The 72,089-nt window shown below is 40.8% G+C and overlaps 1 long non-coding RNA gene across 1 annotated transcript; it reads left to right on the top strand.

The window, feature by feature from the left end:
* Positions 1 to 22,811: 22,811 nt before the first annotated feature.
* Positions 22,812 to 53,215, top strand: LOC147918054 (uncharacterized). Its single transcript, XR_015549150.1, has 3 exons — positions 22,812 to 23,195; positions 51,994 to 52,102; positions 52,383 to 53,215. It is a non-coding gene; the product is annotated as an uncharacterized LOC147918054 (long non-coding RNA).
* Positions 53,216 to 72,089: the final 18,874 nt, after the last annotated feature.

The following is a 72,089-nucleotide window of genomic DNA, read 5'->3' as shown; positions in this document are numbered from 1 at the left end:
ACTTAAAAGAAATTCTTCTGCCTCAGAAAAATGTGGTAACTGGAATAGCCTAGCTTTATTGAAACAATTAGCATGTACATGCTTTAAATTGTTATTGGCCAGAAAATATTAAAAAGATCAATCACAGGCTCAATTGCAAGTTTTGCTCAAAAGACTCACCAAACCTTTATATTATTTTTGTGCTTTATTGATGCTAACTATGCTTTCTTAACTTTTCCTTTGCTTTCAGAGTTTTCAACTTTGACCAGGAGAATTTCTGCCTCAGTTATTTTGAGATCATTGATAGCACAACTTGGTACCAATAAATTTTAGGCAGTGGTTCTCACACATTAGCCTGCATAAGAATCACCTGGATTTCTTACTAAAAATCTGATTCTAGGGTCTCTCCTTTTCAAAATTCTGATTCAGCAGGTCTGGGATTGGCTTCAAGGAATATGTGTTTTATTCAGGTGGTCTGCTGTCTCTACTTTTTTTTTTTTTTCTGAGGAAGATTGACCCTGAGCTTATATCTGTTGCCAATCTTTTTCTTTTTCTTTTTTCTCCGCAAAGCCCCAGTACACAGTTGTATATCCTAGTTGTAGGTCCTTCTAGTTGTTCTGTGTGGGACGCCACCTCTGCATGGCTTGATGAACGGTGAGTACATCCACGCCCAGGATCCAAACCAGGGAACCCCTGGCCACGGAAGTGGAATGTGTGGACTTAACTGCTATGCCATCCGACCGGCCTCTGTGGTCTATACTTGAAAAGACATTTGACTCTCTTCCATCCAATACACTCATTTGCTTAGTTACTCACTCATTCATCAAAATAAATGGTTGGCAATTTTTTTTAATGAATAAAGGAATAAATAAACATCTATTATGTGCCATGCATGATCACTGCCCTTAAGGAACCGGCTAGAAAAACACATGTATAAATGGTCATAGGGCAGCATTAAAGGTACTATAAGCAAAGTTATGATCGAAATGCTTTGAGAACATAAAGGAGGTAAAAATTAATTATAATTGGGGAACATTTAGCAAAGGAGATTATATTTAGACTAGACTTGGAAGAATGAGAGTTTTTTCCAGACAGAGAAGGTAGGAGAAAGACATTGCTGGCCAGGGAGGAGCTTGAACAAAGGTTCAGAGATGGGAACACGGTGGTGTTTTCAAGGGAGTGTAAGCAGCCTAATGTGACAACAGCATATGGTGTGTCATGGATTGGTACTGGGAGTAAAACTTCAAAATGTCCTGAGATCAGATTTTGCAGGACCTGGAATGTCTTAGTGCTGAACAGTTTAAATTTTAAATTGTGGGATTGACCTGATTAAGTCTATGTCTGGCAACAGTTTGGACAGAAAAGATTAAAGGCAGCAAGATGTGTTAGGAGGCTACACATAGTTCAGGGAAAGATACTAAAATCCTGAACTAAGATAATGGGAATGGAGATGGTGGACTGGATTCAAGAGACAAATACAACTTGTTAATAAGTTGGACTGGAGGCAGGGTTAGATGGAGGAGTGAAGGAAAGGGAATTTGATGTCCAAGTTTCCAGTTGAGTAACTGTGTGGTTAGTGATGTCATTAACCAAGATAGGAAATACAGGAGGGGAAACAAGACTGGAATAAAGATTTTGGCTTAGAAGCATGCTCTTGAAAGTGTGTTTGAGGAGCGGCAGCACTGGCAGCTCCAGGAAGCTTGTAAGAAAGGCAGACTCTCAGACCTCCATCCTAGACCGACTGAATCAGAATCGGCATTTTACACCATCTCCAGGCGATTCATATGCACATGAAAATCCGAGGAGCACTGGCAAAAGAACATGCCAAGTCTGTTGTTGGAACACTAGTCTTTTGAGGGACTCCATACCAAAGAGAGTTTTGTGGTTATACAAGTCTGGGGAAAGCTCCACAAGATAACCCATACGATAACTATTCTTGGAGATTCAAAACTCCAATTCACATTAGCTTATTAAAGGCTCTGAGAAGTTCCATAGTAATGAAATCTGTCTGATTTTGCTTCAACTAACATTTCCAAAACGTACTTTATCGTGAGGTCATGGGTTAACTGTGTTCCCCCAAAAGATATGTTTAAGTTCTGACCCTCAGTACCTGTGACTGTGATCTTATTTGCAGATGTAATTAAGTTAAGATGAGGTCATGCTGCATTAGGGTGGGCACTAAATCCAGTGAATGATGTCTTTATAAGAGAAAGAAGAGGGCGATTCAGAGAAAGACACACATAGAGAAGAAGGCCATATGATGACAGGGGCAGAGATTGGAGTGATACAGCTACAAGCCAGAAATGCTAAGGATTTCTGGCAACCACTAGAAGCTAGGAATAGGCAAGGAAGGATTCTTCCCTAAGCCTTCAGAGGGAGCATGGTCTTGCCAACACCTTGATTTTGAACTTCTAGCCTCCAGAACTGTGAAAGAATAAATTTCTGTTGCTTTAAGCCACCCACTTTGTGGTAATTTGTTATTGCAGCCCTAGGAAACTAATAGACATGGGAATGTTTAAAACAAACAAACAAACAAACAAAACAATACAACACCAATTAACAATCTGAGAATCACTAAGTTAGAAAATAGTAATTAGAACATATATGGAGAGAGATGCCAGTGGTACGTGCAGAAGGAGGTATTGGACAGGCTTTAGAAATTGGGTATAAGTTCAAGAGAGAGGATCAGGATAGAGGAGAAATATTTGGGAGTAAAGCATACAGTGGGTAGTTTAAGCCTGAGGACCGAGTGGAGTTGATCAGGGAGAGAATTTAAAGAAAAACCCTGGTGAAATATCTATATTTGAGGGAAAACTGAAAGACAGTAAGAGAATGAGAATTTAGGAGACATAAGAGAAGACAGAAAAAAAAGACTTTTGATTTAGCAATTGGGAAGTCCATAGCAGTCTTTGAGCAAGCAGTGTGAGTGAGCTGAGGAAGGAGTAGCAGCAAGCTTGCAATGGGTCAAGGAGTGAATAAGAGGCCCTTCAGTTAAGAAAGTCAAGGTAAAAGCATTTTTCAGTCACCAATCTTCCTTGAAACTTACTTGACAGAAACAAAATAATAAGAAAGTAAAGAAGAAAACTCTGTCTTTGATGAACTACAAAAACTTTACTATGAACAATATCTGGCCAGTTTTGGGAAATTGAGACAAAAACTAAGGGTGGACACTGAGAACCCAGAAACCTCAGATTTTAGCAGAATCGGATTTCTCTAAAAGTACATGTTGCAGTTCTTCAAGTCCAAAGGATCCTTTGCTCAAGTCATGGGACCTAGAGGGATATGGTGGGAGAAGTGGGCATGTCCGTATGCAGACCCAGTTCAACCACAGAACAGCGGGCGAGGTGGAGCTGAAGGGGGGCCATGTGGAGGTTGCCTGCAGTACACCCTAGCCTGTTGGTTTACGAGGTCTACAGGGGGAGGCTGGAGGAGAGAAGAAGCTGTGTTCATCAGATCACAACACAAATCCACATCCTAACTAAAGAGAAAAGAGGAAAAATGTGCAGTCAGGGCTGAGGTTTTTGAGATAATACACTCCATTTGAAGCTCTAGGCTGCCTCTCCTCACAGGAGTCTTCAAGCAAATGTTGGCCTCTGATAAAATTGCCCCAAGAAATGTGAATAACCACCAGGAAGGAGCAAATGAGGCCATATGCATAATAATAAAAGAGGAAAGGGTAAGCAAAACTCAGATAACATACATAAATCAGGAGGGGAATTATTCCGTACATTTGACAAAGAATCTTAAAGAGATTATAGGCAGCATGATCTCTCTGGGGAAAAAAGAGCTCCTCCAAAAGATAAAAAGATTGCAAAGGAGATAAGACAATAGAAGGAAATAAAACACAAATTGGTAGAGCTCAGTAAAAAATGGAAGAAATGATGGGAAAACATAAAATCAATGCAGAGATAGAAGTCTCATTATACCAAAATAAAAAAAGAAAAAAAAAAGTAGCATAAACAGTTGAAAACATAGGGATACAGTGGTTAGCAAACCACTCAAAATAAAATAAAAAAGAATGAAGTGATAGAAATGATTAAAGAAAAGGTGATAGATAAGGAAGACAGACAGAAACATCTAGCATATAAACAATTGATGTTTATAAAGAATAGAATAGAACCAATGATATGTAAAATATTTACAGATAGAATGGTGGAAACATTCCTGAAATAAAGAAATGACTTTGCAGATAGTAAGAGCACACTGTGTCCCAGGACAAGTCTATGATGATCAGATCATACTATGGCACAGTCTGGTGACTGATAAAGAGAGAATCCTGTGCATCTGGAAAGGGAAAATTCCTACCTGCAAGTACAAGGTGATGAGTGAAGACAAGGTCGACTGACCTAATTAACCAGTCTCTGCTAACTGAAGATGCCTTATTGGTAGAGCCTGGATTTTCATAACTCCTTCATGGCCGGTGGAGGATGAGAGGAACCAAAGGCAGAGAAAAGAGAAGGAACTGTTACTATCCGCAGCCTGAGGAAAAAAGAATTCAGAAAAACTGCTATTCTTTTAACAAAAGGATTTCTTTTGGGAAAAGAATTTATTATAGATTTCATACTATTTTTATGCTATTTCCCTCTCCTGGGTGGCCAGTCAAAAATGCTATTTTCCAAGACATGGAAAAATTATTAGTGAACTGCATGGCATTTCCTCTTGATATCCTTGTAGATATAAATATTTACAGAGCTGGGAAGATACTAATCCATAAATAGAATAATTTTTTTTTCAGTTTCTAATAAACATTAAATGCATTAAATGTATTCAGAATCAATATTTTGATTGTGATTAATGTTGATTCTGTTAATCTTTAGGAAATAGCTGATTTATTTTATGGATCACAGTGTGTAATAAGAACATAAATTTACCGTCCTAAGTCTTTGAGTTCTAGCTTTTAACTTTAAGATTTCTGCTTCTTTACTCTGATTGTTTTGAATACCTCGGAGAATTGCCTTACACTTAACAACTTACAATACGTTTCTTCCATAGAGAGGTACAAAGCCTCGTCCCCCTTTTATATATCTCTTACTGAAGTGCTTCCCATTTCTCCTAGATGCCTTGTCTAGATGGTATGTTCTATTAATTAGTAAGGGGGAGCTAGGATTTGGATCTGGAACAATGGAATGAATTCTGTCATTTCTTTCATTTCTCCTTTAGGTACTGAGTTATTCTTTCAACGTCTTTATCATTTCAAGTTTTCCCTTAAAAGTTCTCATAACCAAATTTCTCACGGCACGAACATACTGATGGTGTGAGTTGGTGAAGAGCGAGCATATGGCCAATGTCTCCATGCCAGTTGTGTTCCTGTTAAGAGCCACACAGACAATAAGAGAGATGTCTGGAATCCTGTGGAATAGAATATAAATGGTATCTGCCCTCTCAGCTATTTTAATTGATTAGACCTCAGCTTCATAATCCCCCTCGAGTGATGGCCTTCAAGTGGTGCTCATGCTCTGCAGAGGTGAGGATGTCTCTGAACCATTGTCTTTAAACTAATTGCTTTGAGGTTAACTGGCTGGCAGAGTCTTTGACAACAAATTTCAATGGAGAAGCTCATCTGTCAGAGGTCAGACCCTAAATTCATCTCTCAGTGTCCTTTCCCAAGGAAGTCATTTTCTCCTGCCCCATGAACAGTTGCCTATCTTTGATGTGGGTTTTCTTTAAGGAACTTGATGCCACTGGACAGTTTATGTGTGTGTGAATTCAGCTCAATTCACCCAATGATGCAACTCATACCCAAGGTTTGGAACCCAAGGCCTAATCCCCAGGAAAAATGTGATTTTATGTTATCCTGTGGTTGTTTGTCATTCTCTTGAGCATCACTAAGCTACAGTTGGTCTTAGTTGCTATCGGTCTACATGTCACCTGAGGCTGGGAAACCTAGTGTTAGGGGCTGAGACAGGTCTCAGTCTTCCTTTGGACTGTGTTGGCTAACTCGTAAGTTTTCTTAGCTCCCTAACAGTACAAAAGGGTCAAGAAAGCCCTCTCCACAGGAAGTTCTACAAGAAAGAAAATAAAATAACCCCATTAGGGCCACACATGTGCAAGGACCTCACTGTACCACAGGCCTTGCACTAGAGTAGAAGAAACTAGGGGCAATTTTCATCATCTCAATGAATGGCACCACCACCCACCCTGCCGGAAATTTGGAATTGTCTTTGATTCCTCTCTTGCCCTCATCCTCCATGTCATACTTACCAGAGAGTCTTTTTGATTTTACCTCAAAAATGAATGTTGAATCTGTCTTCTTTGCCCCATCTCACTTCTACACTCCTGTGCCAGACTCTCATTAGCTCTTGTTTGGATTATTACAACAGTTTCCTGTCTCTCCACATCCACACATTTCCTCCTCCAGTCTATTCTCTGCAGAGTAGCCAGTGCAATATAAAAAGTAAATTAGGTCATGTCACTCTCCTATTTAAATTTCCAGCAACTTCCATCACCCCAGAATAAAATAAAAATTCCTTATGGCCTTCAATGTCCTGCACAATGTAGCCCCCACCTACCTCTCGCCCAGCACCCTCCAGCCATGCTGGCTTCCTCTCAATGCCATGAACAAACCAAACCCTTTCATTCCCCAGGGACTTTGCACAGGCTGTTTCTCTTGAAAATGTTCTTTCCCAGTTCCGCATGAATGATATCCTCTCATTTTTCAGGGCCTAACTTAAATGCCACCAGTTTAAACAACTTTCCCTCCTCATCCTGTCTAAAGTAGTTTTATTCCACCCCTTTTATTCTCTACCTTAGCCTCCCATTTTGTTTTTTCTTACATCTTAACATATTTGTAATTATTTTAGTTTTTAAATTTACTTTTTTTCTCTTTCCCTATGAGAGCAGGAGTATCTCCAGAACAAGTGCCCATCTGTCTTGTTCTATTAATTGATGTATCCCCAAGTCTTTGCACCCTGACTAACAAATAATGGGCAGTCAACAAATAGCTGTTTGAATGAATGAATGAATGAATGAACAAATGAATCCATTCTCACAGACCGTATATGAATGCAGAACCCTTGACTGTTGCACATGTACATGCTATGTTCCCTTTTCATTTCAGAGTTTTAAAGAAAGGCATTATATTTGGGGACATTCATTTTCAAAATCCTTTGAATTGGAATTTTTCAAATAACTGTCAACACGTTTCCTGAAGTTGAAGTCTGTTATTTGCTATGTGTCTCTGCAAAGGCATAGTCTGGAAGGTGACCCGTTCTCCTGTGAGTTTGCATGCTGATGGAAGTTCAGACCAATCCACAGATTTCAGCAAGGCCCTGACCACTTCTGGTCATATACACTTCTGGCCTTGTTTATACCAGCTATTGGAATTTGGCAAGTGGGTGTTGATGAGGACTTTATAAGCAACACCCATCCGTTTAAAAAATGACCAACCTGTGGTTTATAACTAAGAAAACAATCAAGTATACCTATTTTGAACATATCTTCCATTTGGAGAGACTATTATGGAGCAAGGGTAGGGGTAGAAAATTTGAATTAGATTATGCAAAAATTAAAAAAATGCCTTTGAAAGAGTACACTTGCCTTTAGGTATATTTGGGAGGAGGGATTTTTCTTGTCCTCCACACAGCCTCCATTCTACCACTTTTCTTTGTTCCTAGTAGGAAAGAAAACTTTTAGCTTAATGATGTGTGACCTGCTCTAAGCCAGTATACATGGCTATAAGAAACCACTAAACTGCCAGGAGGAACCCTTGTCTTGTAGAGGCTACTTGTAGAAGAAGATGAAAGATCACAGACAACACCTATAGGGAACTTGAAGGAGTTATCGACTGAAGGATCCCCTGTAACGTCTCTCTCCTCAGAATGGAGGCACCCCATGATCATGGGGTGCAAAACCTGGATAGCACTGGGACACTGGGAGAAGGCAGAAGATCAGAAAAGGGAGATGGGGGAATCAGAGGAGGAAGAGATTCTTGGGTATCCATCCAAGACTCACGGGCATCCATCCAAGGTTGACTTTGTACGAAGTGAAAGGTGGCCCAATCTGCCATCTTTGAGATTCCAGGGAGCTTGGATCTGCCCATAGTAGGATATTTTCCTTCTGCTAGTGGACTATGCCTGCACTGCCTGCCCTTCTAGATATTTTTAGAGGGGTTGATGGGAGGAGATCAGGTTGAATTTACATAGAAGTTTTATCTAGAATCTCCTTAGCATGAAGGTTACCTCTGCCAAAATATTCTCCTCCATATTGAGATTTGGAAACTTCAGGCCTTGTCTGTTCCTCTAGAGTCATTGAGGGTCTTCCCTGACTATGTATGTAGGTAACATCATTTTATCTTTTTATTTTCCATCCTCTTAAATTTGATTTAAGGTCTTTTTTATGTTTAGTGGAAAAATACAAAGATTCTGGCAGGACGCACTTAAACATAATGTAGCTAATAAGGCTACTATTTAATTGTGGCTGTTAATGCAAAATTTAATGATATCTCAGCTGGCATGATAAGCATTTAATCATTTTTTATCATAGCGATACTGCATTTACTGCCTTTCTGCTTTGAAGATGTCAGCAGTCTCATCTATTCATTTAGAATTTTATGTGTTGGAGACTTTGGCTTTAGAATTTTAAGGTTTTGAGGCCATGAATGCTTAGAGAAAGTTATTTGCATTTCTGCAGACCACAGATGATTCCTGTTTTTTTTTTTTAATCCTTGAGCTGTTTTGTACAGGTCGAGGGTAAGAGCTTTGAGACTGTCTGAACCTTCAGCATGGGTCCATTAGTTGGATAGCCTTGGACAAGTCATTAACTTCACTGTACCTCAGCTTCTTCATCTGCCAATTGGGGATAATAATCCTTGACCACTGTCTCCTGGGAGTGGTTATGAGCATCAGACGAGAGGTGTGTGCAAGTGACTCGAAAACCCATAAACTGTTAAATGAATTATGACTGCTTTCGTGATGGTGGTCTTCATCCCCTAAATTAACCCAATGTGGAGGCTTGGATAAACCAGGTGATTATTGTTAGGCCCGCCCTTGTTTGAGAAAATTCCCCAGCATCCCCACCAGATTTCCTTAAGTTGTAAGCATCCCCAGCACTTTTAAATTGGGACTTGATTCACAAGAAACGTTTGAGGAAAGCAGTTGTTGTATGAAGAAGGTCCTCCTATGAGGAAACAGAAAGTGCTTCTTCCTCCTCATCTGTGGGTGACAAGGCGTCGTCTCATTGATTACCTAACGTCATCCTTGTGGGGAAAGGTAGGACAGGTCATGTTAAGCTGCTTTGATGTAAGAGAGAGCTTAGGCACAAGGAAGCTAAATAAAATGTTCAAGGTTTCTTAAGAAGACGATGTTCATTAGAGTGGATACCAGAATAAAATGCCATAATGTCTGAATAGGGTGGGGGTAAGGTAGAGAGCTGAGTTTAAAGAATCCACGTTGAAGGGAAGCCAGGCCAGCAGGACGGAGACTAGGAGCTTAAAGCCCCCTTAGAGAGGTGCGGAGAAGGAGCGCAGCAACGGGGCACTTAGAGCAATCCCTTTTTGTGGTCTGGACTCCTCAAATCAGTGCTGCTTTGTTATGGACTTTTTTTCTGTTTGCCAGATTATCCTTTAAACTAGTTGAAACATGCAGGCCTTAATATAGTGCTGGCTGAGACAAATGGATGATTTGGTTTGAATTTGAGGTATCCTCTTAAAAGCACTGGTGAGTCACTTGTGAGCAGGCAGCTTTAGCTCCTGAATGCCCAGCCTTCTCAAAATGACTCTAGATCAAGCTCAATTCACAGGATAAATAGAGAGGGTCAATTTTCTCTCTGGGCAACCCGGGGCAATGGGTCACACAGTGACACTGTCCATGTGGCTATAATTGTACTTTTTGAAGCCCACCAAAGGAGGCCCTGTTCCTCCCATCTCAACTCTGGATCAACTTTGGTTTCTTGGGGCCACTCAACCTGCTGAAATCAGGGCCACCACTGGGCCATGTGGTACCTTTTTGCAAATCAGGAAAAGTTAACCATTCTGGGTCAACCCAGCCTCATAGGTGCGTGGAGTGACAAGTACATAGTACCTTTCAGTAACGAAAAAGACGCCTCTTCCTCTAAGTAGTTGCAGTCCTGCCAAGGCTAGATTTCATCTCTCACTCACCCCTTCAGCCAGGACCCTTTGTGCAGTTCACAAACTGTACAACTGTACATGCCAGCCCCGTATGGAACAACTCCACCTTCTCTTGAAGTCCTCTTCTTTGAATGGTAAGAAGCAGAACCCCTTTACTCCCCTCTTTGGCTAAGGATTCTGCTCTTTCTTCCCTTTCTAGGGAAAATGAGAGGCAGTGTTTCATTTCCTTTGATTTTACTCATATCATGGGAGTCTGTATTCTCTGGGTAAAAGCCCACACATTTAGAGAAAAAAAGAAATTGCTTCAAGTTCCATCCCTTATCAGATTAACTCAGAGGAGGATGTGGTTCCTGATTTGTTTTGGGAAACCAAGCTAATGGCTGTGAAGAATAAGTTCCCTGGTCACCGTGGAGCCTGGAACTAGAAAGCCGTGTTCCAGCGCAGGTGGGAAAAATGGCTCCACCTAATGGTGGGGCCAGGCATGAGCAGTATGTACATCCTTGGTTAAGATTCCTCTTTTCTTGGTGTTTATGGAAAATATCGTAAAATTAGTGTTTATGATACCACACTGGAGGATAGTAATAACCACTAGACATAGCTATATATTACGTCATATATTACGCTATGCACGATATCCTTACCTTATGACAACAAATGAGGAAACTTTGCCCAAGGTTATATAGCCAATATTTGATGAAGCCACTATAATGTAAACTCCAAGAAGTAAAAGTCTTTTTACCAGAACTTAGAATCGTGCCTGGTTATATACTAGATATATAATAGATATTCATTGACTGAAGTAAGCCGGGATTGCAATGCAGGTCCATCTGACAGATTGACAGCTAACGCTGCTATAGCCTTTACAGTGTGCCTGACTGAGAGTTTTACATATATTAACTAATTCACACTACAACTGTACGAGTAAAGTACTATTGTCACTATTGTACAGATGAAAAAACTGAAGAATAGTGAAGTTAAGTAACTTGCTCAGGGCTAAGAAGTGGTGGAACTGGGATCTGAGCCCAGGTATTCCGCCTGGAAATGCTATGCTCTTAATTAATAGTCCGGTTGTCTGCCTATAAACTTCCTTTTGTTTAGTCTGGTTCTCAGACTTTGGTACATATATGAATTCTTGTACCAGCTTGTATATGTAGAAACGTACAGTGTATTTTGGGAGGAGTTAGTGGACTTGCAAGGGTGAAGTTAGCCTTATGAGTTAACATTAGAATTTAACCCTTTCTTAAGATGAAACTGCGTTGTGACATTTAATTCTCATAACACTGTGAGCTGGATATTTGTATACTTTAGGAGTCTTGATTGCAAGGAACAGAAACCCATTGGGACTAATTTAAGCAAATAAAGTTACTTTTTTCCCTAAAAATTTAAAAAGCAAGTTTCTTGAGATAAAATTTACATACATTAATATTCACTGGAGCGTACAAGTCTGTGTTATGACAAACTCATACAGTCATGTGACCCCCACCACAATCAAAATACAGAATATTTCTGTCATCCCAAAAGGTCCCTCATGCCCCATGCTAGCCAACCTTCTCCCCACCCTGAGCTATTAGCAGCTACTGATCTTTCTGTCCTATAGTTTTGCCTTTTCCAAAATGTCATATTAATGGTTCCTATGGTATGTAGCCTTTTGAGTTTGGCTTTTTTCACTCAGATTCATTCATGTTGATATGTGCATCTGTAGTTTTTTCCTTTTCATTGCTGGGTAGTACTCTACTGTATGACAGTACCATAGTTTGATTTTTTCACTTTTCTTTTTTTAAAATCTTTATCTTTATTTTATTTTTTTATTGAGGTAACATTGGTTTATAACATTATATAAATTTCAGGCGTACATCACTATATTTCAATTTCTGTGTAGACTATGTCACATTCACCACCCAAACATTAATTACCATCTGTCACCATACACATGTGCCCTTTTACTCCTTTCACCCTCCCCACACCCCCTTTTCCTCTAGTAACCACAAATTTGTTCTCCTTATCTAAGTGTTTGTTTATCTTCCACATATGAGTGAAATCATACAGTATTTGTCCTTCTCTGTCTTATTTATTTTGCTCTGGATAATACCCTCAAGGGCCATCTGTGTTGCTGCAAATGGCAAGATTTCTTCTTTTTTTATGGCTGAATAGTATTCCATTGTGTATATATACCACATCTTCTTTATCCATTCATCCATTGATGGGCACTTAGGTTGTTTCTCGGTCTTGGCTATTGTGAATAAGGCTGCAATGAACACAGGGGTGCAAATATCTTTTGACTTAGTGTTTTCCTATTCTTTGGATAAATGCCCAGAAGTGGAATACCTGGACCATATGGTAGTTCTGTTCTTAATTTTTTGAGGAATCTCCATACTCTTTTCCATAGTGGCTGCACCAGTTTACATTCCTACCAGCAGTGTATGAGGGATCCCTTTTCTCCACATCCTCTCCAACCCTTGTTATTTCTTGTTTTGTTAGTTACAGTCATTCTGATGGGTGTGAGGTGATATCTCATTGTAGTTTTGATTTGCATTTCCCAAATAATTAGTGATGTTGAACATCTTTTCATGTGCCTGTTGGCCATCTGTATATCTTCTTTGGAAATATGTCTATTCAGATCCTTTTTCCATTTTTAAATTAGGTAGTTTGTTTTTTTGTTGTTGAGATGTACGAGTTCTTTATATATTTTGGGTATTAACCCCTTATCAGATACATGATTTGCAAATATCTTCTCCCAATTGTTAGGTTGTCTTTTCGTTTTGTTGATGGTTTCCTTTGCTGTGTAGAAGCTTTTTAGTTTGATGTAGTCCTATTTGTTTATTTTTTCTTTTGTTTTCCTTGCCTGGTGAGAAATGGTATTCAAAAAGATATTGCTAAGACCAGTGTCGAAGAGAGTACTGTGTATGTTTTCTTCTAGTAGTTTTATGGTTTCAGGTCTTACATTTAAGTCTTTAACTCATTTTGAGTTAATTTTTGTGTACGGTGTAAGATAAGGGTCTACTTTCATTCATTTGCATGTGGCTGTCCAGTTTTCCCAACATTTATTGAAGAGACTTTCCTTTCTCCATTGTATGTTCTTGGCTCCCTTGTTGAAAATTAGCTGTCCATAGATGCGTGGGTTTATTTCTGGGCTCTCGATTCTGTTACAAGGTCTGTGTGTCTGTTTTTGTGCCAGTACCATGCTGTTTTGATTACTGTAGCTTTGTAGTATATTTTGAAATCAGGGAGTGTGGTACCTCCAGCTTTGTTCTTTTTTCTCAGGGTTACTTTTGCTATTCAGGGTCTTTTGTTGTTCCACATAAATTTTAGGCTTCTTTGCTCCATTTCTGTGAAAAATGTTGTTGGGACTTTGACAGGGATTGCATTGAATCTGTAGGTTGCTTTAGGAAGTATGTTAAAATACTTCCTAAAATATAATTTTAACATAGTTAAAATGTTAATTTTAACTATGTTCATTCTTCCAATCTATGAGCATGGAATATCTTGCCATTTCTTTGTGTCCTCTTCAATTTCTTTCAACAATGTTTTATAATTTTCAATGTACAGGTCTTTCATCTCTTTGGTTAAATTTATTCCTAGGTATTTTATTCTTTTTGTTGTGATTGTAAATGGGATTTTATTCTTCATTTCTCTCTCTGCTATTTCGTTGCTAGTGTATAGAAATGCAACAGATTTTTTATGTTGATTTTGTACACTGCTACTTTACTGTATTGGTTTATTATTTATAATAGTTTTTTGGCGGATTTTTTAGGGTTTTCTATATATAAAATCGTGTCATCTGCAAATGGTGACAGTTTTACTTCTTCTTTTCCAATTTGGATCCCTTTTATTTCTTTTTCTTGCCTGATTGCTCTGGCTGGGTCTTCCAATACCATGTTAAATAAGAGTGGTGAAAGTGGGCATCCTTGTCTGTTCCTCTTCTTAGAAGGATAGCTTTCAGTTTTTCACCATTGGGTGTGAGGTCATCTGTGGGCTTGTCATATGTGGCCTTTATTATATTGAGGTAGTTTCCTTTTATATCCATTTTATTCAGTTTTTAATCATAAATGGATGCTGTATCTTGTCAAATGCTTTCTCTGCATCTATTAGGTGATCATGTGTTTTTTATTCTTCATTTTGTTAATGTATTGTTAATTGATTGATTTGTGGATGTTGAACCATCCTTGCATCCCTGGAATAAATCCCACTTGATCATGGTGCGTGATCCATTTAATGTATCATTGTATTCAATTTGCTAGTATTTTGTTGAGGATTTTTGCATCTATGTTCATCAGTGATATTGATCTATAATTTTCTTTTTTGTGTTGTCCTTATCTGGTTTTGGTATCAGGGTAATGTTGGCCTCATAGATGGAGCTGGGAGGTATCCCATCCTCTTCAATTTTTTGGAAGAGTTTGAGGGGGATAGGTATTAAATCTTCTTTAAATGTTTGGTAGAATTCACTGGGGAAGCCGTCTGCTCCTGGATTTTTGTTTTTGGGAGATTTTTGATTGCTATTTTGATCTCCTTACTGGTGATCAGTCTATTCAGATTTGGTGCTTCTTCTTGGTTCAGTTTTGGAAGGTTATGTGATTCTAAGAATTTATCCATTTCTTCTCAATTATCCAATTTGTTGGTGTATAGCTTTTCATAGTATTCTCTTATAATCTTTTGTATTTATGTGGTGTCTGTTGTAATTTCTCCTCTTTTGTTTCTGATTTTATTTATTTGAGCCTTCTCTCTTTTTTTCTTGGTGAGTATAGCTAAAGGTTTGTCAATTTTGTTGATCTTTTCAAAGAAATAGCTCTTAGTTTCATTGATTTTTTTTATTTTTTTAGTCTCTATTTTATTTATTTCTGCTCTGATTTTTATTATTTCCTTCTTTCTACTGACTTTGGGCTTCTTTTTGTTCTTATTTTTCTAGTTCCTTTAGGTGTCATGTTAGATTTTTTATTTGAGATTTTTCTTGTTTGTTGTGGTAGGCCTGTATTGCTATAAACTTCCTTCTTAATATCACTTTTGCTGTATTCCATAAATTTTAGTATGTATATTTTCACTTTCTTTTGCCTCCAGGTAGGTTTTGATTTCTCCTTTGACTTCTTCATTGACCCAATAGTTGTTCAGTAGCATTTTGTTTAATCTCCACATATTTGTGGCTTTTCCAGTTTTCTTGTAGTTGATTTCTAGTTTCATACCATTGTGGTCAGAAAAGATACTTGGTATTATTTCAAACTTCTTGAATTTATTGAGAATTGTTTTGTGGCCTAATATGTGATCTATCCTGGAGAATGTTCCATCTGCATTAAAAAACAACGTGTATTCTGCAGTTTTGGGATAGAATGTTCTGCATTTATCTAGTAAGTCCATCTAGTCTAATGTATCATTTAAGGCCAATGTTTCCTTATTGATCTTTTGTTTGGATGATCTATCCACTGATGTAAGTGGAATGTTAAAGTCCACAGTTTGTTTATCCATTCACCAGTTGAAGGACATCTGAGTTTTTTCCAGTTTTTAATGATTATGAATAAAACTGCTATAAATATCTGTGTACAAGTTTTGAGTGCATGTATGTTTTTGTGTCTCTTAAGTAAAAATATCTAGTAATGGGACTGCTGAGTCATACATTAACTGTATATTTAGTTTTATAAACAATTGCAAAACTATTTTCTGTAAGGGCTGTGTTATCTGCATTCCCATAATCAATGTATGAGTTCTAGTTGCTCTTCCTTCTCACCAGCAATTGGTATTCTCAGTCTTTTTTATTTTAGCCATTCTGATGCTGTGTAGTGGTATCTCACTGTAGCTTTGATTTGCATTTCCCTAATGAGTAATGATGTTGAGCACCTTTTCATAGGCTTATTTGCCATTCATATATCTGCTTTTGGTGATGTTTTTGCTCAAATCTTTGTCCATTTTTTATTGGGTTCTTTGTCTTATTATTGATTTTTGAGAGTTCTTTTTATATTCTACTCCTTTATCAGAAATGTGTTTTGCAAATATTTTCTATCAACATGTGGCTTTCCTTTTGATATCTTAACAGCGTCTTTCAAAAAACAGAAGTTTAAAATTTTGATGAAGTCCAATTAATCAATTTTTTCCCTATGGATTGTGGTTTTTATGTTATATGTAAGAAATCTTGGCCTAATTTATTTATTTATTTATTTATTTTTTTTTTGCATACCATACAATTCACCGATTTATTTTTTTCCCCCCTTGAATTCTTTTTTTGTTAATAACATTATATACATTTCAGGTGTACATCATTATATTTCAGTTTCTGTAGATTACATCAAGGTCACAACCCAAAGACTTATTACCATCCATCACCACACACATGTGTCCAGTCGCACCTTTAGCCCTCCTCCCTCCCCCCTTCGTCTCTGGTAACTACCACTCCAATCTTTGTCTCTGTGTGTTTGTTTATTGTTGTTTTTATCTTCTATTTATGAGTGAGATCATATGGTATTTGACTTTCTCCCTCTGACTTTTTTCGCTTAGCATAATACCCTCAAGGTCCATCCATGTTGTTGCAAACGGCGAGACTTCACCTTTTTTATGGCTGAGTAGTAATCCACCATGTATATATACCACATCTTCTTTATCCATTCGTCCCTTGATGAGCACCTAGGTTGTTTCCAAGTCTTGGCTATTGTGAATAATGCCCCAGTGAACATAGGGGTGCATATATCTTTATGCATTTATGTTTTCATGTTCTTTGGGTAAATACCCAGCAGTGGAATAGCTGGATCGTGTGGTAGTTCTATTCTTAATTTTTTGAGGAATCTCCATACTGTTTTCCACAGGGGCTGCACCAGTTTACATTCCCTCCAGCAGTGTACAGGTGTTCCCTTTTCTCTACATCCTCTCCAACACTAGTTATTTCTAGTCTTGTTAATTATAGCCATTCTGACGGGCATGAGGTGATAGCTCATTGTCGTTTTGATTTGCATTTCGTTTTTTTTTTTTTTTAATTTTTTGTTTATTGCAGTAACATTGGTTTATAACATTGTAAAAATTTCAGGTGTACATCATTGTACTTCTATTTCAGCATAGATTACATCATGTTCACCACCAAAATACTAATTACAACCCATCACCACACACATGTACCCAATTATCCCTTTCACCCTCCTCCCTCCCCTTCCCCTCTGGTAACCACCAATCCAATCTCTGTCCCTATGTGTTTGTTTATTGTTGTTATTATCTACTACTTAATGAAGGAAATCATACGGTATTTGACCTTCTCCCTCTGACTTATTTCACTTTGCATCATGCCCTCAATGTCCATCCATGTTGTCACAAATGGCTGGATTTCATCGTTTCTTATGGCTGAGTAGTATTCCATTGTGTAGATATACCACAGCTTGTTTATCCATTCGTCCCTTGATGGGCACTTAGGTTGCTTCCAAGTCTTGGCTATCGTGAATAAGGCTGCAATGAACACAGGGGTGCATGTACCTTTGCAAATTGGTGTTTTCAAGTTCTTTGGATAAATACCCAACAGTGGAATAGCTGGATCATATGGTAGTTCTATCGTTGATTTGTTGAGGAATCTCCATACTGTTTTCCATAGTGGCTGCACCAGTTTGCACTCCCACCAGCAGTGTATGAGAGTTCCCTTCTCTCCACAACCTCTCCAACACATGTTGTTTCCTGTCTTGTTAATTATAGCCATTCTGACAGGCGTGAGGTGATATCCCATTGTAGTTTTGATTTGCATTTCCCTGATAGTTAGTGATTTTGAACATCTTTTCATGTGTCTGTTGGCCATCTGTATATCTTCTTTGGAGAAATGTCTGTTCAGGTCTTTTGCCCATTTTTTAATTGGGTTGGTAGTTTTTTTGTTGTTGAGATGCATGAGTTCTTTATATATTTTGTAGATTAAGCCCTTATCAGATGTATGGTTTGCAAATATCTTCTCCCAATTGTTAGGTTGTCTTTTCGTTTTGTTGATGGTTTCCTTTGCTGTGCAGAAGCTTTTTAGTTTGATGTAGTCCCATTTGTTTATTTTTTCTATTGTTTCTCTTGCCCGGTCAGATGTGGTGTTTGAAAAGATGTTGCTAAGACTGATGTCGAAGAGCATACTGCCTATGTTTTCTTCTAGAACTTTCACAGTTTCAGGTCTTACATTCAAGTCTTTAATCCATTTGGAGTTAATTTTTGTGTATGGTGTAAGGTAAGGGTCTACTTTCATTTTTTTGCATATGGCTATCCAGTTTTCCCAACACCATTTGTTGAAGAGACTTTCTTTTCCCCATTGTATGTTCTTGGCTCCTTTGTCAAAGATTAGCTGTCCATAGATGTGTGGGTTTATTTCTGGGCTTTCGATTCTATTCCATTGATCTGTGTGTCTGTTTTGTGCCAGTACCATGCTGTTTTGGTTACTATAGCTTTGTAGTATATTTTGAAATCAGGAGTGTGATACCTCCAGCTTTGTTCTTTTTCTCAGGATTCCTTTAGCTATTCGGGGTCTTTTGTTGTTCCATATAAATTTTAGGATTCTTTGTTCTATTTCTGTGAAAAATGTTGTTGGAACTTTGATAGGGATTGCATTGAATCTATAGATGGGTTTAGGAAGTATGGACATCTTAACTATGTTAATTCTTCCATCCAAGAGCACGGAATATCTTTCCATTTCTTTGTGTCTTCTTCAATTTCTTTCAGAAATGTTTTATAGTTTTCGGTGTACAGATCTTTCACCTCTTTGGTTAAGTTTATTCCTAGGTATTTTATTCTTTTTGTTGCAATTGTAAATGGGATGGTATTCTTAATTTCTCTTTCTGCTACTTCGTTGTTAGTGTACAGAAATGCAACTGATTTTTGTATGTTGATTTTGTATCCTGCAACTTTCCCATATTCGTTTATTACTTCTAAAAGTTTTCTGGTGGATTCTTTAGGGTTTTCTATATATAAAATCATGTCATCTGCAAATAGTGACAGTTTCACTTCTTCCTTTCCAATTTGTATCCCTTTTATTTCTTTCTCTTGCCTGATTGCTCTGGCTAGGACTTCCAGTACTATGTTAAATAGGAGTGGTGAGAGTGGGCATCCTTGTCTGGTTCCTGTTCTTAGAGGGATAGCTTTCAGTTTTTCACCATTGAGGATGATATTAGCTGTGGGTTTCTCATATATGGTCTTTATTATGTTGAGGTACTTTCCTTCTATACCCATTTTATTCAGAGTTTTAATCATAAATGGATGCTGGATCTTGTCAAATGCTTTCTCTGCATCTATTGAGATGATCATGTGATTTTTGTTCTTCATTTTATTAATGTGGTGTATTACGTTGATTGATTTGCGAATGTTAAACCATCCCTGCATACCTGGAATAAATCCCACTTGATCATGGTGTATAATCTTTTTAACGTATTGTTGTATGCGATTTGCTAGTATTTTGTTGAGGATTTTCGCATCGATGTTCATCAGTGATATTGGCCTGTAATTTTCTTTTTTTGTGTTGTCCTTGTCTGGTTTTGGTATCAGGGTAATGTCGGCTTCGTAGAATGAGTTAGGGAGCTTCCCCCCTCCTCAATTTTTGGAAGAGTTTGAGAAGGATAGGTATTAAGTCTTCTTTGAATGGTTGGTAGAATTCACCAGGGAAGCCATCTGGTCGTGGACTTTTATTTTTGGGCGGGTTTTTGGTTACTGTTTGATCTCCTTACCGGTGATTGGTCTATTCAAATTCTCTCGTTCTTCTTGATCCAGTTTTGGAAGGTTGTATGCTTCTAAGAATTTATCCATTTCTTCCAGATTGTCGAATTGGTTGGCATATAGCTTTTCATAGTATTCTCTTATAATCTTTTGTATTTCTGAGGTGTCTGTTGTAACCTCTCCTCTTTCATTTCTGATTTTACTTATTTGTGCCTTCTCTCTTTTTTCTTGGTGAGTCTAGCTAAAGGTTTGTCTATTTTGTTGATCTTTTCAAAGAACCAGCTCTTGGTTTTATTAATTTTTCTATTGTTTTTGGTCTCTATTTCATTTATTTCTGCTCTGATTTTTATTATTTCCCTTCTTCTACTGATTTTGGGCTTTGTTTGTTCTTCTTTTTCCAGTTCCTTTAGGTGCATTGTTAGATTGTTTATTTGAGATTTTTCTTGTTTGTTGAGATAGGCCTGTATTGCTATAAACTTCCCTCTTAGAACCGCTTTTGCTGTATCCCATAAATTCTGGCATGTCGTATTTTCATTTTCATTTGTCTCCAGGTATTTTTGATTTCTTCTTTGATTTCTTCATTAACCCAGTCGTTGTTCAGTAGCATTTTGTTTAATCTCCATGTATTTGTGGCTTTTCTGATTTTCTTCCTATAGTTGATTTCTAGTTTCATACCTTTGTGGTCAGAAAAGATGCTTGGTATTATTTCAGTCTTCTTAAATTTATGGAGACTTGTTTTGTGGCCTAATATGTGATCAATCCTGGAGAATGTTCCATGTGCATTTGAAAAGAACGTGTATTCTTCGGTTTTTGGATGGAATGCTCTGTATATATCTACTAGGTCCATCTGTTCTAGTGTGTCATTTAAGGCCAATGTTTCCTTATTGATCTTCTGTTTGGATGATCTATCCGTTGGTGTAAGTGGAGTGTTAAAGTCCCCTACTATTATTGTGTTACTGTCTATTTCTGTTTTTATGTCTGTTAATAATTGCTTTATATATTTAGGTGCACCTACATTGGAGTGCGTAGATATTTACAAGTGTTATATCCTCTTGTTGGATTGTTCCCTTGATCATTATGTAATGCCCTTCTTTGTCTCGTTTTACAGTTTTTGTTTTAAAGTCTATTTTGTCTGATATGAGTACTGCTACCCCAGCTTTCTTTTCATTGCCATTTATGGAGTATCTTTTTCCATCCATTCACTTTCAGTTTGTGAGTTTCTTTAGGTCTGAAGTGTGTCTCTTGTATGCAGCATATATATGGGTCTTGTTTTTATCCAGTCAGCCACCCTATGCCTTTTGATTGGAGCATTTAGTCCATTGACGTTTAAAGTAGCTATTGATAAGTATGTACTTACTGCCATTTTTAACTTTTTTTTTTTTTCCTCAGTGTTTTAGTAGTCCTTCTCTGTTCCTTACTTCTTCTATACAGAATTGATGGTCACTTTAGTTTGACCTCTGTCTGAAAGCTGTACTCTTTAACTACCCTCCTCCCTCCTTTTATGTTTTTGATATCATATCCAACCTCTTTTTTGTGCATTTGTATCCATTACGTTCTAATCGTGGAAATAGATAATTTTTCCTATTTGTGGTCTTCTCTTTTCCCCTTAAATCAGTCCCTTTAACATTTCTTGTAACACTGGTTTCTTGGTGACAAACTCCTTTAATTTTTGCTTGTCTGGGAAAATTTTGATCTCTCCTTCCATTTTGAACGATAACCTTGCTGGGTAGAGTATTCTTGGCTGTAAGTTTTTTCCTTTTAGCACTTTAAATATATCATGCCATTCTCTTCTAGCCTGTAAGGTTTCTGCTGAGAAGTCAGCTGATAGCCTTATGGGGTTTCCTTTGTATGTAACTTGACATTCTCTTGCGGCTTTTAGGATTCTCTCTTTATCTTTAATTCTGGACATTTTGATTATGATGTGTCTTGGTGTGGGCCTCTTTGGGTTTATCTTGTTTGGGGCTCTCTGTGCCTCCTGTACCTGGATGTCTGTTTCCTTCCTTAGGTTAGGGAAGTTTTCATCTATTATTTCTTGAAATAGATTCTCTGCCCCCTTGTCTCACTCTTCTCCTTCCGGGACACTTATAACACGGATGTTAGTGCGCTTGATGTTGTCCCAGAGGTCCCTTAGACTGTCCTCACTCTTTTTAATTCTTTTCTCTTTTACCTGTTCACCTTGGGTAATTTCTTCTAGTCTTTCTTCCAGCTCACAGATCCGTTCTTCTGTATCCTCTACTCTGCTTTTGAGTCCCTCTAATGAGTTTTTCATTTCCAGTATTGTATTCTTCATTTCTGATTGGTTCTTTTTTATATCTTCCATTTCTTTGTTGACATTCTCACTGAGTCCATCTATTCTTCTCCCCAGATCAGTGAGCATCCTTAACACTCTTAGTTTGAACTCTCTGTCGGGTAGGTTGCTCATTTCTGTTTCACTAAGTTCCTTTTCTGGGGTTTTGTCCTGTTCCCTTACTTGGAATGTATTCTTTTGCCTCTTCATTTTGCCTCTTTCCCTGTGCTTGTGTCTCACGTATTAGGTAGGTCAGCTACGTCTCTTGCTCTTGGATAGGTGACCTTATGTAAGTGATGGCTTAGGAGGCTTCCAGTGTGCTTCCCTCAGTTCTCAATGTTCCAGGGTGACCCCTATGTGGGCTATGTGTATCCTTCTGCTGTGGCCTGTTTGCTCTCCCTGTAGGCGCCCAGGAGGCTGAGTTATGCTCCTGGCCAGCTGTTGTAATGCTCAGCTGCTTGTAGTTGTTGTGGGCCCTTCAGTCTCTTTATCAGCTGTGGGGAGCCCCAGCACAGTTGGCTGCAAGTTCTAATACCACATTTGTGTTGCAGTATTTCTTTTAAGTGAGTAGGCCCCCACCGTGGCAGGTTGTTAGGCTCAGGGCCTTACAATTGCTGTAAGCCTCTAGCCTATTAGGTCTCTTGTCAGCTCTCTGAGGATTGCAGCTGGGTGGGGCTGGCCTCAGGCACAGGAGCACCCAATTGTTTCAGGTTTTGGAAGGTGGAGCAAACCTCCTATGTGGGTCTTTGAGAAGTACAAGTCTTCTGTGGCTGAGAAGCCCTGCCGCCCACAGGTCCACACACACAGTCAACACAGTCCTGCCCCGTGTGGCTCCCGACCCCCAAGCGGACCCAGTCTCTCCACGGCGGGAGCCCCACACACTCCGCCACCGCCCCACACTCTCCACCCGCTCCCCGCGCACACCCTGCCCCGCTCAAGTCAGCCCAGTTGCCAGGCTGCAGAGAATCCAGTCACCAATCTATGCAGGCCCACACGTTGCCTGAGGGCTTGTTGTTGGGTGGGGCTAGTCTCTAGGGTGGGCTGCCTGCCCTGGCTGAGCCGGATCAAATCGGCGCTCCAGCGGGTGGAGCAGACCCCGGGCCAGCAGGTCTCAGGGAGAACTCCAATGGCGTCAGTGTCAGCACGCTCACACCAGGCCACAACAATGGCCGCCGCCAATGTCCCAGTCCCTGGAGAGGTCTCACCCCTCACCGAGATGCACTCAGGGCCTATTAGGTGAGTCTCTTGTCACTGAAGCACTGTGCACCTTTCTTTCTGGTGATTTTAGGATGTTTTCTGGAATGGGTGAGTTTGTGCACGGGCCCTTTAAGAGCCAGTTTTAGTTTCTTTGTGAACCGGGTTTTCTGGGGGTGCTACCCAATGCTTTAGTAGCAGGCAAAGTCAGATATTATGCTGCTGGTCTCAATTGTGCTGGGTCCACAAAATGCCCACAGCGGGGGCGCTCCCCGGCTCAGGGCCCCGCGCCTCCAGGGAGGCTGCGTACCTGTGAGCTGCTCCCGGCGGCCGGCCGTGACGCTGGCGGCTTGTGAAGCTGGCGTTTTTCCTCTCCAGAAGGGAGTCTCTGCCTCTTCTACCCCAGTTAGGATTGTCCGTTGTTGCAGGAGTTCCTCTTATCCAGTTTTCAGTTCTGTCTCAGGGGTAATTTTTCCATGAGTAGTTGTAAATTGGCTGTGTCCACGGGAGGAGGTGAGTTCAGAGTCTGCCTACGCCGCCATCTTGACTCCGCCCTCTCTTGGCCTAATTTAAAGTCAGAGAGATTTTCTCCAATATTTTCTTCTAGGAGTTTTATAGTTTTAGGGCTTACATTTAGGTCTATGATCCATTTTGAGTTAATCTTTGTATATGTTGCAAAGTATTGGCTGAAGGTCAAATTTTTTTTTAATATAGATTTCTAATTATTCCAGCACCATTTGTTATAAAGATCATCCTTTCTCCATTAAATTGCCTTTGTAGCATTGTCAAAAATCAATTGACAATATATTTATAGGTCTGTTTCTGGACTTTTCTCTTCTATTCTGTATTCTAGGCACTTTTAATACATTACTTCACTTAATTCTCACAATATGTCCCCTTTATGATAGAGGAAATTGAGTCACAGGGAAGTTAAGTAACTTGCTTAGCTTCACAGAGCTGGAATGTAGTAGTTGGTCTTTGAACACAGGCAGCATAGCTCCTGACCCCAGGCCTTAAACCACTACCCTCTTCAGTCCTGCTGATGTCTCAGAGAAGCCAAAGGACAGGATGCAACAGCCACAGAAACAGCCTGGAGCCTGGGATTAGAATGTGTCTTGGACTCTCTATCTTAGTCCTTTGCCCCTTTGGCGCATATTCTCCCTTAGATTGGTTCTCTGCTTGAAGTCTATATGCTGGGAAATAGCAGTTCATAGCTCCCAAGTTTTCATCTTCTCTCATGGAGGGAAGAGTCAGACTCTGGATGGATCTTAGAATCAAGCCCAAATTCATAAGGATGAGACTGATTGGCTCAGCTGGAGTCAGGTGACCCATCTCCAAATCCTCCCCACCCTGCCTTACCCCAAACCAGTCAACCATGGCCAGGAGGAGAGTTGAGTGGAGTGGACTCTGACTGGCCCAGCTTGGGTCAAGTGTAGATCTTAGTACAATCAAATCCCAGGAACAGAGTCAGGAATGGTTGCTGAGGACCCAGTGCTGTAACAATGTGGATAGGGTATGGGGGAGAGAAAGGTCTCCAAAAAGGAGGGGTGGGGGTGGGGCTACATTATCACTTTTGTGGGCCCTTGACACTTAAGCCTTTGTACACCTCTTCTTTCATAAATATATTCAAATTTATATTTAGTGACTGTCTTGATATAATGATGAATACAATTCAGGCTAAATTATATTAATTTATTTTCTTCTGACCTTGAAAGAAATTAAAATCATGTTTGTGGGCCCCTAAAAGTATCATGGGCCCTGGGCACTCTTCTCACTGTGCCTAAAGGAGAAGTCAGTGCTGGACAGGAAAGAAATTGACTCAGTGTCTGCTGAATACTGTCATTCCCATTTTTACAAACACAGAAGCTAAGGCTCAGTGTTTATAAGTTAAAGCAACCACAGAATAACTAGTAGGTCTTTTGGTTCAAAGACCAGAGGTCTCTTCAGTGTGGTATGCTAAAAGGATTTTCAAATTCTGTCCTAATAAAACCTCTCCTGGCTAATTGGTCATATTCTTCAGTGGCATCAGGCAGAGATAGACTTTCTTGGTCCCCAGTTCTCTCTCTCCCTTCAGTTATTTCCCATCCTTCGTGTCTGAATTCTAATTCTCTCACCTGCACCCTCCTCTGTACCTCCACCCTCACTGCTAGAAGAGCTGTGTCTTCTTGCAGTTATATGCACGTAGCTTTCTCATGTTTGCCTGGACTTCAGAGGCTGGAAAGCTAGGGTTCTGGATGAGACTGAGGTAACACCACTCAGATATTCCTGAGTAAGATAGGGAAGGCCGGAGTGGAGCCCCTGAGGTAGACCTGGGCTTTTGCGGGACCACGTGATTGGGAACATTTGGGTTTTCTGTGGCAGCTGTATCAGAGGTCCCGGTGTTGTGCTCCTGGCCCCTTGGGCTCTAATAGACAGAGAGTAGGACATCTATCTTACTGGTGGCACTGCTCCTCCATCTTCACTCTTCCCACCTTTTTGAGTGGATGAGGTTGGGATAGCTGCCCTTGCTCACCGTTGCTTTCTTTGCTTGAAGGAGAAGAGAGGACAGCGCATTTTGCTCTACACAGGTGTACAACATGGAGTATGTTTTGGGGGGGAAGGTGTGCTACATTAGTTTCCAGTTTTTCTTTTTCTTTTTCTTTAACATCAAACTACAAAACTGTTATTTTTCTACCTCAATAAAACCCACTTAGTTTCTTCCTTTCACCACATTTTTTTTTCTGTCTTTCTAAACCCAGCCCTGAAGTCTCATTGATCACCCACTCCTAAATGCTTCCTTATCCATACCCTACACTAGCAGCCCCTATGCAACCTCCCTAAGTTCTCCAGCAATACACCATGGCCTGGATCATGCCTGGTTCCCAGGGGAACCTCACATCTCTGTCCTGCCCTAGGGACATCCACTGCCCATCTCTTCTGCCTTAACTGTCTTCAGTCACACTGGATTCTCTACTCTCTCAATTCCCATTCTTCATCCAATGGTAGACACAGTCTTTACAGTGCTGGCCCTTATTCAAGGAAAAGACATTGAAAAAATTCAGGTGTGTTGCAGATCAACTATGGGAAAACATATGATCCAAATGCTGAAACTAAATGAACTATTCTTCAGACTTTAAAACCCAGAAGCAGGGAGCTGGTAGAGATGCCCACATCTGCATGTCTGTCTATTCCTTCAGGTGAGACTGTCAGCCCCTCCACTTTGGCAAGAATCTCACCGAACAAACAAGCCAACTGACTGAGAACTTACCACTTGAGCTTTGGTATAGCCACATCTATGCAGAGCCCCACACATAAGTCTGTGCATTTGTTTATTCATTCATTCGTTCATTCATTCATGTCACCCCTACTATGTGTCAAGTGCTATGCTACATGCTGGGGACATAGAGTGAACAGATGGGGTCCCTGCACTTTTGGAGCTTATAGTCTACTCTACGATTATTTAGTTATGAGTGAGGTAAGATCCACAAAGGTAAACCAGCTTGTATGATGACAGACCTTATATAGAACTAGGGAACATAATGGAGTGGGGGTGGGGTCTACGAACTTAATTCAGTCTGAAGTCAGTCTTACCTGTAAAAGCAGCCTTCTGACTGAGACCTGAGGGATGAGCACAGATGAGCCAGGTGGAAGCTTGGAGATGAGGGGAGAGGGAGGCAGAGAGAAAGAAGAAAGAGTCTGTGGGGGCCCCTGATCAGGTTCAAGGACCCGAAAATGGCAGTGTGGCTGGAGTATAGCAAACAACAGGTAGGGTGGTGGAATGAGGCAGGAGCAGTAGATAGCAGCCAGATTCTTCAGGCCTTTTAGGCAATGTGGAAGACTTTGGGCTTGGTCCTAAGAGCCGTGGGAGCCATGGAATGTTTCAAGCAGAGGAGTGACTTGATCAGATCTTTTTCTCTCTTTTTCTTCCTTCCTCCCTCCCTCCCTTCCTTCCTTCCTTCTCTCCCTCCCTCCCTCCGTCCCTTCCTTTCCTTCCTCCCTCCCTCCTTCCTTCCTTTCTCTCTCTTTTTTTTTTCTTACACAAAATCACTCTGAGTTTCTGTTTCATTTTCAGATATATGCAGGCCTATAAAACCTTCAAATATATACATTCTCAATGTGTTCAACTGACATATTCTTCTATTGCCAGAAAGCTGCCTGCATTCCTTTAAGGGTTAAATATTAAGGCAGGTCACCCTTAGTTAAATAAAGGAAATTGGAAATTACTAATACCAAATTCCCAATAAGCTTTTCAGCATTCAGTGTCCATCAACCTAACCTTAATCAAGAACTCTCACGTACACAGAAGCCAAAGCTTCCTGCTGGGTGGGAAGGGGCAGTGTGTTCAGACCAGGCTTCAGCCAGTGATCCGCACATAGAGACCATCCCCTACTGTTGGAGTGGCTGGTAGCGTAGAGGCAGCATGAATTATTCATGAGAGGAAGACAAATTAGAGTTAGAACCAGGTGCTCTGACTTCCCTCGTGAGGACTCTGCCAATTAGGATGAAGAAGGAACTCTCATTCCATCAAGCCACAGTCTCACTCTGTTATACTGTGCTTAACCCAGAGTCCTGAACTGGGTTTGGAAATGGATTAGCAGATGATGAGCTTGTTTTAAAGGTGGTATACTCTTCAAGAGAAAGGGAGAGTTAACTCTACTAGTGGTTTTAAAAGTAAAATGCAAGGTTCACAGGGAATTGTTTTAATAGCGTTTGCCATGGAAAGCCTGTTAAACAACGTAAGTTCATTTTGGAGAAGCAGCTGTTGCTTTCAAGGTAAGACCTACTATTCAGACATATTTTCAGACCAGTATATACCCTGCTGGGGTCCCATTGTCTTAGACAATGTCTCATATGATTGAATTTAAGGGATTTAAGAATTGGTTGGTCTCATTTGCCAAAGTTATTCCAAGGCCACGCTGCCTTGGGAATGCGAACAAACTGGTTATTGTTCTGGTGGCTTAAAGAAGACTGACTGTGGTTAAGGAAACAACCTCATCATATCTGCTCTGTAGCAATCCCAGGGATGGGAGTCTTGATTGGACATTGTGGTGGGATATAGAGAAGGTTCAGAAATCACATCTATGCTACTAAACTGGGCTGTGATGGTTGCCCTGCATTATCATTTGCTCTCAGGATGTCTTAAGTATAGGAACAAATGAAACTAAATAGCTTTCTTCTAATAATCAAGGATGAGTAATCAGTCAATCAACAAACATTTATTAAACATTTGCTATGTACATGGCATTGCTAAGATCTGGGATGAGTTCACAAAACAGTAAGTCTTTGGCCCTATGAGAGATACTAGTACTGACAAATGATAATCTAAGACCAGATAGGCCATATCCCTAAGGAGTGGGTTCTTTTGGGAGGATAAGACTTCACTGGTCATGGGAGGTTGCCCAGAGGAGGTGAAATTAGAGCTGGGCCTTGAAGAGTTAATAATATTCAGTAAAGAGGAGGAGACAGGCTAGTACAAGTGGGCAGAATGGAGTATTATGCATCACTGGGTTCCGTGGTCAAGAAAGTGTGGTTCCCCTTTGATATTAGAAGGTTTAGATGGTCCATGTATTAGTCTGCTCAAGCTGCCATAGTAGAATACTACAGACTGGGATGACTTAGAGAACAGATATTTATTTTCTCACAGTTCTGTAGGCTGGAAGTCCAAAATCAAGGTGTCAGCAGAGTGGGTTTCTGGTGAGACTTCTCTTCTTGGCTTGCAGACAGCTGCCTTCTTGCTGTGTCCTCAAATGGCCTTTCTCTGTGTGTGTACTCCTGGTGTCTTTTCCTCTTCTTATAAGGACACCAGTCCTATTGAATTAGGCCCCTACCCTTATGGCTTCATTTAACCTTAACTACCTCCTTAAAGGCCCTATCTCACAGATGAAGTCATATTGGGGATTAGGGCTTCAGCATATGAATTTTTGGGGACCCAATTCAGTCCATAACAGTCCAATAACACTTTTAGATCTGGAGTGACCTGAAGTGTGCATGTGTGTGTGTGTGTGCGTATTCCTATTTTCTGAAGAGTCATTGAATCCACAGGAAAATTCAAGGGAGATTATAATCCAGCTATAGAGACTTGAGAAACTGGTAGAAAAGTGTTTTTCTCAAATTCATAATGCACATGGAAAGCACAGCTCTTAGGTCTAAGGCAATCATTTCAATGACCCATTCACTGACAACCTCAATTCCTCTCTCTCTTCTTTTGCCACATATAGTCTTTCATCCACAGGCTTCAGTGAATCCCATCATCCTCTTCATCTACTTCTTCTCATGGGCAGCCAGATTAACCAGAGAAAATAAGCATGACATATTTATAGCTCCTAATCTCACCTGGGCCTAAAACAATCCTTTTACTTGTCCCTGCTCAGCTTCCTCTGCATTCTGCATCAGTTAGGGTTCCAGCAGGAAACAAATGGCGCCCTCCAATGTGAGGAGAGTTTAATGAGAAGACTGCTTGCCCAGGGTTATGGGAAAACAACAAAGGATGGGGGAGTGCCCTGAGCTAGCCACAGAAGGAAAGCCACTGCTATCTCTAAGCCTGAAGGAGAGGAGGAATCCACTAAGACTTGTAGCTGTAAAGGAAAGTTTCCTAACAGGAGCTGTGGAAGAAGATCTCTGCCACTGGCAGCTTATGGCCAGGCAGAAAGATCTGGAGAAATAAATATCCCAAACTTTCCTCTCTCCCCTTGCTTGAAACCAACCAAAAGCCAGAGAGTTAGGAAACTGGTTGGTGTATCCATAACTGTCAGCATCTTAGGCCTAGAGCAGGGTGGAGAAGTATGGAGAATGGATCTAGAGTGCAAAAGGAGCACACATTCCTTATGGAAACTGTTCCGAACACATACTATACTTTTCAAACTGTTTACCTCTTCCTTATCTATCTCCTCTTAGAGAATGATCTATCCATTTTTCTCAATGGAAATGAGAAGCATTTCTCTAATTGTTCTCATATTACTTCCTTCCTTAATATTCCAGGTGAAGAGATGTTCCTCCTTCCCAAGACAAAAATGTAGCTATGCTCATAACTCACCACACATGACTCTGGAGCCTACTACATAAATTATCTTCATTCTTTCCTGTATCTTCAATTTCTCCCAACTATTTCACTCTTTGCTTTTAAGTTTATAAACACACTTAAATTTCTCCCAAACCAAAACCAACATTTTTATTTCATAATCCCTTCCCCTCAAGTTGCTGCCCCTCTGCTTCCTCCTTTTTGTTACTGTCTTCTGAAATAGTCTGTCCTCATTGGCTCTAAGTCCTCACTTGCAACATCTGTAGTCCAGATTCTACTCCCCTCTCTTCCCCCTACCCCTTTGAAAATGCTCTTGTTAAAGTCCCCAGTGACCCCCTTGATGCCAAATCCAATTTTCTGTTTTCAATTACCATCCCACTCCACCTTTGCAACATTTAACTTGAAGAATGAGTAAAAATTAGCCAGGTGAATGGGGGGAGGAGTGGCAGGAGACTGAGCGTCTCAAGTGTCTTATCTAGGTGTTGCATTTCCAGAACCTATTGCAGTGGACAGATGTGAAACAAATATTTTTAAAGGATGAAATGAACAAATAGAAAATCTCCAGTGTTTCGATGTTGGATAAGCATATCTTACCTGTAAACACTGAAAGAAGCAATAACAATATGCTCTGGCAAAACAACAACAACAAAATCAATGAACAAGCTTCAAGAAAATTCTGGTAGAATGTTGTCGAGTATCATTAGTGGAGAAGAAAGTAAGGTAGCATACAATAAAGAAGAATGCAGACAGTGCAAGATGCTCAGGTTGAGAAAAATGGTCAATCATCACAAAGCCAATTCATTTTGCTAAACAATACAAAAATTTTACATAAAAAAATTAACACAAATTAACATGGGAAAATGAACACCTATTGCCCATCCTAGAGGATCAATAGTTACATTACAGTGTAACTTATTTTATAATATATGACATACTACAGATCGGTGTGACCTTAAACATGTGCACAAAATCAATACAGCTAACATCACCTACAATGCTGATTTGAATATAAAAGGATAATTAAAGTGCCCCTGAGGCAACAGTGTCCTTCTATATAAAAGATAAATTATAAAGTACTCTGCAAACCAAGTCCTTTTTTCCCAAATTATTCACATCATATTTCTTTCAAATAGTTAATTCTAAATAAAAATTCTGATAAATTTTAAATGTGATCCTCCTTGCCCTTTGTGCATTCTCAGTAGAGAAAACTGATAGTTATCATTCTTTACTATTGCTTGGGTTGGGGAACCTTGCTCAAGGATAATACGTAATGATTTATTGTCAGGATTAAGAGTGAGAGTCTGAGTGATAAGTGAAAATAATCATCTTCAAATTCATGAAGTCTGTCTCTCTCTAAGAGAGTTTCCAGCACTTAGAATGGCCTCAGCTGAATCATGAATAGTATGAAAGCCATTATGCTATAATCCACAAATTAAGATATTTTTATGCTCAGCTTTAATGTTGAATTCTCTTTTGTTATTGCCTGAGTCTCTTAGAAACTGCCTTTCTAGTATTACTCACCACATCTAAACTTTACTTTTGTTAACTTTCCAATGTGTTTCTGGGAATGTACTTTTTCCTCCTGGATCAATGAAGAAATTGGAAACTTGTGTTCTGACCTTTCCAGATTCCTCTAGTAGCTTCACAGAAAAGAGTGCGGGAAAGTTTTCACTCGGAGGTGATCTTCCTATTGTAACTTGTGCTGAAATTACTCAGTCTAATCACGCTCTTTCCAAGCCCATCCTTCAACAGAGCGTTACATGGGTTAATTCTTACCCAAGATGGTTTCATCTCTAGGTCAAGAAATTTAACAGGAATGCACCTATGGGGAAAGAATTAGGGTGATTTATTTCTCAATATAATTCCCCATGGAAGCGGGACTAATGTCTGAAGAATGTTAGGGCCCTCATAAAGGTTATTAAGGTAGGAATTTCATAAATTTCTGTTGGAAACTCAAGTGGTAGCATGTTCAAATGGTCACAGATTCAGAAACTGTCTAGAAGAGAACAGCTACTTTGTTCTCTGGAAGAAAGGATATCTGTGGGAGAAAGTTACTTCCAAGGTGACAAAGTTGTTGAGATGTAGGTCTGATGTATTGGAGCCATCCCCTAAGAAACAGAAACTTAAACTAAAAAGAAAAATAATGTACTTAGAAGTTATTGATTCAGAGATGATTGTTTAAATTTTGAATAAAAAAATATGAAATATACCTGTTTGATGAGCTAGCCCAATACCCTCCCCATATCCTCTTTTTAATATGAAATATTTGAATAGTACAGAAAAGTATGAAGGGTAATACAGCACCCATCCCACCCTCTGTATTTAAGTTCATGTTGGGGCTTCTTAGTAAAGCTCATCCTCTTTTTCTATTCTATGGAAGAGTTGTATAAGACAGGGACAATAATTTCTTTTTTTTTTTTTTTTTTTTTTTTAAGATTTTATTTATTCAGTTTTTTCCCCCCAAAGCCCCAGTATATAGTTGTATGTCATAGGTTCACATCCTTCTAGTTGCTGTACGTGGGACTCGGCCTCGCGTTGGACGGAGAAGTGGTGCCTCGGGGCGCTCCCGGGATCCGAACCTGGGCCGCCAGCATCAGAGCGCGCGCACTTAACCGCTAAGCCACGGAGCCGGCCCAGGGACAATAATTTCTTAAGAGTTTGGAGACTGTTAACTGTAAAGCCTGTGGGTCATATTGAAAAAATAAGATATTTTTATATCTTATAATAAGATATTATGTCTTATTGGGGTGTCTCATTGGGGGATAAGCGGAATTTGACTACAAGTCAATCTGTTTAATTGCAATGGTTTATTAGTTTTTAACTTTTGGAGTCAGTTTTAGGAATTTAAATCTTTTCAGAAAATTGTACATTTCATCTACGTTTTAAAATTTATTGGCATAAAGTTGATGATAGTATTCTCTTGTGTCTTTTAGAATCTCTACCTGTAGTTACGTTCTTTTTTATTTCTATCATGACTGATATAGGCCTTCTTCATTTTTAAATTTTTGGATTGGTCTCATAAAGCAGTTTGTAATTTTGTCTCCTCAGAGAATCAGCTTTTGATTTGTTGAACACCTCTACTGTTTCTCAGTTTTCTATTTTATTAATTCTTTGCTCTTCCCTCTATTACTCAACATTATGGTTAAATGTTGGACTCTGGAATCAGCATGTCTGGGTTCATATCCCAGCTCTGCTTGTATCCCAGTTGTGTGACCGTGGACGAGTTACTTCACTTCTGTGCCTCAGGCTTCCCATATGGAAAATGAGACAATATAGTACCTACCTCAGAGTTCGTTTGTGAGGATTAGTTCAATTTTCATAACTGTTCCACATGTGCTTGAAAAAATCATGTAGCCTCTCCTTGTTGATTATGAGATTCTCTTGGAACAAGCTTAATTGGTCAATTTTTCTGTAGGTTTACTTTTTTATTTTTGCTTTATGCATATTTTTTTGAGTGAGGAATATTAACATCTCCAATATAATCATGGATTTGTAAATTTCCCTTTGCAATAGGATAATTTTTTTTTTGTGTTTTGAGTTAAGTACATGCAAATTCATGATTGTAATATGTTCCTGGCAGAGTTTTCCTTTTCATTGTTAAATGAGAACTATCTTTACAGACCTCAGGGTTGGCACTAGTTGGGGGCACCATGTCGCTTGACCATCAACTGACTGTAGGTTTGCTGCTTGAAGCACCCAATCCCACAAATTGCCCAGGTAGGCTTAGGCCTGGGCATAAGTTCTGCTGCTGAAGGCTGTTTGTCATTATCAGCCCTGACTGACTTTCCCTGACCGTTGCCACCTGGTCCTTACCCTGCACCTGCCCCATACCCTCATACCTAAGACCCACCTACCCTGCCCCAGAAGGACTGTCCACCCCACACCTCCAATGGCCTTTATGGGATTTTTCTGTTATTGCATCTTGCCTTGAATTTTATTTTATATCCTGTTAATATTGCTACAACAAGTTTATTTCAGGTAATATTGGCTCAGTATATTTTTGCCATTCCTTTAACTTTCAACTTTTTTTGATGTCATTATGTTTCATATATGTATGTCTCTCCTAAACACCATGTAACAGCTGGAATTTGTTTTGTTTTATTTTCAATATTCCAAATATCTGAGAATTTCCAGCTTTTTCTAGGTAATAGTAAATGTAATCCATTTACTTTTTTTGTGATTGCTGACATATTTAGACTCATTTCTATGGTCTTAGTTTAACAAAAAATTGTTTTGCTTCTTCTCTATTCCTTTCCTACCTTCTATTTGATTGAACCTTTACTTGTCCCATTTTTCATCTCTACAGTTTGGACTTATGCATTCCCTTTTTATTTTTTTCATTGGCTATTCTTTAAATGTTTAACGTGCATCCTTAATGTAGCAAAATCCAAAAACAAAACCTCTGTCATTTTTTTCAACAATATATAGACCGTAATATGCTATTAATCTGAACATTCTCTTCATATTTTTATACTATTTTTGTTTGCAATTTAAGGTTCATGTTGAATTTAATCCCTCAAATTTTACTTATCTTTATTCTTAATAGTCAATTATTATTCAAATTTGTCAAAAGTTTATCAATTTCTTTACTTAACACTGTTTCTTATACATGGTGATGTATGTCTCAGAGAGGGGCTATGACTAGTCAACTCTCTTTCGTTTGCTTTCACTCTTAAAGACTAGTTTAGCTAGATATAGAATTCTTTGTTGGGACTAATTTTCTCTAAGCATTTTGAAGATATTATTTGTGGCTTTTGGCGTCTCCTCTTGCTCAAGCCTTTGAGGAACTAATTGTCATTCCTTTGTATGTGTTGCATCTTTCCCTCTTCAATATCTTTTAGGATTTTCTCCTTATTCTTGATGGTCAACAGTTGCACTGAAATTGTGTCTAGGTGTGGATTTAATTTACCTAGCTTAGGACTTGGTGGGCCCCTGCTGTCTGAGGACTGGTAGCTTTTTAGGGGCTTCTGAGCTGGGGGGAAGAGACCACACTCATATTCATTATAGGTTTATGATATTATTAGCCAAAGATACAAAAATTTATGGAAGCCAGGTGACCTCACAGGGCATAAACCAACTTGTGCCTCCATAGATATGACCATCTTGGCCCATTTTCAGTCAGTCTAGCACTTTCTTGATTCCATGCTTACCTAGCAACCTTCTGTTACTTGGGCTTCTTGTCCTTTAGGGAGACAAGATGCTTATCAGGCTGATACTAAAACCCGATTATCAGGACAGCCTGAAGCAGGGACACAAGGCCCACTGCAGAGCCAGGCATTAACCCTTTAGTGGAGAGATCTGGCACTTCCTGGGAAGAAAGGCTTGAGTAGCCTGGGGGCATTCAGAGGCCTGGGGCAGCAGCGATTTACTAACTCATGCAGAATTACTTAGCATTTCAAGGACCACTCTACTGGTGCACATACGCTAGAAGTCAGCTTTCTCTACACTATCCTGCTGAGTCAGATTTTCAAATGTTCAGACGTAGGACCTGGAGTTCTGCACTAGCATGGTGACCATAATTTGTCAGAATGCCTGCATCTCTAAATGTTAAAAAGAAAGGAAGGAAGGAATTAGGGAATATTTTCTTCTTTCTCATCCATACGCACATCACCCTGTGGTTTCCCGTGCCCAGGGCACAGTCACCCTGCGTGTGTTGCTGTGCACGTGGGCTCACAGCCACGCAGCTCCTCTCACGCCCTCCTAGACATTTTGTCTTGTTTCCTGAGCACCTTCGGAGGCTGCTTGCTCACCTCTCTGGGCTGTGATCTCTCAATTGATGCCCCGTTTCAGAGTGCTCTCTATGGACTCTTAGAAGGGGGAAATATGTAGTCACCTGTATTTGACAGTGTGACAAGCCAACCTGTAGTGACTCTTAACTATTATCAGGATATGATGGAAGAGATTATGGCGTTCATTCTGTAGCTTGGAGTCGAAGTGGGACTATTTTAAAGAAACCTGGTTATTCTCTTGTGATACTTTCTAGGAAGGTTTACTGCAGTTCTTTCTGAATGGAAAGGGTCTTTGTGAAGCCATGTGGAGGCTGTGCAGTGCTCTCCTGGTCTGTCTGAGCTTGACTCTATTGATGCTGATTTCTTGTGGTGAGCAAAATCTTTTTTCTTCCTTTACCTCGCAGAATACATTCTCATTCTCTTCTGTCTTCTTTCTCTCCCTCCTCATTCCCTTTTTCCATAAGGTCTGTGTAGTGAGTACAATTTCCTGCATCGCCTTGGAAGCTGTTGATGATTTAATTCACAAGGAGTATACCACATTACTGACGCTCCTTATGAATCTGTGTATGAAATGTACATCACCAACTGAAGGTCTCTGTGCAGCCCACACGCCACCTGTTGAAGCCTAATTCAGTAGAATCTCTCTTGAATGAATTACTCAGTTAGGTGACATACAGGAACAGGTACTGTTTAGGATGTGCTTCAGAATAGCTTGTTCTAGGCCTGCTAATGCTACACAGACATCTTTTTTATCTTTCAGAAGGTGTAACATGGCAGGCTAAATTCTTCCTAGATAAAACAACACATATGAATCAACAAGGCTCTATTGAGCACCAATTTGGTCAGCATTCAATACAAGGTAAAGAATGAGCCAGTATTCCTGTCTTCCAGAAACTTACTGCAGTTCCAAGGGTAGCGCCCATGAAATAACCAAAGAACAGGATACAACAATTAATTGTATTAAATAGTATGGAAGACTCCAAGAGCTACAGAAGTGTGCACACGAATGAGTCTAATTGTATTGACAACCATTAATTCCATAAATAATTATTGGGCAGTTTCTATATGTAGGGCACCCTGCTAGTTGCTGTGGGCCCCACGTGCAAACAGAAGCTCACTCTGCCTTCAGGGAGCTTACAATTGCTTTAAGGTGGCAAGACAGGCACATTGAAAAGTAAATAACCCTTACAGCACTTCTTCAAGACTTCAAGCACTTTCAGGTCTGGGGGGCATTCCTTTTCTTTCTTTTTTTTCAGTTTAAGTTTCTTTTTATTTTGAAATTGAAACAGCAAAATAAAGTGGTTTGTCTGCAATAACCTTCAGGGAAAAGAAAGTGGAGTCTTTTACCAGTTAAGAAAAGAACTCTGAAACTTTAAGCCCGTGCAACCTCCTCAGCCAAAGTAGAGAACAGATTAGAGGGAGGAAGGATGCCATCAAAATCAGGGGTGATGATGGTCAGCAGATGTACAGCAAAGGTCAACTTTCAGAGTTTCTGCAATTACAGAAAAAAAAAGGTAGCATTTAAGTTGAGAAATAATCATAAGCAGACAAATTCCTGACGCACTAGTATTCGTAAAAAGCTTTGTTACTTTCCTCGGGGGAAGTGATGACTGGGGACAAGCGGATGGTCCCAGCTCTTTTGGTTTCTTCTGCTTTTCAGAAGCAGGTTGGGGATGGGGTGGTGATGTCTTAGTTCCTCCTCACTCACAATCCCCACGAGATCTCATGGTCTCCACCATTTGTATTCTCCCTGACTCCAAAATTCACATCTTCATCCTCGCTCTTACTCCCGAGTTTTTGACTTGTATATTCAACTACCTCCTACTTGACTATCTCACAGGCATCTCAACTCATCAGGTCTAAAATGAAATTCACCATTTTCCTCACTAAATTGTCCCTCGTACTGTGTTTCCATCTCACTAAATTCCATCCCTCTCCCCTCAGCTGTTCCAGTCAGAATCCTGGAGGGTATCCTTGACTCCCTGATCACTCTGGCTTCCAATATAACTTACCCAATCCTGTAGATCAGCCTTCTCAGAATTACCTGTGCCTTCCCTTCTTCTCCACCGAGCCTGCCTTAGTTCACTTCATATATCGTTCACTAAAGTTGCTTCCTGACATGCTCTCAGCCTAGGGTCTGACTTTCCTTTCAATCCACTCTTGCCTCAATAAACATTGTAAAAGGCAAGTCTGATCAGGTCATCTCCTTGTTTACAATCTTTCAAAAATTCTCCGTTAGTGTGAGGATAAAAGACGGGCTTTTCAACATAGCATGTTCTTTCCTATTCCACTCATGCTATTTCTCCAAGCCCACCCCTTGTCTTCTCCCTACACACCAGACATACTCAATTCACTGTGCTTCTTCTTCCTGCAGGCTTTGTGCATGCTACTCTGCCTGAAAGCATCTTTCCTCTCTTCACTTGACTCAGTTCCATCATTTCTTCAAGACTCTGCTCTGGCAACACCTCCTCCAGGAAGCTTTCCCTATCTGACTTTCTTCACCACTACCCAATATCACCTGCAGACTGGGTTAGGTGCTATCCTCAGTATTTCCTTCATGACATTATGCATTGAAATTGTTCATTTTTATAGACAGCGTTTGGCTTCCAGTGAACTTTAAACCTCTTGAAGGCAGGAATATGTCTCCTCCATTTGTATCCCCAAAGTTTAGCTCAGCCCACACATACTGAAGAGTCAGTGACTGTTTGCTTAATGAACAGGTGACAGTTAGACATACTATTAGGTGGTAAGTGAGTGATAGAGAATGCTGGGGAGGGAAGGATCTTGGTGCTCCAGAGAGGGGTAGGGAGGGTGGTCCGGGTAATAGAAAGATCTTGAGCCAAAGTGCAGGAGTGAGAATGTGAGTGAGTTTGAGAGACTGTGAGGAATTAGCTGGTGTTTTAGAGGAAAATACAATCAGGCAGGTGGGAGCCAAATTTTGGAGGGTGTTCCAGGCCAGCCTGAGCAGCTTCTCTTCACTGAATGATGAACTTCTGCCACCACTTAATGCTTCACTGTTGTCAAACGAACTTGTTTCCTAAACATTTACTAAGTCCGAACTGTATGTAAGATATTATATCTAGCTATATAAAATTTGGTTCAGCTATGTTAATTTTGACTCTTTGCCTAGATTGCAAGCCTCTCTGAGGGCAAGGATAGTCTTTTTAAACTCCTTGGTCACTATTTTTTTTATTATTCAACCAATATTTATTGAGAATCTAGTATGTGCTTATAGCTGTGACAGATATATACAAAGGATAATGAGACACGCTTGATTTGATGAGGGTGACACCAATAAAGAAATATTATAACATCACATGTAAGTGCTCTACTAGACCTATTTAAGTGGTGTTTAGGGAGCATGGATGAAGAAGTTATTAACTACCTATGGGGAGTCAGGACAGACTCTCAGAGGGAATATCAGCTCAGCATACAGCCCTCCATTTACTGTCCCAATTAAGGAATTTCCTCTAAGCATCTTGATAGGAAGTTTTCACATTTCTTTCAGTGATGCTCATAGCCATGTAAAACGTTTTTTTTTTTTTTCCATTTTGAACCATTATCTTGGGTGGAAGGCTCTTTCCTCTAAAGTTATTTACTATCTCTCTTCCTGCAATGTAAATTCATTGATTCCAGTTCTGGAGCTACACAGAATAAGTCTAATTAAAAGAGATAACTTTGTCATTTCCCAAGAATATCTTCAATTCTTTTAACCATTCCTCATTTGAGCTAGTCTCTTTTAGGCCTGTTATTTTGGATTTCCCTATTTCACAGCACACTTAGAGAATTGCTAGATGTCTTGATGTTCACATTTGTAAAGCAGTTTTTGAAGCTCAATAAAAAAATGCAGTTAATATCTTCAAATGTTATGCCGCTCCCTAGAAAAGAATGTGAGATGAGGAAAGTGGTGTAGCCATTAGGTCAGCCCCAAAGCACTGCACGGAGTTGTGGAGAATCTCCTGGAAGGGGTCTTGGAGACTTACCTCGTCCAATCTCCTCATTGTGCAGAAGGTGAAGCCGAGATCCAGACAGATAAAGTGGCTTTAAAAGTCTACACAGTTAGCTTATTCCCTCGATCTTTGTGTTTCTAGTCTGTATTTGAAGATGGTGCATAGGAGGGTTTGAGAGCTCATTGAAAGATGAAAATGCAATAATTAGTTATCCTAATTAAAGGGGAATCTAAAACACTTGCTTAAAGCATTTTGCAAGTAACTGTTTATATAATTAATGCTGTTGCTTTTTCTTGCTTTCCTCAAAGCCTCAGGGAGTGGCTACTCTGACCCACAGCTTTATCTGCTGTGGACAGTCTTGTATGTCTGTGGTTTATTGGGTAATGATTTATATTTGCAAGGGAATGCTTGACTGGCAGGGGCTGGGTTAGCTCAGCTAGAGAAACTTGCTAATGAAGCCAAGGTTGAGGGGTTTGGTCCCTGTGAGCCCCTTAGCTTTGCTGTGATCCTTAGCTGTGGTTGATACCCCTAATCCCCACCAGTCATCTCACATGTGTGGGCTTTTGAAAGCAGGAGGGTGCCTGGATGCAGTGAAGGATTATTCCTTCCAAATGCTCACCTGCAGTGGAAAGCCATATGTGTAATAAATAATAATGATGATGATAATTATTATAGCTAATGTTTATGGAGCACTAAATATGTTGCTAGAATCATGCAAGTGTGCTTATATCTTATTTAATTCTCACAGCTCTATGAGGTAAGTGCTATTATTATCTTCATTTTAAAGATGGGGAAAGTGAGGCTTGGGATATTCAACTTGTTCAAGTTTAACTGACTAATATGCAATAGGGTAGGGTCTGCCTAGGATTTGAACTTGAATCTGTCTGACTCCAATGTCTACAGTCTAATTGAAAAACCCAACATTACCATTGTGAATGCTTGATTATGCATTGGTTATCTCTGAGTTCTAAGTCATGTATTAATTCATCTGCTCTTATTTTATTGTTAGGGGGATTGATAGGCATTTAGTATACTGCTTAAGAGCATGGACTCTGAGGCCAGAATTCTTGAGTTCAAATCGTAGTTCCACTGTGTGTTAACTTTGTGACCAAGACCAAGTTTTCAGACCTCTTTGTGCCTTGTCTTTCTCATCTGTAAAATGGAAAAATAATAGCACCTACTTCTTCGATTTCTTGAGGGGGGATTAAACTAGTTAATACCAACAGAAGGTTTAAATAGCACCTAGTGTTTGGTATTGCTGGATGACCTAAGAAGAAACTAACAGCAACATCTTTGAAAAATGTGCTCATTTACATTCAACATCTTTGAAAAATGTGCTCATTTACATTGTCTTAGTATTCCAAGTGGCATCACTCCCAAACTGCAAGTCTGCGTGCTCATAAGGAGAGGGCGAGAAAGCTAGGCAGGCACCCAGAGCCTCTGGAGAATGTGTGTGGAAAACAAGCATGGATTGTTAAAAAACAGAAAAAATTCAAGAAGGTGCCCATATGAAAGTTTAAATTTTCCTCCCCTTAGCCCCCTCCCTCCTTTTTGAGCGTGCCAGGAACTCGTGGTTATAGAAGGCCATTGTGCAACCTCCTTTGCTGGGAACACAGCGTGTATATTGCATTCCCTCCCGAGGCAGGTCTGCTCCCATGCTTGTTGTCTGGCTCCAGCCTCCCGTTAATAGAATCCCTGGGGAAGAGTAGTTTCCTTACATTAGGTAGTAATGCTCTTGTTAATGATAAATCGAGGAAAAGCTGCTTTTTTACATTAGGTGAGTGGTCCTTTGATAATGGAGTGGGAATCGGACAAAGAGTTTTATTCTATTTTGCTAGGAGAGTGAGAACTGCCTGAAATATTCTTTTTCCTTGTCTGTTACTAGAAAGTGGCACAGTCAAAGCCTTTTGGCTTTCCATTTTAATAGAACAACTCGAACTATATGCATGTGACAGGTGGTTTTAATCTTTTTTTCTTTTATGTTGTCTTTTGGTAGGTGATGAGCTTCAAAATAGATCTTAAGGCTTCATCATAAACCATGGTCTGTTAGTGGTCCCACAGATACCAGTTGGGTTGAATGGTGAGGATATGCTTTCAGCTGAATTCTGAGTCTTTTCTTCTAGACTGAGGAGTCAAGTTACCCACTCTAGGGAGGTCTTGTGGTTTGGCTTATTTTGAGATGTCTGTGGTCAGTGTGGCCTGACCCTGGAGAAAGAATTGAGTTCTGAATGGCCAGTAGAACTATAACTGATTGTTAAGGCTCTTTGGAGTCTTATTAATACCCCAAACAATTTGATTTTCACTTCACCTCTAGGTTGGGAAAGACTGAGATCAGCTTCTGGGACTGAGGGATGAAGCTCTGTTTTCCAGGGAGCTGACCCCGTGGTGATAGGTGCCTTGTTTGTCATGATTACCTAAATAAAGGCATGCTTGGGGGCCAGCAGAGCCTAGTTACATAGCCTCCTTTGCTATGGTCCATGAGACATCTGAGAAAGAGTCTCCTACCCGAGGGTAAAAGCCCTCTGTAATTTCCTCTAAGGATTTGTAAGAAAGAGGAGCTTTTGGGAACTCCTTTAGGTTCCTTCCCAAACTACACACATTGGAAACCAATCAAAGTAGTGCTGGCTTGTTGATTTAGAACCAGGGCCTGTATCGACAAGCATAATGCCCCTGTGGGATAAATTAGTGAAGGAGGGTACTTGGGATATAATTAGTATAGCACACACATTTAAAAAAAAATGTTTTTATTATTCTTTGGTTGAGTGGTTATAGGCTCATAATAAGTTACCTATTTGTAGAATTGTTCCTTACTTAGTGTTTTTTCCCAAAATGTTTAGGGGAGAGTAAGTCCTGGGTAGGGATATGTTTTTAGGAGAAAGAAAACATTGATTGGGTGCCTACTGTATGTTGGGCATTGTGTTCGGTGCTTTATATGAATCATTTTTTAGGACAACTTTCTGAGGTAAATTTTTAAATTAGTCTTTTTACTCATTTTACCAACAAAGAAACCAAAACTCAGGATCCAGTGGTTAATACATTTGCAGGGCTGGCATTCTAACCAGTCTGACTCGAGTTTACCAGGTGGTGTGGTATTGATGAATTGGAAGCTGACTTTGAGGTGGGTTTTAGGGAGTTATAGGCCACTGGACAGGGTACTATCCTAGGGAATAGCGGCAAAGCCTACGTGATCAAGTTTTCCAATTGTACCCTTTGCATGAGTTGCCTCAGGCACGAGGCAGCTACAGATCTTATTTTAGCAGAATTAAACTCTTTAATGGATTTTTCTCCCCATACCCTGAGAATATTTCTGGTCTAAGAGATATCTTCCTTTTCAGGAAGATCTGTTCCACACAATAGACCACAAGCAAAATGTATTTCTAGTCTTATGAAAAAAAAAAGGAGATTATTTAGGCTTTATTTTTTTCTGCACATCAGGCACACTTTAAAAAAATGTAGTTCTTAATTCTATCTTGACGTGAATTTAAAAATTTGCCTGAAATGACTGTGCTAGAAAAGAACCGATGAAGGCAACGTTGGTAAGTGTTGTTAATGCATTGATAAATGGACCTGCAATTCTGTGTATCAATCTTCTCATATTAAAGGGTTGATTGTGGATTTGAAAGTGGGGGGCCTTACTTATCCCTCCTTTTAATACTTGGAGCTTGAATATTAATATTTCAGGTGAAATATAAGTTTCAGACTTGCAAATTTTTGTCAGGTAATCAAAGGGAAGAGAGAATTGTAAGAGCAGGGGGCCGGGGGTGGGTGGGAGGTAAGAGGACCTCTTAGTGTCAGCAAGATGGAAATCAACTGGATAATGAGGATCGCTAAAGTAAATAATTTCCATTTTATCCCCAATAAGAATATTCCCTCCCTAACCTTTCAAATTCCCCTCTCACCTCCTGCGCATTTGAAACAAACGGTTATCTACTCTTCATTCCTGAAAGGAGCCCTGAAGTTGGTGTAGTTATGGAATTCTGAAGTGTTTCTCTCTGGGGCCCTCTCTCTGAAGCTGGTAGACCACGGGCATTAACATGTATGTTGGTCTTATACATGTTTCACAAAACCCTATTTGTTTTTATCATTTGAATTTGTGAGTGTGGTAACACCTCCCAAAGTATATTAGATATTCTCATCTTGGGGATTCATGGATAACTCTGGAATTTCTGCAGAAAAACAAGAGATTCTGTATAATGTGTCCAGTTAAGGCTAGCAGAAACGCAAAACGAAATGGATAGCTTGTATGTATTCCTCCCTCTTAAAACGACATTTATTTTTTCTGTCTCACTTCACTGGTACAGATTCTGATGTTTTCTCTGGCCACATCATGGGGATGATCTTGCAGCATTTCTTAAAGCAACACTCCAAGCAGCTGGCATGGGTTTAGTTCTTTATGGGAAAGACTCTGCAACAGCTGCACCAAGTTAGCCAAGCTACCGTGAATAGGCACAAAGAAAAATATCCTCTTTACTGCCATCGGTCTTCAGTGGCTGGAGGGGAGCATTAGGACCAGCTCTCCATCTGAGATGGTACTTGTCACTAGCTGATTTGATGTGAAATGAGCCACTTAACCACGTAATAGGCACATCTTTTCTCTCTTTCTCTTTTAGGTGTGTAGAAAGCATCTCGGGTTAAGATAGGATCAGCACATAGAACTGGTACCTTCCGGGACGGGCATCAAAAAACGCGGCTCTGGCAGTCAGACCTCAGTGAAGTGTAAACTGACTTTGTGAGCACTCCTTCTGCCTCTCTCTCCTCTCCCTCCTCTGTTCGATTTAGAAACTTGGATTGATGTACATTACCCTCATAAGTTAGCACTTGAAAACAAGAAAAAGATTTACCAATCCTCAGTGTTATTTAATGGAAAAGCATCTTGCATTCATACATTTTGGTGGCAGAATCAGGTGGTACATGAGCTTGTTCTTCACAGAAGACTCTATCAAGAAGGGAACATAGTTATGTCAATGTGGCTCTGGGAAAAAATGATGGATTATACAACATAAAAACATTATTGTCTAACATGATTTTTTTTTTTTTTTGGAAAGCTACACGTAATCTCAAGCTTTAACTTCTGTTTGTTCATCTCAATCTTATTCTGCAAAGAATTTTAAACGGCTGATATTACGATTATTATTTACATGTCGGGGTCTTTAAGTTCTTTTATTGTTTCAGACCTTGTTGAGATCAAATCTGATTCTTTTCTCCCTTCACTGGACTGTAACTCCTTGAGTTCAGGGATTGTGTTGTTTGCAGTTGTATCCCCAGAACCTGGCACTGTGCCTAGTGCATAGTAAGTGATCAATGAATATTTGCTAGTGAAATGGATAACTAACAAAATATAATTTAACAGAGACAAATGTAGTCCAGTATAATCTATTTTTTATAACTGGGGAGAATGTCAATCAGAATTAGCAGTCTGAATTGTGGAATGTATGTAAGGTACTGCAGAATGTTCTGTTTGCATCTCTGGCTAACTGGAGGCTGTGGGGCCTGCTTTAATCAATAGATTTGATCACTCAATAAACCAAATTTAAAATTAATTTTTCTGCATGGGTCTACTAAAATATTTATGAATTATTTCACCTTTTAAGCTGAGATGGTCCTCCATTCTAATTTTTTATGATACAGTACTGCCCTCTGTGATCTCTTCTTATAGCAAATTAGTGTAAGCCTGACTGGTGGGATCTAGATAACTAACCGGTGACCATAGTGATGCCCCTTCCTTGGAACGTGCTAAGCTTTATTTTCCAAAAAGAAGTAGCTTTCTAAAATAGGTTTTTACTTTGAAATATGTTCCAATTTTGTAAGGTCTTAGGTAAAATGTATTACGCTTATAAATATGTCTAGGGATAAAATGAATATTTGCTGAACTGAATTGAATACCGAAACTCTTAGATTAAAAAACCAGATATTTATAAACTCCTATTGGCGGGTCGCATTCTTAATATACAGGTTTATAGAGGAAACTGTCCTTCAGTAGGTGTATTTTCTCACACTGTTGCCCCCATTTCTCCTACCCTCAAAAGGAAAACGTGCAGGAAATGAACATTTATGATGAAAGCCTCCTAAATCTTTCCATGTGAAACCCTGAAGTCCCACAGCTGAGGGCCAGAACTCCTAAGAAGATGTTTGTCCCAGCCTGTGGGAGGAGAGGAGACTGCGAGCTTCTAAGCTGCCTCCTTTCTTTTTAGTCATATGGGGGAGGATGTCAACTCTACCACAAACGTATTTCTGCATTTGAATATATAAATGATAGAGTTCCTTACCTTTTTAAAGTCTCTCTCTGACAGGTAGGCTCAGAAAACATCTCTCCCTAAAACTGAAATGTTGATATAAATATCTGAAGAAAAATTCTAATCACAGTATAAGTTGAACAGGCTCACTGATCTTGTATACCTGGAAAAAGGTTTTCAAACAGACTTTGTCAGCTCAGCCTTGGCATTTCTTGTCAAACAAAAGCATGCCTAAAGACACATTTCAAAAGCAGATGATGCAGCGCTTGCTAACCTGCAGAAAATCGAAAAGAAACGCAGAGGCCAAGAACAAACAGAGCAGGAACCAATGAGAAATGGAGCACAGTTCTGAGAAACCATTTCAGAGAACCAAATATGTTTTAAAAAGGCCTCATCAATAATTAGACATCAGCAAGTCAAATTCTAATTTTTTGTTTGCTGCGATTGTCTTAAGATTTGTAATGAAGGAATGAAATGATCGATTCAGCCTCAGCTTAAAAAAGCTAGTACCATCTGGAGGGTAGGATGGGAAAAAAGAAGGTGGAAGAGGGGAAGAAATCTTATTTTTGGCTTGTACAAGTTGAGTTATCTTACATAATGTCAAAATTGAAAGGTTTCAATCAACTGTAGATTAGGGTCAAGTGGCCCTTAGCAGAATTACAGTCTAGTGGGAAGATAAATGCACACACAAAAGATTGCAGCACATTATTGCTGTGGCAGAGCTAGGTTAACTGGTTAGAAGGAGCATAAGAGCAGAAAGATCCAAGTTTGTTTGTGGGAGTCAAGGCCCATTGTCCAGAGAAGTTCCTGTTGGAGCTGAGACTTGAAGGAGGAGTAGGAGGTGTCCAAGTGGTCTGTTGACAGGGGGCTATCAGGCAGAGGTAAGAGAACATGCTAAGGTATAGGGAGGTGTAAGAACAAAATTACTAGAGAATCAACGGTCGGGTAGAGAATGGAGGGTGATGAGGTTGGTGGGTTGTCAGAAACCAACTCACAAGGGCTTTGAAGCACATGCAGAAAGTTTAGATTTTACCGCACAGCCCTTGCAGAATTTGCGCTTGTGAGCAAAATGAGATTCCTGTGATGGAAAATGTAACTTTGGTGGCAGTGTAGATACTAGACTAAAAAGGGGGTAATAACAACATATGCTATGGACCACCCATTCCAGAATCACCTTGCCAGGCTCCACCTAGACCACTAATCAGAACTCGGGGTGGATCTCACGAATCTGCATTTTTTACAAGATCCCCGTGATTATTATGCCCTGCAAAATGTGGGTACCACTGGGTTAGAGAACAAAGCAGTTAGGAGGCTATGATTACAGTTCACGAACGAGATGATTAACCATCTCCTTAATCCAGCAGTGGCAGTGGGAGAAGAGAGTAAAGTAAGTGTGTAAGAGAGATTGAGGAGGGGAAGAATAGGCAGGATTTGGTGATTTGTTGCATGAGACAGATGAGAAAAGTCTAACAACACCGGGCTAGGTGGTGGTGCCACTAACTTAAATAGGAAATTTAGCAGGAGGAATAATGTGGTGGAGGTGAGTGGGAGAGGGAGATGAGATCAGTATTAGAGTTCCCGAGTCTGAGGGGCCTGTGGAACACCCAGCGAAGCTATCTCACAGCGATTATATGTACAGTTCAGGAAAGTGGTTTGGGCTGGATATAGGAGATATAGGCAACTTCAGATAACACTTGTAACCATGGGTTTGGGTATATTAGGAAAGACAACAAAATCATTTTGTTAGGACCAGTGGAACATACCTGAATTCCTCATTAAATGTAGAGGTGCACTCTGGAAGCCAATTAGCCTTCAGCTTGGTAAAGCATCATGTATTAATGCATGAGAGTTTAATTGCTTCTCATCTTGAACTGCTCTTCGCCTCAGTGGCAATTTCACTCATTCAGAGGTAGGTAAGAGGATTAGTTAACTGTAACAAATCCCTGATTTTCAGTAGCTAAACACAGTAAAATCTATATCTCCTGAATGTAACAGTCCAATGCGATTGGCAGGAAGTTTCCTCCATGTGGTGATTCAGGGACACAGTTCCTTCCAACATCTGGCTCCACCATTCTCTAAAGTCTCAAAAGATCTGCATCCAGGTGCAGCTGGGAGGAGAGAGCATGGAGAAGCTACATCCACTTCTTAGTCACCTTGGCCCAGAAATGACCTTGGCTCACATTCCACTGGTAAACACTATTTATATGGTGAACACTATATTATAGGGTTATATGGCTTCGCTGAGGTGCAAGGAGGCTGGGAAATGTCATGCCTGACTGGGCAACTGCTTCTCAGTAACAACTTTATATAATGGAAGGGGGCACACAAATTTTTGGAGGATGGTTACTCTTTTCTAGCACAGTAGCCATACCATTAGATTAGAGAAGGTTCTGACCTGATATCTGGAGTAGATTAAAAAACACTCCATGAAAGTGTCTAAATATTGATTAACTAGAATTTGTGAAGCCCTGCTATACACTCAGCACTATTTTAGGCACTATAGGAATAGAATTAAAACATGAATGGACTGACCAATCAGAAGATTTATTTGCCACGTACTATGACTATAACATTACGTGGAAACTTAAGTTTAAATGATGACTCCTCTCCTTGAGGAAGAAAGAATGACTCCCATGAAGTGATCAGCAATCAGTACTAGAGAGAATATTCACCTTTAGCAGTAAGAAATATTGTACATATTGTTTTCAAGAATAAAATCCTGGAGGACTGAGGTATTTAGGACAGGCATATTTGAGGAGGTGGAGCTAGGACTAAGCCTTACAGAATGGGATTTGGATGGATGGAGTGGAGGGGGGGGACCGTGCCAAGAAGAGCAAAGCAGATGTGAAGGCACAGAGGCAGCATGAATGCAGGTGTTCATGGAACACGAACCCAGTCTGACAAGAGCAGAAGACATGTGTTGGACAACCAGCCATCTCAATAAAATTGCATTTATTTGTTACTGCAGCAGAAAAAAATAGTTTGATAGATTTGCACCAAATTTGGCTTCATGGAGAGATGGGCTGTTTTGTGGGAGTTGGTTGAATGGGTCATAGATCAAGAAAATGAATATTGTTTTTTAACCTCTAAAATGTAATTCACAAGGGCAGATGCTTTAAATTGCAGGTTGTACTGTTTCTCACGTTGGCAGCTCTGTGTAACTTGCTCACTCTTTGTAGTGGGCTCCAGGGTGAGCAGTAGCAGGGATTTATTTATTCAACAACAGTTAATGATTCTCCTGAGCCACGCAGGGTAAGACAGCTCGTGGAAAATAAGGCTATCTTGGTTGAATGGGGTCATCTTATAAAGGGCTTTGACAGTCACACGGCTGAGTTCAGACTTGATGTGGTAGGTACTGGGGAGCCATTGAAAGTTTCCAAATAGGTGAGTAACTTTTTGAGAGTAACTTTGAAAGAGTGTTAATGAAAATTCATCTTCCATCAATATGCAGGATGGCTGGAAGTGAGGGAGGCTGGTGGAAGGGAGTTATGGCAGACAATTTTAGAAATCCAGGTGTGTAGGGCTGAGGCTGGTATAGAGGGAATGGAGGAGAAGTTCAAGGGGAAATGGTAAATGTGAGGGAAGAGTCAAAATCCTAAGATTATGGGCCTGGGAGAATGGCAGTGCTGCCAAAGGGAATTAGCGGATGGCAGAGTGTGGGGAGGAGTAAGAAGATGATCGAGTGATTACAGCATGCCATGGGTTGACAGCATGGCTGGTAAAGAATGCTCGCTATTTCTTTAGTCTCATTAGTTATGGGAGTGCGTTTGCACTGCATCCGACCACTTGCTTCCTGCAGCTAGCAGGCTTAGTTTGGAGCCTCCTCAGGTGCCCGGCAGCCCTCTAATCTGAGGATAAAGGATTGCAAGCCAAGACTGAAGGCTTTGGAGTAGTCTGTAATTTTTATTGACAGCCCCAGAAAGTTCTAGATGCACTTAGCACCTCCAAAGAAGCGCTAAATGATTTAACATTTTCGGGACAAATTGGTTCTATTAGTCTCGAGTGCCAAATTCACCAAAAATAGCTCATTAGCTGTACATTGTGATTTCACTAGGGTGCCCTGCTCTTGGCTGGCTTCCAAAGAACACATTTGTATTAAAATGTCCCTATTATGGAGTGTGATACCTATTAATGGAACACTATATGCAGCAGAGCATCTCCCTTTGCCTCCTCCCTGTCTTTCAACCTGAAGTTTGTTTTTTCCATCCATTTTTGCCAAGTGACCTGCTTTGCGGGGGTTAAACTTTACCTAATGGGCTAAGGACTGAGATGTTGCAGCTATCAATCTCTCATCTGGGTTTAAGCATCTTGGTTTTCCCTTTCTCTGTGCTTACTGCCAATCCTGACCCTTTCATTCCATCCTAGCCTGGGGAAATAAAGGGGGGGGGGCAAAGTTGAGAGTGGGCTCCAAGCCCAGACCTACAGCTGTGCCTGATTGACCGACATTTCTGTTGTTAGCCACAAAAAAGGCCACTTTTAATGGCTAAAACAAGCATGACCAGCTGGTGTGACAGGCCTTGGGTTTTTGTCTAGTTGCATTAAAATTCATCAGTTCCGGTCCTTTTTCATCATGTGCATGATTTCAAGGGTGATATTTCCAGATTTATATTTTAGTGAAGTTCTGGCTATCAAATAGTACCTGCAAGTCTTTTTTTTTTTTTTTAAATGATATCCTCCATTTTGTAGGTGGCTTTAAACTTGCATTAAAAATGACTTAGAGCAAAAATAAATGAGGGATACATTTTATTCATCAGGAGAGACCTGTGGAGAGGTTCAATAATAATAGAAAATCAAGAGATCATACTAAATTCAAGAAAGTTCACTGAATTGATATAAACATTTGTCTGAAAAAGAGTGTTTTCTGAAGTTCTAGATATGAAGCCCATTAGGTGCCTTCCATGTTTAAATTGAGCATGATATCTTTGAATCTGAGATCTAGATTTTCTTCTTTGTCTGGACCTGGAGTAGAAGTGTTGAGAACGGCACCATAGGTTGGTCTGACGGGGAAAAGTATATGTCAATGAAAAACATCATTAGTACCAGGTGCATTTTTTCACAAATACATTTGTTTTTAAAGTAATGTATTAATTGAACATACAGTGAGCACCTACAATGGACCAGCACTGTGGGTGATGATGTAAAAACAAACAAGACACAATCTCTGACCTCAAGACGTTCACATAAAACACGTACACAAATAGTGTTTTTAAAAATCCAGAAGATGAAATATGCTAAAGTGATAAGCAAAGAAATAAGCAAACAGAAATAAAACAGGAGGTATGAGCAGAATACTTTAGTAATACGGCGGATGGCAAGATTGCCCATTGGAGATATCGAGGAGTAGACATTTTTTGCCTTTTCCCATGCATTGCCCTGGTTATGCTCTGGAGGGATATGAGCTGGGCTTGGAAGACCACTTAGGCAAGTTCTGGATCATTCATTTTAATTTTCAGAAATGCCACAACTCCACCCTTAAACCACAAGCTAGTTGTAATTCTTTGAAAAGCCTCAAGTTAAATTAAATTCATTTCTTTTTAAGAGCATGAAATTATGTGAAAGTTAATTTTTATCTCCCTTGGGTATATATTTCCAAATAGTAAATTATCTTGGGAATAACATGGGAGATCTTTAAAAAACATAATACAGAATGATGTTAAGCTTTATTGATAGATCAAAGAGGTCTGGATAAAAATCTCTATGTAGAGTTTCCTAATAATACATCCATAATTTTAAATTAATGGTTCTCAATTGAGAATCTCTAGGGCAGGATGCAGGATTCTGTTCTAGACACAAGTACTGAAGGTGATGCTGATGAGCATCCAGAGTTGAGACCACTGCATCACACCTAGAATTGGAACACCTGAAATTGCTCACTTGAAAAAAAAAAAGCACAGTCTGTGGATATCTCATTAATTACTGTTTTTATTCCAGGTATTATTAACTGGAAAAGAGAAATTTTTCTTCCTTAATATATTTCTGCAACCAAAAGAGAGTGATATCACACAAATATTAGGAGCATCTTAGAGAATCACAATCACAGGTAAGGTTATGCTACTTTCCTTCTTTAGAAATTAAAATGACCTCTCTTTTCTAGTATCACCAGTAAAGACAAGTTAGAGTCAACCAAGTAGCAAGTCCTTAGACTTCCTTGGAAGGTGTGTTGAGTGGATGGAGTTTTACTGTGGTGTGCAGGGTCGCAGGGTGCAATTTCATTTACAGGTTTGGATACATGCACTTTCACATACATTGTGCTGGTTATTCTGTTTGACCTTCCCCACCTCACCTGTGAGATTCATACTCTGGCCTTTTCTTCACTGCAGTGGATTCCAGGAAGCTGACCCCTTGGATTCTGCTGACATCCCCAACCCCTGCCCTCCCTGACTGGTAGAGCTGCGTCCTCCAAGGCTATAGCTCCTGTGGGCTGGCCTCTCATCTACGGCTCCAGCTCTCAACAAGCTACAGCAACACATCTCCTTCTTTTGCTCCTTCAGGCCCGTGGTGGCAATGGCTTCCCAATGTTTCTAGTCCTGGGCACCTCAATACCTCCTGTTAGATCCCCTGACCCTGCTCTGTGAATAGTACTTCCTTACATTGCTTCAGAATCCCATCTGGGTCTTCCGCCTCTCACCAGGACCTGACTGATATGTGAATCACATTGCAAAGAGCTCCCTGGATGTTCACACAGAATAGCCCAGAAGATTTGTCTCTTTAGAGACTGACCAGGGCAGCGTGAAATGGCCAAGTATAAGAATGGGAGCATCAGGAAGGAGGGACTGATGAACAGAGTTCTTGGGGGGAGAATTTTAATAGATTAAAGCAGAAAGGGAAGTAGGAAAGGTTTATGCTGACTGCATAAACAGAGAATGTCTAGGAACATTAAAGAAAGAAAACTGTTAGATTTAGCTTGCATTCATAAGAAAACATTTTGAAAATAGATCTTGCAAGCCAAATGATGAAGACTCAATCTTATCTCACAATATAGCCATGGCTCTGAACGGTATGAGGTGACAGCATATCAGAGAGAGAATAAATATAGTAACTACTAACCACAGGCAGGGCACCGTCCTTGCTCTAGTCGTCGATGTTTCTGGCGTCCGCTGCAGCATTTGTATGTCTCTGGGAAGGTGGGGAAGTGCCGATGACAGCTCTGCATGTTGGGAAAAGTTTTTGTGTGCTGTCAGACTTTCTCAGGCTTGTCAGGTTACCGGAAGGCAAAATTTGACTTTGCGTTATGTCTCATTTCTCAGTTGTATGTGGATACTTTCAAAGCTCCGTACTTTACATACCGATTTAGGGACACTAGGAATCTTCCTCTTGGTGTACGATTGTGTCAAGAAAAAGTCAACAAGTTTGTTCTCAGAGCTTAGCATACACTAGGCACTACATAAACCTCATGTGCTTAATTTAATATATATTTGTTGTATATATTTATGAACCAGCCACAGAGATAAGAGAAGTTGTTTCTGTTCCCGAGCACCTTATTCTAGGTGGAACTTCAACTTACCCTGAGCTCATCTTCAGCCCTCCGGGCTGGGAGAGATGAGAGCCCTCTCTATACATGTAAGAAAAGTGAGAGAGGTAGATGGGCAAGATACCATACCTATAAGGAAGTAAGGCAGGATCTTTTAGAGAAAGAAAAGTTCTGTTCATGTTCATCGCTAATAGCCAATAATAGCACTTAGCTTCAGTTAAGTGTTTGCACATGCCAGACACTATTCTAACCTTTTTTTATGAATTGGATTATTCTCACCAGCCCTTTGAGGTAGGTTGTATTATTGTCCCCATTTTACAGATGAGGAAATTGGGCACATGGAGTTCAAATAACTTTCCCAGGGTCCCACAGACAAGAACGTGTAGGGCCAGGATTAGATCCTAGGCAGCCAGACACCACAGTTGGAGGAAAAAGTCACATCTAGTAGAGGGAATCCAGACTCTGTGGAGGAGACTGCATTTGACAAGGGTCTGTGTAGACGGTTAAGGTGTTAATAATTTGAAATGGTGAATATGGCAGAGAGACGAGAGAGGGCATTCCAGTTGAAAAGAAAATGTAACCATCTAAAGTAGAAGTTTTCAGCCCTAACCATATCTTGTTAGGGGTTACTTTTCCATTTTCCCTATTACCACCTCATAATACAGGAAAATACCTCAACTCCTAAGTGACCACAAGAGTCTGGAAAACAGAAGGGTGAACTGACAGTGTCAGTGAACACAGCCCTTAATTAGTGACCAGTAAGAGCTGGCAATGAGAACTGAAAACATGGAACGTAAAACTCAAATTCCTACGTGTTTAGGGAGGTCTCACATCTCCTCCAGCCAGGAGGGTTTGTAGGTGAATTCAGAATAAGTTGAAGTTCTCTTTCCACATCAATGATTCATCTTTAAAAAAGCGAAGTTACTGAATAAAAGTGAAATTGGGTTTTCAAGTGCCTCTGGCCATTTTCGAGTCCTGCCTTCCGCCGGCTTCTTGCTGTGCCGGTGTTTCTTCTTCTCGGTGTGATTTCACCTTAAAGCAGGGTGTTTTTAGGCAGCAGCAAAGCCTTCAAGGAGAACCATGGAGAGTCCTTCTGGACATGGGCTGGGAGAGGAGACTTGGTCAGTTAATGAATCAACAGTATTTGTTGAGCACTTACTCTATGAGTCTAGAACTGTGCTAAGCACGTTTAATAGGAGGTAGATTTTCTTAAAGCATAAAAGCAACTATGGTTAGAGTTTGCCTTCTCCCATACTGAGCTATCTCAGAGACAAAGGTAGTTCCATTCCTCAATTCCAACCGGGAACTGACAATCCTGAGTGTTACATACCGTGAAGAGCTCTGTCGCGCCTCTGCGAGCATGGAGGCTGGCATCGCACTGTGCTGCTGGGGAAAGGCTGGCTCGAGGAGTGGCAGGTCTATTCAGAGAGCTCCACTGGGAAGAAATAATGAATGGAAATGAGGGAGGGGACATGATATAGAGACAGAACATGACTGTCTTCAGTTTGGACATCAGGATAGTGCTGCAGAAAGCTGTTCTGAAAGCCATCACTGATTCTCGGCAGAGCTAGAAGGAGGACGAGTTTTCTTTTGTCTTTTCCTTCCACACTCAGTTGTGCATTCCTGTTACTCTGTTTTAACAAGAGGATGTTTCTGTTTTCCAAACTTGAGTTCACAAGCAGATGCAAAATATTTCCATCTGGACACGAGCCAAGTGTGGGGCACCCTGCGTTGCATTGCAAATGGTTCCAATGAGCCTGGGGAATCCGGAAACACTGCCCACACGTTTACGGGCCTGGCTTCTCCCATCCTTGTGCAGCCTCATGGCTCTTTAAAGAAGGAGCACTCCTTAGTGACCTTTGGATTCTGATCCAGCGACTCTCTCAGACCCTCTCCCGGAGGGACAGCTGACTTCTCTCCACTCATAGAGAGAGCTGTGGGGTGCCAGGCCATGGTCAAGCTGGCAATCCCCTGATATCTCAACGCCTCCCCCACCTTTGTAGTGACTAGCAAGAACCGAGCTTGCTGGCACTGCTGCAGCATGAAGAGTGGAAGGAGTCTTTGTGACGGAGAAGGAAAGGGGGACAGGTGGTCAGACGGAATGAGAAGGCCCCCAGCCAGCTCTTTGAGAGAAGGGAGTGCATTTCATGTGCCCTAATGGCACCCCTGACTGAGGGGCCATATGGAGCCCTGGATGCTGCATAATTCCATCTTACTCCCCAGTTGAGACCACCTTTTCCTGCCGAAATCAGAGCATCAATTGGGTCAAGCAGTTGCCGCTGATATTTCCTACTGCTTTCATTCAGAGGGGAAAGTTAAAAATATAAGGTGCACCTTGGCATCTGATCCTAGCACATCTTTTATAGTTGGAGTCTGGCCAAACTTCAGCATTGTAGAGCCTTCTGGGAATGTATTATTTCAAATACCTGAATTTTAGAGATAGTCAAGGTTAACCCTTTAAGCCAGGGGACAGAAACTGGTAGGATAAAGGACTGAATCTGGCTGTAGATTCACCTGGAGAACTGTCACCTGCTCACACCACTCCCTGTGGCTGAACCCCCTGCTGATTCACACAGCTAAGTCGTATGCCTGGCCCCAAAGGCATTGGGTTTATAACCCCTGCTTAGGCACTGGCACTTCTAAGTGGCTTTTTGATGGAAATATTTCTGAAAGATATTGTGCTTCCCTGCTGTCTGAAGCAATATACAATGACATAATTTCCTTTCCTGTTCTCGTCATATGCTCTAGCTACGTCTCTAGTCATAGCTATAAATTCAGAGTTAGACAGTGTGGACAAAGAGCTGACTGGGACTGACCCTAGGGGGCCGTGGAACTTGCTCTGAAAAGGTCCCTGAGGCCAGGCTGCCCTTTGGTTGATTGTCTGGTGCTTGTAAAGGCCGGGTGAAGCTAGGTAGGGTAGGATGCCGAACTCTGAGTAGGGTGGGATGGCGGCTTCCTCCGACTAATTAATGAGAGAATCAGATGGAAGCTCTCTCAGCCTCTGGAATATCCTGTCTTCTGCATTGTTGCCACGTCCCTGGCCTTGGCTACTCTTTCCAAGAATGTAGAGGAACTTCCTGATGGACACAGTGGACCAACGCTGTGCAGAGTCCCACCAACTGAACACCTCTTTGTCCAATCTGCGGTTTCCTTAACCTTTGGGGTCCTAGTGGCTTGTGGTCTCTGATCCTGTGATGGGATTTTCCAATGAATGGTTCAAGTGACGTGGGCACATGCTGTCAGTGTGAGTGCTCAGTCCTAATTTTATATATATGTATGTATATATATAATTCCATATATTATATCATATAATATATATTTAATTATTATATAATATATAATTATAATATAATATCATATATAATATATATTATATATAATTAATTCCATATATATATAATTCCAATTCCTTAAAATAATACTCTCTCTTTGTGTATATATATTTATATTTGGTATCTGACTATGCTGGAGAGTGAGGAGGAGGCTGCAGTGGTTCCTGTGACATGGTAGATTCTAAAAGGCAATGCCCTCTGCATGCCCTGCTCCACAACACTTCCCGAATTCTCCCTTGCTTATAATACATTTTCTGCAGGAGACTCTATATCCCAAGCTCAAGGTACTGCCACTTAGCCCCAAACCCTCGTACTGCTACTTTCTGAATGGTAGTGCAAAGGCAGGAGCTGCCAGGGCAGCAGAATTCCAGAAGCTCAGAAGACAGTTCCAGTGCAGCTGAGGGATGGCACCTGCTTTCTTGCATCCTGGGGTGGTGAGCAGACACTGGGATCAAAGTCTTTTTTGTGGTTTTCAATGTCCTCCACATTGTTTGGATTCAGAAGATGGCATGTATGTATTCTGAGAATGTGTTTTTCAACCTATCCCTATTTATATTCCAATTAGTGTAACCTTCCCCTTGACTATGACCTGTGATTACCTGTCACATTGAGCTTCCAGGGCTGTTACCAGTTTTTGTCCTTTGTGAATCTCCTTGATTATTTTTATCAGAAGCTGAGGGGTGGGTGGACATTGCAGGCACTATTTTGTGCCACCATCTTGGTACAGAAGTCCCCTGGCCCCTGCTTTGAAGAGAGAACCAGCAAGAGCAGAGCAATACTCTGACCTTACTTTTTCTATTTTCCTAAGTGCTTTTGTTAAAATTCTGTCTTTTACTAGAAAAAACAATGTCATTTCCCTCTAACCTCCTCTCATCTGCTGTTTCAAATTTGAATTTTTGTTCTCATTTTCAGTTTTAAGCAGCAATCTCTTGCTGATAATTCCAAATCTTGTGCTGACAGGGTGATCAGGACACTGCTAAGCATCGGATTTGGAATCAGAAGGTGAAGAGCGGAATCCTCTTAGTTAATTGAGAGGGTTAATTAATTAATTAATTAATTGAAGTTAACTCTCTCTTCCTCAGTAGAGTAGATCAGGGACCATTTCCCATTTTTCTTCTTACCCCAATTATTCACATACTACCAACCACAAAGTGGTAGATCAACAAATGTGGAATAAATGCTCCCTTCCGGCCACTCTCTTTACAGGTGGTCTTTTTTTTTCTCCCCTGGAGATTTATCTCAGACTATTCTGTATTCCTGGAGCCACTGTGGCCCTGTTTAGTCTTCTGGAAACAGACTTCTATAAAATCTGCCTCTTCCTCTGGGGGGGTGGTGGGGGAAGAAGATAAAGGTGAGGAGACAAAAGGAAAAATATAGGAAGATGTGCATTCCTTTATACCAGAGTCTCTGCTTGATACATCTAAGCCAATGCTTTTAAAAAAATCATCCCCGTTTGTAACCATTAATAAGCGATGGCCATAATCTACAGTGCAGCTACAGTGCCAATAAGATTTCAGGAGCAAGACAGAAAACCATCTCGACAGAAAGTCAACTGCATCATTTTTAAGTGAGCACAGCTCCAAGCAATGGCAGATATTTAACAATTAATAGTGGGCTGATGAAACGCCTCGCTGCTCTGCCCCAGTATGACCTGGATACTTATCAGCAGAGATGCAAACCATTCGGGGGACTTATAAATTCTGGTCTTTGACCTACAGGTCTATAATGTATCAGCCCAACTTTTACATGGTGATGCATTTGTTTGTATAATACAGAGTGAGGTCAGGTGGGACCATCCCTTCCAGCTACTTAAAATGGCAAAGGCCAAATTCTGCGCTATGATGAGCAGTTTCCAGAACCCCTGACCCAGCCCGTCAATAGATTCTAGCCTCCTTCTATTTTTTTTAAAGCAACATACCATTGTTTATTGGCTGCACACTATTATTACATTTCAACCTCTTTGCTTTTCCATCTCCAGGTTTGGTCAATTATTGCGATAGCTTTTTGGTCTCTCTTAGAAAAGCCATTTACATTTTTTTCAAGGTTTCCACAGACAGGTAGTGATTAGAATATATTGTCAAATCTCTTAGTTTTTTTTGTCACATAGCTCACCTGACAACTCGTTCTTGTTAATTCAGCTCTTCTGGATCCTGCCCGTTTCTGCACTTAGTTGTGGGAAGATGAGGTGACTGAGACTGGATAGGAGATAGCAGCGGTAGCTGAAGCAAGATGAAAATGAACGATATTTTCAAATCCTAAGCAGGGTGGCAGAGGCTAATAATTACATTAAAAAGGCCCTCTGTAGGTAGGTGTAAATAGGCTAGTCTAAACAAGTGGCGCTGTTTTAATATGGGCTGTTGGAGAGATGTCATTACCTGACGAGACGGCCACCTTTCACCTCCAGCCACTGTGATCCGTTAGGTCTCACTAACGGGAGAGCGAGGAACTTGTTTGCAGGGGATTTGTCGTCTCACGCTCAGAGGCAGCTGAGAGACTTGCCAAATGACAGGAAGACGCTTACATTCACAAGGTGTGATTGCCTAAGTGTTTGTCTGTGTCTAATTAGTTTGCCTTTGCTGGTTGGTAGCTCCACAGCCAGGAGGCAGATTGAATCTGCAGGCTGTAAGCAAAGAGGGTTGATTGGTGTTGTTATCGTTTGTTTATTTAACCCTCCCTCGAACCAGGAAATGTTCTCTAAAGGAGAGCCTTTGCTGCTGCCTTTTAGAAAGGCATTAAAAAAAAAGACAACCCCAAAACAAAAGAAAGAAAAGAAAAAAAGGAAGAAAACAGCTCCCACCGTGGCTGTGACGCTGTCTCCTTTATCCTGTCCCTGAAACACGTAAGTCAGCCCGTCACAGATGCTCTTTGTTCAAGAGAACGCGCAGAACGTTTTGCTCAGCGACGATGGACCCAGTGCTCGAATCCTTCGGACTGAGGAGGAAAAGATTAATATGAGACCAATGCTACTTTTTCCCTCTTCAATTTTATAAACAACTGTGGAAAGAGAAGCAGTGCCCCCCCGCCATTGCTATGCACACCCTGTGAGAAGACGTGGTGAGAAGTTAATTTAAAGGGGGGATTTTGCTTGTGTCTTGGTGGCTGCCTTTCTGATGCGTGTCGGTGGCTCTGCCATAGCAACTACCATTGACAGACATTCCCTGGCCCTGGAGCTTTTGGGTTTGAGGGTGCCTTTTTAGGCCCGGCCCCAGAGAAACCATGTCCCCTTCCGCATCCTTGTGTTGTCCTCAAATTAGAGGCAGAGCTCAGGGGCTGTTACTTCAGGTAGGTTTTTACAAGCAATCAGCTTTCCCAAGGACACTACACAACATCAGTACATACTTTCAGATCTTTGTTTAGCTGGCAAAAATAAAAAAGATACAAGAATTTTTATAAGAATTGTTATTTCATTTTTATGGGTCTGCTTCTTCCAAAATGTTGCCAGATCGTTATTAAGGGATTCTGCCTTATTAACCTAACACAGTAACCAGCACTAAGTCGGCCCTGAATAAACATGTGCACGGGCTTATAGGAACCAACTTTCATATTCATTTGGACTTTATTTTTAAGCTCAATTTCTTCAAATGTTGCTTGTTACCCATTAAAGGACGTGCTCTGGATCCTGTCCACAAGGACAGATGACAATAATGGCTAACTTTTATTTAGTGTCTTCTACGTCCCAGGCACTACACTAACGGCTTCATATGCACCAAGTCATTTAATCCTCACAACAACCCTCTGGGATAGGTGCAGCATTATTTCCATTTTACAGAGGAGTAAACTAAGTCTCCCTGACTCTGAGTAACCTGCCCAAGGTCATGCAGCTGCTGAGTGGTGGACCCGGGACTTGAACTAGAACTGCCTGACTTGGAAGTGTGTGCTTGTAACAAGAGAGGATGCTGCCCGAGCGTCCCGCGTGCACTGAAAACCAAGCAGCAGTCACGGCAACCCAACCAGAAAGCAGGCCGAGCTCAAAGCTGGGAGAGAATGAGCTGTGTGCAAGGCAAAGGGACAAGCCAAGATTGTCATAGCCAGCAAGGGTCAAGCAGGTGAATGAAGCTCATGGTTTAGAGCAAGTGAGGAGAGTTTTGTGAGATGTATTCCTACCTCTGTGGGTTCTGAGCAGGGCACTACTTTTCTGTGGAGTCTGAGGTATCTCACTGGATCAAGGGAGGCTTCTCAAAGGTATCACATTATCATCACTGCTACCATATTTTTTTACTTCCTATTTGTAGGTTAGACTTTTTAATGGACGTATTTGGGAGAAGAAAAGCCAGCAGACAGAAAGCCCCAGGTCATAAACAGAGACAATAAGCCCCAAAGGAAGGGCGGACATGGAGTGTGGTGGGCAGAGGCAGTATGCAGAGTCCCTTCAAGGAATGAAGTGTTGCTATTGAAGGGGTGGGGGCAGAGGTGGAGGTAAATCAGCAGTATCGCGAAGGGCAGGAAGAAGGTATGTCAGGGCATTGAGGGAAAAAGATTTCTCAGATAATCATGAAAGCTAGAGTGTTCAGTTAGATTTTTCCCTCAGACCCAAGTCAGTGATTAAGCAGTGTCAGCAACTGCAGGATCAAAATGGTTTCGAAGTCCCTCTTCTATTAATATTGCAGCCAAGGGCCCAGGCCTTCTCTTCCCCTCTGGTGGCCATGCCCTTGTCACACCGAGGAATTCATATTTTACAGCAAGCCCAGTGTCTTCAGTCTTCACTTCTTGCAAGTGCCGTTTGCACAGATTGAAGAAATAAGTATAATTAAAAGAGAAAATAGATAACAAATATGCATACTAAACCTTGCCAAATCCACATCCCCACTGAGTGTATGTGACTACGATATGTTCAACCAGAAATAAAAGGAGAAATGGGAGAAAGTAGATTTGCTTGTAGCTCCTGCCTGTATTAGGCCTCTGCCAAGCTGCTGTGGCTCCTAGCATGCGCCTTCGTTGGTGAAAGCAGCAGGCTGCTCCCGGAAGGCTGGATCTCCTGGCAGGGGCCAAAGGGTCGGGGGGCTATTCTGCTTCTGCTACCACTGTCACCCTCAACTTTGGACAACTATGTCATGTCCTCTGCTCATTTGATAGTCTAAGAATTTCAGAAGTAGCTTCTTATATGGTGTCTAGGTCCTTCCCTAGATTCAAAGGCAAGCTTGGGAGAAGATTTCTCTGCAAGGACAGTGCCATGTATTTTGCGTGATTTTAGGTCACTTAAGTTTTGAAATAATTCATTTGATAGCCTTCACAGTATTGGCCCATGATAGAAAATAAAAAAGCAAAATCAAAGAACAAAAACTTTTCCTTTACCACAGATAGCTTGAGAAGCACTAGTGTAGAACACTCCTTAGTCTTGGCAGGATTGGAGAAAGGAAAAAAGTTCTCAGATCTTTTCTTGCATATCACTACATGTATATGTATTTTTTCCCCCTGTACTACTGCAGTCTGTGTTTTTCCCTCCTAGCTGCGTTCCTTTATTGCGCGCACACACACACACACACACAAACACACACACATACACACGCACACCATCAACATTCATGATCACCAGGCTCGTTAGTCTTAAGATTTGACTTTCATTTTCTCTAACAATATACCAAATGAAGCCATGGCTATACTAACATTTCTTTGTTTTTCTGTAATGCATTTCTTAGGAATGAATCAGTCTTTATTAAAAATTGTGTTAAAAATTGTGATCATTTTTATCTGGAAAGGAGCTTTTCTGGCATGCCTGTAACACTGGCAGGGTGCCTCAATAAACCAAGCTGCCCTGCACCTCTAATTGGATCAATGAACCATGAGTAAATCTCTGCAATTAACTGAGAACAGAAACCCAGTCCAGTTCCTGCCACCATAACCTGCGACTATAGTTTCCAAATCGAATGATATTCATTCATTTACTCAACAAACATTTATTAAGCAGCAAATCTAAGATGAGAAGTGAGTTTAAGCCCACTATCTCCACAGGCACTTCTAGACTTTATGGATGATTCTCTGAAAGTCTCTGTCTTCTTGGGAAGATACACCAAGGGCCCCCTTCCTATCTCAAGCTAAGACTGGCGGAATCCACAGCTGATTCCAGAGCTGCTGGAAGGTGCAGGTTTTTTTTTTTTTCTTTTTGAGGAAGATCGGCTCTGAGCTAACATCTGCCAATCCTCCTCTTTTTTTGCTGAGGAAGACTGGCCCTGGGCTAACATCCATGCCCAACTTCCTCCACTTTATATGGGATGCCCACAGCATGGCTTGCTAAGCAGTGCCTCGGTGTGTGCCCGGGGTCTGAACTGGCGAACCCTGGGCCGCTGCAGTGGAGCGCGAGCACTTAACCACTTGTGCCACCCGGCCGGCCCAGGTGCAGGGGTTTTAATGGGGGACTAAAGAACAATGCCGGTGGACTGCCCGTGGTCCACGAATGAATGGCTCATGAGTGGCTTAGGCAGGATCCAAGAGTTTCTTATGAATGATAGTTGACCGTGGGCCAAGCGTTAACCTTAGAATGTAGTTGGTAGCATGAGCTCTGGGTGGAAGAGGGGTTTAAGAGTTTAAGAAGGGGCAGTCTATTTTTCCTGTATACTTTGGTGAGGGTTTATTATGTGTCAGATCCTGGTCGAAATGCTTTATACACATTATGTCAGGCAATCCTCACCACTCAACAACACTATGAAGTAGGCACTACCATTCTACCTAGTTTACCGAGGAAGGAATGGAGACCTGGAGAGGTTACATAACTCGTCTAAGGTCATGTAGCCAAAGAGTGACGGAGCAGGATAAAAAGCCAGGCTGTCTGGCCCCCTGGGCCAGTGCTTTTCACTCATTAGCACACGTGAGAATCACTTGAGTATCAGTATGTCAGGGTGGGAGCCGAGATTTGGCATTTCTAACAAGCTCCCTGGTGATGCTGATGCTGCTGGTCCTTGGACCACGCTTGTAGTTATTGGCAGGCGCACAATCTTAACCACTAGGTATGAGGCTTTCTCTCACCTTCATCTCTTCACCTCCTCTCTTCACCTATTTCTCTTCCAGCAGAGAGGGAGACAAGCTTGCGTAGTTATTGGAGTTTGCCATCCCAAGTCTCATCCTGGTTGTTTCTCTAGTGAATCTAGCGGGTTAAAATTTTGCATTGCCTTTGTTTTTGTATGCGTTGGGAAAAAAGATGCAGAGGTGAAGCAGAACTCATTGCTTTGTGTTCCAAGTTATTGCTCCAAGTAAACACACTTTGTACCCTGCCCATTACCTTACAGAATGCAAAGCAGGGCAGCTAAGAACAGCCAAGGCTCCTGTGGGAACTGCGGCCCTGCTTTCTTGCCTGCCCACTGGACACGGGCTGCTATATACTAACAAGCAGTATGAACATTGGAAATTAACCTTAATACTATGTGCCCAGCAGTTCAGCAAGTTACTTAAAAACCACAACAACATCAAGTTAGGAAATTTGTTTTCCACACACACTCCTGTGTGTGGCTTAAGCATTGCTTTTAGCTTCTCACCACTGGAGACTTTGTGGATCCCCCTGAGAACATGTTAAGGTTCAGTTTCCATTCACTTTTTCTCCTGAAATAACCAGATTGAGTTGGCTTCTTGAAACTCGTCTCCTAGTCTTTCCCCACCCAGATGTCCGTGGAGGCTTTGGAAAGTGCTAACTTTCTCGAAGGAATGGATTCAGCAATCCTGGTTGGAGGAGAGGGTTCAGCACTGACTCAGCACGGCCTGCCTCTTGCCCTTCTGGGTTTGAAATCCCTCTCCTGCTAAGCCAGGATGATAATGCTGACCTCCCTTCCTAGAGGTGCCATCGGGATGGTAAACAAATGATTGCAGAGCACCTGGAAAACACCAAGTGCTGCCCAAGTGTGCGATAATGACCCTACATCATGCCACCACGGCTGCCCCCTGTGTCAGCTTTCACGAGGGAAAGGAAGGTGTAATGAACCATGCCATCACACACGGGAAGGTGTTCACGTCCCTCCAGCCCTTCTTTCTAGTGCATCTGGGTAAAGCCTTTCACAGACAGAGAAGGACAGTGTTTCCTTCTACAAAAGCAATGCAGAGAAGAGTAATTTCCATTTAATGTATAAAGAGCCTAACTAAAGTTCAGGAATGCTACTTGTCCAGTCTATGGATTTCATTACAATAAATGTGTCTAAGAGAAGATGTCCATCTGGTTCCTGTTGTGTAAAGAAGGGGGAGAGACAAGTGCAGAAACTCAAAGATTAGTTGCCTCCCCACCCCCTCCCTCCAATTTGCTGTTTGGTTAATTTTCTTGATGTAACTTTTACTTGGAAACATTTATTGAGCATTTATTTTGTGCCGAGCACTGGGTAGACCCTGGGAATTCAGGGATGAATACAACACAGCCTCTGCTCATGTAATTCTAGGTTACATGGGGCAGACAGACATGAAGAAAGAAAATAGACACCAGTGTTCTGACACCACTCCCTTCCCCCCCACCAACTCCACCTGGAGCCTCCCTGCTGGCTGGCTGAGGTTGAAATTTTCCTTCTTGGATCCTGAACCAGAAAATAGATTTATGTATGCTGGGCCTGTGATGACCTGCTATACAGAGATGCAAAATTTCCTAACTTGATGTTGTTGTGGTTTTTAAGTAACTTGCTGACCTGCTGGGCACATGCTCTGATCACTGGAGATGGCCTCTGACATAGTGCTGGGTATTTAAAATATATTTATTGTTGGCAAGGTCTTTTTAATGTGTGGGGACCCACTGAGGGTTTAGAAGGCCTGGAGAGGGGAAGAGAAGGTTGGGAAAATAAGAAGGGAAAAGGGTTGAGTGGGCATTGAGAATAAAAAGCCTGAAGAGTCAATGATGAGGTATGAATTTGGGGACTAAGGCATCCCTGCACCCATCATTTACTGCTTGAGTCACCTATTGTGAACATAGCTCCATGCTAAGGAAAATGGTCATCTCCTTAGGGTGGTAGGAAAAGACCTTCCCCTCCAATTTCCACTCCCATATGGTACAGGATACGAGGTCAGGTTCTGTCATTACCCTTGCGATACACATCAGTGTTTCTCAAGTATGATACTGGGGATCGCTTCTCCACTCCTATGTAACTGAATCCCCAGACTGATGCAAATACAGATTCTCAGGCCCACCCACTGCAAAACCATAGGTTAAGAATTTGGGGGCGGCTGGGACCTTGGAATCTGTGTCTTAATGAACACAAGGTGATTGTAACACATTAAAACTTGAGACCTACTGATGTGAAGTCTGCTTTTGAGATGTCCTGTGTGGTTCCATGCCACGATTTGGATCTCCCCCTCCTGTATGCATCAGATGAGACAACGTGTAAGGAAGCATTTTTTAGATGGTGAAGTGCAATACAAATAATAAGTATAATTACCTATATAACTATACAAATTTGTAAATGAATCATGAGGTGTTAACCATCCAAGGCAAAAGATCCTTATAAATACTAAAACATCAGCAAGTCTATAGTAATATAATTGTTCTAATTGGAATGTCTTTAAAGATGATTTCAGTGGACTTGTTAGGAAATTCTTTCCATCACAGTCATTGTTCTTCCAGTCCTGTATTGCTAGTAAAAGGCAATCCCATGATTTTTGCTGATAATATCTGTTTCTTTTCTAATTTCCTGTGGGTGGGACTGCATTGTGGGAAGATCTCAGACTTTAGAGACAGTCCAACCATGTCCTACCTCTGCAATTTATGAACTGTGGGATTAGACATGGAATTTTCCTCTCCATCCCTTAGTTTTCTCATCTGTAAAATGGAAACTGAAATGTCTACTTTATAAGGCTGCTGGGAGAATTGAGAGTTCAGCCGACAGTGTCTAGCACATAGGCACTCAACAAATGGTTATTACTAGTCTTTTAAATTGTATCTTTCCCCTAAATATGATAATTTAGTAGCAGGTTATTCTTTTATAATCTTGTCACAGTCCTGCCATGCAAAACCCCTTAATCTCAGCTTCACTAATTTGCCGTGTGTAATGACTGTGATGAAACAAATTGTAGTTACATTGGAAGATCCCTTAGAACATTCGCTCTGCTTCTGTTGCTCGTTCCTATGCTGTCTTACTTGCATGCTAATCTTTGGCACCTCCTTAGGTGACCAAGTCAAATGCTTAGGACCATGGTTACTAGTTTTGCAATGGCTAACATAAGCAGGAAACAGAGGAGTAGGTGACTGTTTAACCTAAAGGCAGTTATTTCTCCAAAAATTTTCCCCACTCCTTTAATTTTGTGATTGATTTTCAGTCCAGTGGGAAAATGTAAATAGTAGCCATGTATCACATACATATAAGCATGTCCTTGGCCAAAAGCAGGCAATTTATATTATTCGTTCTTTATGGTGGGAGTTTACAAAATTTCATCAGTTTATGGGAATTGTTACAAAATCTAGAGAATTAACAGGGAAACTGAAGTAGGTTTCTTCTATTGAGTATTGGTAAAATAGCAGTTAAAATGTACTTCTGGGTAAAATGAGTAATAAAAGTTGTCAAATCTAAAGTTGGTTGACTGAAATTTATTCTTAGTTTTACAATAGATCTTAATCAAAAGGTTATAGCTGAGAGGGCTTTCATGACAAAATATGTATATATTTAAGTTTCAGTGGCTACAGAATTACATCAGATCTAACTGATGTAGATGTAAATTTATGCAGTGGGAAAAAACTCCACTACCATAATGCATTCATTTGCATGTGCAATTCCAGTTCAGTCTTTCTCAGTTCTTTTTCCTTCCTTAACTCTCTCCTTCCAAATGCCGTCATTCAAGATAAAAATTGATAGCAGCAAAAACATTCTAATTGCGATTTTAAGCTGCATAAAAGATATAATTCTAGGCTCTGACTTGATTTCCTTACAAAAATGTCAATTTCTATGCTATATACCCGATAGGAACAAACTTATTATGGTGACGCTTAAATCCTTTTTCCTAGACTAATGGAAGGACGGGTTTTTCCATGTTATCAGAGCTTCAGTTTTATTCTAATTGAGATAGTTGCTTTGAGATTTGCCTCTTGCCTCTTTTCCTCTGATCCATCCCATTGCACATCCATTTTCAGGAAAATGTAAATAATGATTCTGAAAAAGATTTGAACCATTAGATTTTTAAAAGAACAATGCACCAAGTCGTGGTGGCCCAAGTTGCTCCAGGGCTGTGATTTCCCAGGGCAGGGTTAGGGCAAAGACTCAGTGTCCCTGGACTCCCTGGACAGAGGATGCTCTGTGTGTCTGCGTGTGCTGCTTCGCTTTCCAGGTCATGGGCATCTCAGTGGAATTTTGGGATCCTTTTTCAGAGCATGGGGTGGCATGGCAGGGGCTGTAGGCTTGAGTTGGGATTGGGAATTCTGGTAATGTCTTGGTGGTAATAAATCCTGTACTTCAAAGGGGAAGAACCGCTCCTGTGTCTGCCTATGTGCTTCTTGACCTATCCTTGCTACAAAGCAAGCTTTTGGGGGATCTGCAGGATGGGGTGTTGCTGTAGGATAGGGTCTACTGCTGTCAGGTCACAGTGATCCTGATCAGGTTCACTACATGCAGACACTTCTTCTACCATCCTCTTTGTAAGACCTCAGTTACAGTTGGCTGCCTGGTCCCTGGCTGGGGATCTTCTGGTTATTCCCTGCTTGACGGAGGCATTCTCCTGGAGTTAAAATGAGTGCTCCATCCTTCAGACACAAAGCCCTTGAAATCATGGGTCAGACACAATTGGTTCAGTTCATTCTCTCCATTGATAGGACTTCCTGGAGGACCAGCCACTGTGCTAAGAGTCAAGTTTTAAGCAGAAGAAGGAAGTAAACCTGTGATTAATATATATCCTAAGTTTGATGTAACATGTAAAAGTAAAAACATATCCTCCCCAAAAGAATTTCTCAATTCTAGAATGGGTTTCAGGAGTTAACCTCCCTGATTTAGCCACACTTTGAATGTTATACACCTACAATTATTTCTTTATGGCTGACTCTGGTTTTTATTGTTTCTTGTTCAACATATCTCAAGAGATTTGCTCAGTGAAAGACAATACACATAGCCTCAAAGCCTGGGTTAAGGCCTCTACTTTTGTACCTTTGTATCGCCTATGCTTACCTCTATCTGGAAATTTCCTTTTGTTTCTTACTCTCCTCTGGTAGATTGCATACTCCTCAAAGTGAAGGTGTCACTCATTTTCCTGGGAGTATTTCTGGCCTTAGCCAGGCCTGGATTTAGGAAGTGTGCTAACACTGATGAAGGAGTGAATGATTGAATAAATGAGGTTCCGTAATAATTATTAGCACTTTTGACTGTTCGGCATTCGGGGTGAAGTTCAGTGCCTAAATACTCTTTCTTTCTGGGGCACACTTGGGAACTTATATACATCAGGTGTGGAAGTTTAGCAGCTTTTATAGGTATGAAGGAAAGCCCCTGATACAACTCTCATAACCGCCCTCCAAATGAGGGGCTTCCATGGTAAGTGGGACTGGACTCCCCAACAAAGGTTCCTATTCTACCCTCCTACTCACCCTGAGGTATGGAGCAAACTCCAGGTCCATGTAGCCAACCACCACTGGCTGCTCAGGGATCTAGAACAGGTAGACTGCTGAGCAGCTCTGCCTTGGGTGCAATACCCAAAGAAACAGAAAACAGGGGATAGGCCACTGGGTGTGAGAGCAGGAAGGAGGCTGGGCTTCGCTATGGAGGAAAGAGGCTGGCCTTGGCCTGGCCCGAGAAGTGTGCGAGTGTAGGAAGAGAGTGCTCTCATCCTATGGATGTGAATCACCTTTCTCTGTCATGACTTTGTCTGCTACTAAAACGTGGCCCAGTGAGTGTCAGATTAGTACCTATGCTGGTGGGGAGACACTAACAAGAGGTTGATAGAGAAGCTGGAGGAAGATAATTTCATTCCTCTGTGGGCTGAGGCAGAAAAGTGGAAGACTCAGTGTAGGCGTTCCCTCCCTTTTGTAGATAAAACCCAGCATGACAGACTTCTGTGGTCTTCAGGGGTGACTCCAGCTGACTGGAAGGGTCAGCACTTCTACAATGAATACCACATTTTCTCATTTCGAAGACAGCTTAAATTATAAGGTCATTTAACGATAGCTTCCAAGGAAACAAAGAAACACTTCCAAGCAAGTATTAGTACCTGCTTACTGACTGATAATTGCGCCGCCCCACTCCCCTCTCCCTAGGGAAACTGGCAAACTTGGCAAAGCAAGCTCTGCCCAGGGAAATTCGGTAACACACCAGGAGGATGAGTGCGCTGGCGGATCTCCACCGAGGCAATCCTAGTCCTCCTTTATGCAGCAGCAGAACTGACAAGGTGCTCAGGCCTCAGAAAAGGAGCACATTACGGCACTTGTCCTTCAGCATATCCTCTTCCCTTATTTACATATTTCCCATAAAAGGTACATCTTCAGAGTTCAGCTCCTAAAAGCGTACATGCTAATTTTTCTACAGATCTATTATGTATGAATGAGAAGAGTCTATTCTCTTCTTGGTGTGTAGAGGATTTGTGTGTGTAACCCTCCATTAGTGTTAATGGCAGATCTATGCATAATTTCTCTAACTCCCAGAATCCAGGGCACCTAACTAAGCCACATGCAATTACTTACACACACAATGACAGGGAGCTACTGGGGCTAACGAAACTGGGTTTGGAGGCTGGATTTCGAGTTCTCACACTTTAGTAGCCTGTGTTCAAAAAAGGAGGGTACAAAGGATGTGGATAGAAGAGATTTGCTTATCTTAAAACAGCTGTAAAACATTTCATGGCATCTATGTGGAAGTCAGACACTGCATAGTTCTATGGGGTGCCTGGCTCAGAGAAGGTGCATAATGCATTTTTTTGGGGTGACTGAATGAATGAATTATAAAAAAAAATAAATCTTCTGTTAATAGGTTTGGTGATTCTCTGGATTTTGGGCTTAGCTTTGCCTCTGGTATTCTCAATTTTTGGATTGGGAGCCATCAGCTGCTACCACGTAACACCAATTTCCTAGATGCCAGGAACCTTACCTGTGTTGTTACAATGAATCCTCCCAACAACTTTATTATTTCAATTTGGAGATGAGTGAACTAAAGTTTGGAGAGCATAAGTTACTCATCTAAGTTCTCACAACCAGTAAGAATTAGAGCTACAGTCATGCGTCACTTAATGACAGGGAGACATTCTGAGAAATGCATTGTTAGGCAATTTCATCATTGTGCAAACATCATAGAATGTATTTATACAAACCTAGATGGTATAGCCTACTACACGCCTAGGCTATATGGTACTTGTCTTATGGGCTCACCGTTGTACATGTGTTCCCTCCTTGACCGAAATGTCGTTACCTGGGGTGTGACTGTAGAACTCGAACTTGGGTCTTTTGACCGTAAAGTTTATGTTCTTTCTTTTACAAGACAGTCTACTTCTCTGTTACATTATTCCATTCCCTCGTTGTTGACATACTTTCCCACTCTCTAGAACAGTTAGCAGTCCTACCCCCACACCCACTCATTTATACTCGCACCTATGTTGATCTAAATATAAAAACCTACATTTATGATCAGGTAAATATACTCTCTCCCTGACACATATTATTTATTTTTAAAATTATTTTATTGAGGGCACACTGGTTTATAACATGGTATAAATTTCAGGTATACATTATTATATATCAGTTTCTGTATAGACTGCATCATGTTCACCACCAACAGTCTAGTTTTTATCCATCACCATACACATGTGCCCCTTTACCCCTTTCACCATCCACCCACCCCCTTCCCCTCTGGTAACCACCAATCTGTTCTCCTTATCTATGTATTTGTTTGTCTATCTTTCATATATGAGTGAAATCATACGGTATTTGTCTTTTTCTGTCTGACATTTCGTTTAGCATAGTATCCTCAAGATCCATCCATGTTGTTGCAAATAGCATGATTTTGTCTTTTTTATGGCTGATTAGTATTCCATTGTATATATATACCACATCTTCCTTATCCATTCATCTGTTGATGGGCACTTGGGTTGCTTCCATGTCTTGGCTATTGTTGTCACATCTTATTTTAATAGAAAAACAAATTCCAGTGAGGTGATACTACCAATTTACCAAAAGCCATAGAACAGGTCCCACAAGGCCTCAGTGGCAGCAAATCCCCCAGATCTGGATCCCCCCAACTCATTCCTTAGTTCTCTAAACTACATAAAAAGTGTGACTTCTGTAGGAATAGGGTTAAAAAAAAAGAAAAAGGTGATTTAAAAGCTGTTGTTTCTCATTCTTGGACATAAGTTATAGCTATCTCTGGCAC

This window comes from Ceratotherium simum, chromosome 2, assembly GCF_057802395.1.
Source record: "Ceratotherium simum simum isolate JZ-2026a chromosome 2, ASM5780239v1, whole genome shotgun sequence".
NCBI classification, from domain to species: domain Eukaryota; kingdom Metazoa; phylum Chordata; class Mammalia; order Perissodactyla; family Rhinocerotidae; genus Ceratotherium; species Ceratotherium simum.
Note: the sequence above shows the minus strand (reverse complement) of the source record. Positions and strands in the feature narration are given on the sequence as shown.